Source organism: Lolium perenne, chromosome 7, assembly GCF_019359855.2.
Source record: "Lolium perenne isolate Kyuss_39 chromosome 7, Kyuss_2.0, whole genome shotgun sequence".
NCBI lineage: Eukaryota > Viridiplantae > Streptophyta > Magnoliopsida > Poales > Poaceae > Lolium > Lolium perenne.
In genome coordinates this window covers 163,978,394-164,050,482 of record NC_067250.2, presented here as the reverse complement: position 1 = coordinate 164,050,482, position 72,089 = coordinate 163,978,394, and positions in this window count along the sequence as shown.

Here is a 72,089-nt window from a genome sequence, read left to right as displayed (position 1 = left end):
TTAGCCCAAACTCTTATACAAGGCCGATTTATGCATATTTTCCGTGGATATTCTTCAAGCCCATCTTAATCACGGCCCACCTCTGATCCGGTTAAATTCTGGTGATAACACATGCCCCCCTGGTTTTGGTAATAATAATTCCAAAACCACTCTGCCTCTTCTTCGTCGGGTCACGTCGTGGCAGGGCAAAACCGTCGCAGTATCCTTCATCATGATGCCTTGCCTTCTCAACTTCTCCGCGTGATTTGACAGTTGTTTTTTTTCTTTTGGCACCACTTCCTCGGAAACTGCTGTGGCATTAAATCCACTATATCCCCTTTTATTTAACCGCGCCAAACAGTTCGCCTCTTCATCCTCTTGCTCTGTTCTAGCCATCGGCACCAGAAATCCCCCATCTCCTGTAGCAATGTCGTCCTCTTCCTCCTCCTCCGCCTCGTCGGATCTTTCCTCCCAATCCTTCTCCTCCTCATCCTCCTCCTCCCGCGAGCCCACGCCGGAGTGGGATCTGACGGAGGCGCACAACCAGCGCGCCCCAGAAGAATGGGACCAGGAGGAGCACAACTCCTCCGTCTGGTCTGAGGACAATAAGTCCTTGACCAGCGGAGACGAGGACCTCCAGTTCCTTGCCGATGGGGAACTGGAGGCGGGGAGCGAGGACGACTCGTTCACCTGGGACGACTACACTTCCTCCGAGGAGGAGGAAGAAGAGGAGGACGACGACTCCCTCGAAGACTACCCGCCGGCGAAGCGCTTCCGCGCCGGCTCAGATGACGACGATGACGAAGACGACGAGGAGGAGGAGGAGGCTCCCAATGAGGGCTACGGTAGCAGCGATGAGGAGCCCGCCGGCAGCAGCGCCGACGAGAGCTCCGATGGCGACGACGAGGGCAGCGACGGCCCGTAGAGTAGGACTAGTAGTAGTATATTGGTCAATAGACCTCTCTTTTGTTCTTCCTCCCTCGAGCAATCGGCTCTTCTTTGTAAGAAATCCCCTTTATTAATGAAGAAAATATTCCTCTATTGATTTTGCTTTCTCGTCAAATTTGCCGATTGCCAACGAAGTCAACGCACAAAGAGCCGATGGCAGGGCATCGACTTTTACCATAAAACGCAATTTAAGGCCCAAATCAGTTGGCGTCCAAAACCCACCGGCGAGTAACGACGGGCAACACGTAGAGCCGGGAGGCTCCCAGAACTGCGGTGGGCCCTGGTCCCTCGAGCGACAGCCCGCAAAGCTCCGGCACGCACGTCCGATGCTGGTGCAAGGGCGTGCCACCTGACCTATACCTGGTCAGGAAGGTGATGGATTGCTTCGCTTAGTTTCCTGCATGGCATACACGTAAACATTAAATACGAGCCTCGATCGGCCCTCAGGTTGTCCTGTGAATCGGCTCAAGGAGCCGATCCACCCATGATTCGTATGAGATCTACGATAACATGGTGGTCCTGCTTGATCAATACTAAGTTAAAATGACTTACGATGATTTAGGGTTTTCACCACATAATCGGAACGTCCTACACGTGATTGAGCCTGGCAGCCACGCAAGATGACAATAAACCAACCCTAGACAAGGCCTAAAAACCAACATGGAGTTGATTCCCGGAACATCTTCTCTAGGGCTAGCAAACTACACCCTACGTGCTACTGGATCCTTCAACCCGTTTGCAAGGCCTAACTATGTAGATATTAAACTAATCCTTGAAGAACAAGGAGCAAACGTAACGGATCGGATCTACTAAATAATGACTAAGCAAGGTGCCACCCTTGCACCTCAGATCGGTACAAGGGTGGCTAGATGTCTAGGGATAGCATGGATAAAAGCATGTATAAAGGTAAAACAATGCTAACCCTAACACATCTATGATAACTACGTGGCTCGCCATCAACAAGGCTTCAGCACGAGCAACGCATGAACAACGAATAAACTTGATACTGCCTAGATCGCGAGATGCGATCTAGGCAGCATGATGCTTACCCGGAAGAAACCCTCGAAACAAGGGGTGGCGATGCGCCTAGATTGTTTTGTTGTGAACGTTATCGTCCTCCTTCTCAATAACCCTAGATACATATTTATAGTCCGTAGACTCTCTAACGTGGGAATAATCCTGATGAGGTCTAAGACCCCGGGAGTGGCCCGATCTCGCAGCTTGACCCCGAAATCCAAGGGAAGAGGTGGGAGAGTGCGAAGAACACGAAGAACACGACGAACACGAGGAACTCTGAGACTCACACACACACACCAACCCGATACACCCGATGCTTACCTCCGTGGCTCGATGGACCACGCCAATAGAATCTCCGAGGAAGAGGCACGCGGCAGAATTCCCGGAGAGAGATTGGGGTTGGAGAGGAAGAGCTTGGTGAGGGAGAGAGAGTAACTTGTACTAGAATCTCACTCAACAAGATCAAAGTCAACAGCCAAGGTGCCTTGATTACAGAGGGATGATACCCAAGGGAGACTAAGCTCAAAGGTAGGTTTGAGTTCAAAACAAGTCTAAAGAGTAAAGGAGGGGTCCAGGCAACTTATATAGGCATACATGGCCAGCTAGGGCGAAAGGGTACGCGAATGGATAAGTTAAGGCAATTTGGTGGGTCATTCCCGTCAGATCCGGTTTGGGTCCGGTCTGACCGGGCCTGTGACCGGGCTATCCGGTCCTGGGTCCGGTTGACCGGGCGCAAACCGGGAAACTGCGAAGTTTTCGGTCGGCGTCCGGTACGAGGGAGCTGCGCCGGTTTGCGCCCGGTTGACCGGGCCTGTGACCGGGGCGTCCGGTTGTGGGTCCGGTCTGACCGGGTCCTGGACCGGCCAGCGTCCGTCTCTTCCTTGGAGCACTTCGAGCGACGTCGGCTTCGGCTTCATGATCAACTCCATGTCCAGCTGCTTCTCTCCTTCCCTTGACCTTGGCTTGTCCTCCTCTCCGTGGTCTTGATGCTCCTTGTACCTAATGACACATAGCACGTCGGCATGAGGTAGCAATCCATCCAAAGGGGTACCAAGATCAAGGGTGGTGAGGAGCGAGTTCACCTCATCATGTAGAGCTTTGACTCGGGCTCGTGTCATCGGTCCACTTGGGGGACTTGTTGGTCTTGGTGTAGCGACGTCGGTGAGCGGGGCTACATCATCTCCCCCCCCCTTGGGAAAGAGTCGTCCTCGACTCTTGCACCTCCTCATCTCCATGATAGGGTGACAAGTCTGAGACGTTGAACGTGTTGCTCACCAAGTACTTGGATGTTGGTATGTCGATGACGTAAGCGTTGTTGTTGATGCGTTTGAGGACCTTGAAGGGGCCATGTCCTCTTGGCTTGAGCTTGGAGTTGCGCTCATGAGGGAACCTTTCCTTCCGGAGGTGGATCCAAACGAGGTCTCCTTCTTGGAATATTCTTGCCTTCTTCTTGGCGTTGATGCGGTTTGCTTGACGAAGCACATGTTCTTGTATGGTCGCTCTTGTTTCTTCATGTAGTTTCTTGACGGCGGCGGTGCGCTTGTCGAAGTCCATGTTGATCCGCTCGTGGAGGGGAAGCGGAAGTATGTCGAGTGCCGTGTAAGGTTCGAAGCCATAGACGACCATGAAGGGGCTCCTTGACGTAGTCTTGTGCTTGGCGCGGTTGTAGGCGAACTCCGCGTGAGGAAGGCACTCCTCCCATGACTTCAAGTTCTTCTTCACGAGGATGCGTAGGAGGGTGGAGAGGCTTCGATTGACCACTTCCGTTTGGCCGTCCGTTTGCGGGTGCGAGGATGATGAGAATAAGAGCTTCACTCCAAACTTTGCCATGAGCGACTTCCAAAGATAACTCTTGAACTTGACGTCTCGATCCGACACAATGCTTTGCGGTACTCCATGTAGGCGAACAATTTCCCTGAAAAACAATGAAGCAATGTGTGAAGCATCGTCGCTCTTATGGCAAGGTATGAAATGAGCCATCTTAGAGAATCTATCCACTACCACGAATATAGAATCATGACCATGCTTAGTACGAGGCAAGCCTAAAATGAAATCCATGCTAATATCGGTCCATGGTGCATATGGAATAGGCAATGGAGTGTAAAGACCATAAGGGTTGGAGGTAGACTTAGCTTGTAAGCAAGTGGTGCACCGGCGGCAAAGGCGTTCAACATCTCGCTTCATCTTTGGCCAATAGTAGTGGGTTGAGAGCATGGCATATGTCTTGTCACGTCCAAAGTGACCCATAAGACCACCTCCATGTGACTCTTGCAAAAGCAATTTTTGAAGCGAAGACTTGGGAATGCAAATCTTGTTAGCTTTAAACAAGTAGCCATCATGCAAATAGAAATCATCCACTCCTCGTTCAACGGAGCACTTCTCAAATATGGGAGCAAAGAAAGAATCGGAAGGATAGAGTTCTTTGATCTCTTCAAGTCCCAAGACATGAAAATCCAAACGAGTAAGCAAAAGGGTGTTTTTGCGGGAAAGAGCATCCGCCACAACATTGTCCTTGCCCTTCTTGTATTTGATCACATATGGGAAGGACTCAATGAACTCGACCCATTTTGCATGTCGTTTGTTTAAGTTGTGTTGGCTTTTCAAATATTTCAAGGACTCATGGTCGGAATGAATGATAAACTCTTTTGGCCAAAGATAGTGTTGCCAAACTTCAAGAACACGAACCAAAGCGTAGAGCTCCTTGTCTTATATAGGATAGTTGAGGCGTGCGCCATCCAACTTCTCACTATAGTATGCCACGGGTTTGCCCTCTTGCATAAGAACACCACCAATACAAAGCCCACTTGCATCACACTCAATCTCAAAAGTTTTGGCAAAATTTGGAAGAACAAGAAGGGGAGCTTCGGTAAGGCGTTTCTTCAACTCATCAAAAGCATTATGTTGGGCGTTGCCCCAAACAAACGGAACATTCTTCTTGGTAAGCTCATTCAAAGGGCAAGCAATGGTGCTAAAATCTTTCACAAAGCGGCGGTAAAACCCGGCAAGTCCATGGAAACTTCGGACTTGACCAACATTGGTAGGTGTGGGCCAATTATGGATGGCCTCCACCTTGGAAGAATCAACTTCAATCCCATTAGCGGAAACCACAAAGCCAAGGAAAACCAATTTGTTTTGAGCAAAGGTGCACTTGGGGAGGTTAGCATAAAGCTTTTCATGACGCAAGATGCACAAGACCTCTCTCACATGTTGCACATGGTCCTCGAGGTTTTTGCTATAAATGAGAATATCATCGAAGTAGACAACCACACTCTTGCCAATGAGAGGACGCAAGATGTGATTCATGAGGCGCATGAAAGTAGATGGAGCATTGGAAAGACCGAAAGGCATAACGAGCCATTCATAGAGACCGAGTTTGGTCTTGAATGTCGTTTTCCATTCATCACCAATGGCCATGCGGATTTGGTGGTAGCCACTACGCAAATCAACTTTAGAGAAAATCGTGGCACCGCTTAACTCATCAAGCATGTCATCTAAACGCGGAATGGGATGGCGGTAACGGACGGTAATGGCATTGATGGGGCGACAATCCATACACATCCGTTGCGTCTCATCCGGTTTAGGCACAAGAATCACGGGAACCGCACAAGGGCTAAGGCTTTCGCGGACATACCCTTTGGCGAGGAGATCTTGAATTTGGCGTTGGATCTCCTTTGTCTCTTCGGGGTTGGTGCGGTAGGCGGCACGGTTTGGAAGCGGAGCGCCGGGTATGAGGTCGATGCGGTGTTCGATGCCTCGAAGTGGTGGTAGTCCTTGAGGGAGCTCGTCGGGGAAGACGTCTTGAAACTCCTTCAAAAGAGACAACAAAGACGAAGGAATGTTGGTTAAGTCGTTAGTCGCCGACGATGGTCCCTTGCATATGAGCACATAGTGCAATATGGTGGATGGGTTCTCTTGGAGCTCTCTCCACTCACTCTTGGTGGCTAGAAGGACACTCTTGGACTCACTCATATATGGCATGTGGCGCTCACTATCTTTGTGGTGGGTCGCTCCCTCTCCTCTCATCTCACTATGGTGGGTGCGGAGTTGTGCCCTCGCTAAAGCCTTCGCATTATCCGCGATGATTTGGCTAGGAGTCATCGGGCGCAACTCGAACTTCTTGTCGTTGACCTTGAAGGTGTATGTGTTGGAGAGTCCATCATGTATAGCCTTCTTGTCATATTGCCAAGGGCGGCCAAGCAACATGTGGCACACCGTCATGGGTACCACGTCACACTCAATAGTGTCCTCATAAGGTCCAATCTTGAAAGTGACGGTGACGGTATGTTGTATCTTGACGTTGCCCTTGTCACTCAACCATTGGATATGGTACGGGTGAGGATGCTTGCGGAGAGTGAGGTTGAGCTTCTCACACAACTCGGTGCTAGCAAGGTTATGGCAACTTCCACCATCTATGATGACCTTGATCGACTTGCCACCAATTCCGGCACGGGTTTGGAAGATGTTGCACCGTTGTTCTTCCATAGCACGAGGTTTCGTTGTTAGCACCCTAGTGACCACAAGTGAGGGACTTGGGTCATGCTCACATAAGAGAGGATCTTCTCCACATTCTTGCTCATAAGCTTCTTCACTTTCCACGGCGGCTTGCACAAGGGCCTCGTATTCATCTTCATCTAGTGTCTCGATGTCACCATTCTCCGTAGTGATCATAACCTTGGTGTTCTTGCACTCAAACGATTTGTGACCTTGGGTGCCACACTTGAAGCAAGTGACACTAGAGGGTCCCGTGGATGCCTTAGAGGAGGCGGTGGAGGAGACCGTTTGCTTCATACGACTTTGGATAGTCGGTTTCTTGGATGGTGTAGAGGATGCGTCGGCCTTGGCACTTGTAGTATGAGGAGTTGATGTAGTAGGAGGAGTTGATGTAGCGAGCTTGGAGGAGAAGTAGGTCTTGGCCTTGGAGTACTTGATGTCCTCAATCACTTGGCGCTCGGCCTTTGATGCTTGGTGGACCAACTCAACCATGTTTGAGTATGGTTGGAACTCAACAATCCTCTTGATGGGGTAATTGAGGCCATTGAAGAAACGAGCAATTGTTTGGTCCTCGGACTCTTGGATGTTGGCTCGCATCATAGTGAGCTCCATCTCCTTGTAGAACTCCTCAACGGTCTTGGTGCCTTGCTTCAACTTTTGGAGCTTGTTGAAGAGGTCGGTCATGTAGTGCGTTGGGACAAAGCGAGCATGCATCTCTTTCTTCATTTCTTCCCAAGTGTCGATTGGAGGTTCACCCTTTTCATCCCTAAGAGTGAGGACTTGCTCCCACCAAGTGTTGGCGTAATCCTCAAACTCAAGCGATGCCATAGCCACTTTCTTGGCACCGGAGTAGTTGTGGATGCGGAATATCTTATCAACCTTGAGAGCCCATGAGAGGTAGGCCTCGGCGTCTTCTTCACCCTTGAACTTAGGCATGGTGAATTTGAGCCTTCCAAACATGTTTTCTTCATCCTCCAAGTTTCTTCTACGAGGAGGGGCGACTTCATCTTTTGCGGCTTGAGGAGGAATAGGAGGTCTTCTACGGCCAACCATAGCATTGGGTTGGCGTTGAAGATGAACGCTTGCTTCACTTGGTTCACGGTGAGGATGTGGTTGAAGATCTTGTCGCGGTTGTGGACGATGCTCAATGTTGGGTCTCTCATCTTGATCATGGTGTTGCTCTCCTCGTCCACGTTGGTCATGGCGAGGGTGGCGGCGGAGATCTCGCCGAGGTTGATCTTGAGGACCTTGGTCTTGGGGTTGGTCGTCACGCCCATGGTGGGCATGGCGATCCGCTTGGTGACGATCTTTGTTGTAGGACTTGGTCTTGTGGAGGTCGCTCATGTGGACGAGCATGGCGATGTATTTCTCCACGCCTAGAGTTGGAGCGAGAGTCTTCATGACGAGCATGTGGGCGATGAGGTCGATGATGGTCTTCATGCCTTGAGGAAGAGCTTGAGGATGAAAGGCCACCATGAGAGTAGTAATCTTGTGGCGAGCTTGATGAAGAGGAAGTAGAGCGGTGTCGGCGATGGCGACCCAAGTTGGTGATGGCGCGCTCGAGGCTATCCATGCGCCGCTCCATGTTTGCATCATTAGCCGCCATTTGGCCATTCAAGTTGTCCGTAGCTTCACGAAGAAGAGCCAAGTCTTGGTTCACGGTGGAGAAGTTGTGAGCCACCTCATCGTATTGCTCATCGATGTGCGTCTCGAATAGAGCTAGTTGCTCCTTGAACTCTTGTCGATGCGTCCATAGGTTGTGTTGAGTCACCAACCTCTCGGTGTTGCGGAGGACTTCATCATCCCTTGGGGTATCTCCGTTCCTATCCATGATGGAAAGACAAGAACTATGTTGTGTATGTTAGTGGAAGGAGACTACCTTGCACTCTTACCAAGGTAAGATAGGATTGAGGCAATCCACCAAGCCGAAAGCAAGATCAAGTGTATCGGGACACACGCAAAACCACACGCAAAAGCTAGCAAATATGGTGTTAGGCGAGTGTTGTGGAAAGCCAAATGACAAATCCAAGATCGAGTATGTTGTTAAAAGTGGGTAAGGTCCAAAAATCCAAATGTCAATGTGAAGATCACTATAAACACGGAAAAGTTGTGGAACACACACACGAGATAAGCGGGGTTAGTGCAACCAAAAGTGAGCGGAAAAGTGTATGTATAAGTGCTCGGTGTCACACTAACACAAGGAGAGCCAAAGCTTCGGTTGCAAAGGAAGAGACAACAAGATTCACACGCGGCCTCTCTTCTCGTATCTCTCTTTTGCTTAAAAGCTTTTTCTCTTTTGTATATGGTGGCACTTGCACTCGTTTGTATCTTTGGTGGCACTTGGACACTTTTGTATGTATGGATGTATGGATGTATGGATGTATGGATGTATGGTGCTACTCGCACTCTTTTTGTGTTTTTGGGGCTTTTTGACGCACTATGTTAGCGTTAGTCTCGCTTTTGCTATCTTGCCACACGAGTGTTTGCTTGGATGCTTTACTCAACACGACACACACACCTCACAATGCGGGGCCACGTGCAATGTCTCGCAACACTAAACAAGCAATGCTCGATGGGATAGATCGCAAAAGGAAGAGGGGTTACAAGGGAAAAGTTGCAAGTTATACCTGCGATGATGGTGGTGGTGGTGGTGGATGTCGCCGGAAAAACGAGCTCGAAGGAGGGCGCGAAGATGCGCCCGGTCTGGGGGCCGGTTGGACCGGACCGAGGACCGGATTGTCCGGTTGCCGCCCGGTCGACCGGGTTCTGGGCTGGCTCGGCCGGTCGTGGATCCGGTTGACCGGGTTCGCAACCGGGTTTCGCGATTTGGAGCTTTCTCTCTCCTGTTCTTCCCCAAACCAAATCCAAAGAGCAAATCGACGGGAAAACGATGGAATTGGAGGCTCAAAGTTGGGGAAATTGTAGATCAAGCACAACAACACCAGATCCACGGACCAAAACCACTTAAAACGCAACCAAATCACAGATCGGTCAAGAGGCAATTTGGGGCTATTTTTGGGGATTTTTTGGAAAATTTTCTAGAAACGAAATCGGGTGGGTGGAGGGTCAAATCCGCGGTAACCAAGAGCTGCTGATACCATATGATGAGGTCTAAGACCCCGGGAGTGGCCCGATCTCGCAGCTTGACCCCGAAATCCAAGGGAAGAGGTGGGAGAGTGCGAAGAACACGAAGAACACGACGAACACGAGGAACTCCGAGACCCACACACACACACCAACCCGATACACCCGATGCTTACCTCCGTGGCTCGATGGACCACGCTAATAGAATCTCCGAGGAAGAGGCACGCGGCAGAATTCCCGGAGAGAGATTGGGGTTGGAGAGGAAGAGCTTGGTGAGGGAGAGAGAGTAAGTTGTACTAGAAGCTCACTCAACAAGATCAAAGTCAACAACCAAGGTGCCTTGATTACATAGGGATGATACCCAAGGGAGACTAAGCTCAAAGGTAGGTTTGAGTTCAAAACAAGTCTAAAGAGTAAAGGAGGGGTCCAGGCTACTTATATAGGCATACATGGCCAGCTAGGGCGAAAGGGTACGCGAATGGATAAGTTAAGGCAGTTTGGTGGGTCATTCCCGTCAGATCCGGTTTGGGTCCGGTCTGACCGGGCCTGTGACCGGGCTGTCCGGTCCTGGGTCCGGTTGACCGGGCGCAAACCGGGAAACTGCGAAGTTTCCGGTAGGCATCCGGTACGAGGGAGCTGCGCCGGTTTGCGCCCGGTTGACCGGGCCTATGACCGGGGCGTCCGGTTGTGGGTCCGGTCTGACCGGGTCCTGGACCGGCCAGCGTCCGTCTCTTCCTTGGAGCGCTTCGAGCGACGTCGGCTTCGGCTTCATGATCAACTCCATGTCCAGCTGCTTCTCTCCTTCCCTTGACCTTGGCTTGTCCTCCTCTGCGTGGTCTTGATGCTCCTTGTACCTAATGACACATAGCACGTCGGCATGAGGTAGCAATCCATCCAAAGGGGTACCAAGATCAAGGGTGGTGAGGAGCGAGTTCACCTCACCATGTAGAGCTTTGACTCGGGCTCGTGTCATCGGTCCACTTGGGGGACTTGTTGGTCTTGGTGTAGCGACGTCGGTGAGCGGGGCTACATCAAATCCCAACCGTGCACAAGCTAAACTCCTTTAATCCTAACCGACACGTATCCTACTATATTTACAGATACACGGGCAATTTAGCCCGAACTCTTATACAAGGCCGATTTATGCATATTTTCCGTGGATATTCTTCAAGCCCATCTTAATCACGGCCCACCTCTGATCCGGTTAAATTCTGGTGATAACAGATGCCCCCCTGGTTTTGGTAATGATAATTCCAAAACCACTCTGCCTCTTCTTCGTCGGGTCACGTCGTGGCAGGGCAAAACCGTCGCAGTATCCTTCATCATGATGCCTTGCCTTCTCAACTTCTCCGCGTGATTTGACAGTTGTTTTTTTTTCTTTTGGCACCACTTCCTCGGAAACTGCTGTGGCATTAAATCCACTATATCCCCTTTTATTTAACCGCGCCGAACAGTTCGCCTCTTCATCCTCTTGCTCTGTTCTAGCCATCGGCACCAGAAATCCCCCATCTCCTGTAGCAATGTCGTCCTCTTCCTCCTCCTCCGCCTCGTCGGATCTTTCCTCCAAATCCTTCTCCTCCTCATCCTCCTCCTCCCGCGAGCCCACACCGGAGTGGGATCTGACGGAGGCGCACAACCAGCGCGCCCCAGAAGAATGGGACCAGGAGGAGCACAACTCCTCCGTCTGGTCTGAGGACGATAAGTCCTTGACCAGCGGAGACGAGGACCTCCAGTTCCTTGCCGATGGGGAACTGGAGGCGGGGAGCGAGGACGACTCGTTCTCCTGGGACGACTACACTTCCTCCGAGGAGGAGGAAGAAGAGGAGGACGACGACTCCCTCGAAGACTACCCACCGGTGAAGCGCTTCCGCGCCGGCTCAGATGACGACGACGACGAGGAGGAGGAGGAGGCTCCCAATGAGGGCTATGGGAGCAGCGACAAGGAGCCCGCCGGCAGCAGCACCGACGAGAGCTCCGATGGCGATGACGAGGGCAGCGACGGCCCGTAGAGTAGGACTAGTAGTAGATTGGTCAATAGACCTTTCTTTTGTTCTTCCTCCCTCGAGCAATCGGCTCTTCTTTGTAAGAAATCTACTTTATTAATGAAGAAAATATTCCTCTATTGATTTTGCTTTCTCGTCAAATTTGCCGATTGCCAACGAAGTCAACGCACAAAGAGCCGATGGCAGGGCATCGGCTTTTACCATAAAACGCAATTTAAGGCCCAAATCAGTTGCCTATTCACACGGTTAGACAGGTCCAATCCGTGTCCACGCCATCCTCCAATCTTAAACGAACAGATTCAACTCCTCAGCATCCCAAACGCCACGGTCTCTGGCCTGAAACTGATCTGCTAACCTGCTCAATTGAGCTTATTCCTCTAGAGTCGATGGCTATGCATCGGCTTTTTCATTATTCTGAAGTCGATGTCCGTGCATCGGCTGTACTGGCATCCATATTTCTAACGTCAATGTCCACGCATCGGCTGTGATTTGTATATAATTTTTTTTTACTGGCCGATTTTATACATCGGCCCCCATATTTCACTGTTCGTCATCCCACATGCTTGGGAAATACTTCTTGAGGTGTTGACCATTGACGGCTACTGGGAATTTAACACCGTTCAGCTGCACGAGCATGTATGCATTGCCCTTCAAAACCTGATCGACTTTGTACGGACCGTGCCAATTAGGAGACCATTTACCATATGCCTTATCCTTAGTTCCCAATGGCAACACAGCTTCCCATACTAGATCACCAACCTGAAACTCCTTTGGTCTCACCTTCTTATTGTATGCGCGAGCTACCCTGGCTTTGTTCTCTTTAATCTTCTCCAACGACCAAAGTCTAAGTTCCGTTGCATCCTCAATAGTATCACTCATCAGGGCTGCATATTCTTCAGCTGTCAGATCATTCTGAAACGTAATACGTCTCGATCCAGCCATAATTTCACAAGGTAATACGGCTTCCTGCCCATAGACGAGCTGGTATGGCGAGGTTTTTATAGCTCCATGGCATGACATGCGATAGGCCCACAAAGCTTCCGACAATACCTCATGCCAACCCCTAGGATTTTCGTCAATTTTCCTCTTAATCAGCTTGATAAGGCTCTGGTTGGACGCTTCAGCCTGCCCGTTAGCTTGAGCATAGTATGGAGATGATCGGATCAGCTTAATTCTCATATCGTCACAGAACTTTCTGAATTCTTTAGAAGTGAAGACCGAACCTCCATCGATCGTGATGGTTTGGGGAATTCCGAATCTATGAATGACGTGTTCCTTCACAAATTTGATAACGTCTTCCGATTCTACTTTCTTCATAGGGACGGCCTCCACCCATTTAGTGAAGTAATCTGTAATGGCCAAAATCCACTCGTGGCCTTTGCTTGACGCAGGATGGATTTTGCTGATCATATCCATGCCCCAACCTCGAAATGGCCAAGGCTTGATGATGGGATTCATTGCTGATGCGGGTACCATCTGAATCTTCCCGAACATCTGACACGCTTGGCATCCTTTGTAATATTTGAAGCAGTCCTCAAGCATGGTGGGCCAGTAAAACCCTGATCGCCTGATCAGCCACTTCATCTTATGAGCCGATTGGTGAGTTCCACAGGCGCCTTCATGCACCTCATGTAAGAGCCGATTAGACTCGGTTGGTCCCAGGCACTTGAGCAGTAATCCTTCCAACGTCCTGTAGAACATGTCATCTCCTATGAGGACATATTTCATGGCCTTGTACCTTATCCGTTTAGGTGCCCCCCGAGCCGGATCCTTCAAGTAATTGAAGATATCGGCTCTCCAATCATCCTGTTCCAGGAACTGCACCTGAACTTCTGACCCGTCTGGTATGTCCTTGTAGCCTGACACCATTTGTGCGAGATCGTTGGCCTCGGTATTTTGAGACCTTGGGACCCAATTGAAGTTGATGTACCGAAATTGTGCCATCAGCTCGCGGCATTCCATCCAATATGGAAAGAGTGACTCACTCTCGCACTTGTATTCGTCCGTGAGCTGGGAGATCACCAACTTCGAGTCTCCAAAAAGTTCCACCGCTTCTGCCCCGGCTTCCAAATGCAACTCCATTCCCTTGTGTATTTCCTCATATTCAGCGACATTGTTGGTGCAAGGGGTAGATAGCCTGATGGAGAAGGAATATGTTGCCCCCCGAGGCGACACGAGCAGAATGCCGATGCCACAACCATCGTCACAAGCTGATCCATCGAAGAACATAGCCCATGCACGTACAGATAGTGCTGCTATATTAGTATTGATCCGTTCAGCCATAAGATCGGCCAACGCTTGTCCCTTGATCGCTGCAGCTGATACCGGAGATCGAATTCCGATAACGCAAACATCCACTTACCAAGTCGGCCTTTCAAAACAGGAGCCGACAGCATGTGCTTGACAACGTCTGACTTGCATATGATGATGATTTCTGCCATCAAAAGGATGTGATGAAGCTTGGTGCAGGTGAAGAATAGGCAGAGGCATAACTTCTCGACCTCAGGATACCTTGTCTCTGCGTCCAACATCCTTCTGCTGAGGTAGAAAACGACTTTTTCAACACCCTCATAGAGTTGCACCACCACTGAAGCGATGGACGTGTCCTCTACTGATAAGTAGATATAGAACGGCCTGTCTTGCTGAGGTGGAACTAGCACAGGCGGCGTTGTTAGATACCGCTTAATCTCGTCAAACGCTCGCTGGTGTTCTGCCCCCAGTGAAACTCGTCATCAGATTTAATCTTCACCAACGCCATGAACGGCTCAATTCGTCCTGACAGATTAGAGATGAACCGTCGGACGAAGTTGATCTTGCCGATAAGACGTTGGAGTTCCTTCTTCATGGTAGGTGGCTGCATGGTACGTACTGCCTCCTGACTTTTCAGGCCGATCTCAATTCCTCGTTCATGAACCAAAAATCCTAGGAACTGACCGACCGTCACCCCAAAGGCACACTTCTTTGGATTCATTCTGAGCCCGAATTTTCGAGTTCGGTCTAGGATGCGTCGCAAATCATCCAAGTGTCCTTCTATGGAGACAGACTTGACCACCACGTCATCGATGTAAATTTCCACCAACTTGCCGATCAGATCATGAAAAATGTAATTCATGGCTCTTTGGTATGTTGCACCGGCATTCTTCAGCCCAAAAGTCATGACCACATATTCAAACAAGCCCACCGATCCTGGTACTCTGAATGCAGTCTTGTGTACATCTTCTGGAGCCATGAAAATTTGGTTGTAGCCGGCATTGCCATCCATGAAACTTAACACCTTGTGGCCAGCGGCTGCATTGATCAATGTTTCTGCCATAGGCATTGGATATTCATCCTTTGGAGTGGCTATGTTGAGATCTCGGAAATCTATGGCAACACGCCATCGGCCGTCCTTTTTCTCTACAGGTATGATACTGGAAATCCATTCAGCATACCTGCATGGCCTGATGAACCCAGCGGCCAACATTTTCTCGATCTCTTTCTTGACTTCTTCGAGAATTTTGGCCTTCATCTGACGTGCACGTTGTTGAAATGGCCGAAATCCTTTCTTGAGCGGGAGCCGATGTTCAATAATGCTCCTGTCTAGCCCAGGCATCTCTGTGTAATCCCATGCAAAGCAATCTGGGTATTCTTTCAACAGAGCTATCATCTGGCTCCTGAGATGTGGATCTAACTTTTTGCTGATAAAAGTTGGTCGTGGCTTATCCCCAGGACCAATATCAACCTCTTCTAGCTCATCAGCCGATGTAAACCCATACCCTAGCTTTCCGTCTCCTGTTAGATCGATGCTCAACACAGGCAAAATGTATGGCGAGGACAATATGGGCCGATTGCTGGAATCGGCCCCCATTTTGATTGCATAGCTCAATGCAGGTTTACATCTTGTTCGTGCTTCACTACGACTACGTGACATGCTTGAGACAAGATCATCACTTTTTATTTTTTGGGGCCGATCGCATGGATCGGCCTTGCCACGTACGTCCATAGTCTTTGCTCTTGTTACACAGTCAGGCCGGTGGATAAGACCAGCCTTACCCCGTTTTTTGTCACGTCGATGCGCTCACAGTCGTCCAAAGTGACTCCGGAGAGTGGCTCTTGGCCTGCCGCCTCCCAAACGTTCATGCTAGCCGTTGAGATCTCGGCTGAGTCATCTGCGTGGACGACCTCTACTTCATCTCCATCCCACTGTATTAAGCATTGATGCATAGTGGATGGAATGCAGCAGTTGGCGTGGATCCAATCTCTTCCTAGCAGGACAGCGTAGGTGTTCTTGCTATCGACAATGAAGAATGTCGTAGGGATGGTCTTCCTTCCTACGGTCAGATCCACATTCAGAACACCTTGTGCTTCTGATGCTTGGCCGTTGAAATCGCTCAATGTGACATTGGTCTTGATCAGATCCGAGCTAGAGCGTCCCAGACGACGTAGCATGGAGTATGGCATGATGTTGACTGCCGCTCCGGTGTCAACCAGCATCTTGTTGACCGGCTGCCCATTGATATAACCTCGTAAGTACAGGGCCTTCAGGTGTCTGTAACTTCTTTCTCGTGGCTTCTCAAAGATAACTGGTCGTGGGCCGCAGTCAAGTTGTGCCACAGGTGCCTCTTCTGTTCCAGGAGCACAAAACTCCGCCGGAAGGATGAACACCATGTTTGTGCCAGCCGATGTCTCATCGTCGGCTTTCTTTTGTTTGGGGCGCCACTCTTTCTTCTGTGGTCGACCCTCTTCGTCCAGAGTTCGCTGAATTTTCGCGGCTAGATCAGGCCGCGCTTTCCTCAATGTGTGCAGGTATAACCTTTCGGCTTCCTCCAAACAACGTAGCCGCTGAACCCTACGCTTTTGGGAGTGGCTGAGTCCATCAGGGCACCACCTTGGACGGTGGTATTTATCTTCTTCTTCTTCTTCGTCTTCTAACTCCTCGAGATCTTCCACCCGAGAGGACTCAGCTTGCTTGTTCCGAGATGGGAGAGGCCCTAGACGCTTGAACACTGACACGTCTCCTGTGCCCTTCTTCTTCTGTCTACATTCTGGGCAGTTGCTGATTGTGGGCAATCGGCTCATTCCTGAATCCCAGCAGTGTTTGAAGAAGGGACAATCCCAGTGCCTGTCCACGACGTCCTGCTCTCTTGACTTTTCCTTGGCATGGCGCTCATAACCTTCATCGTCTCGATCATGCCGACAATATTTGCTGTTGTCCCTGCTAGACCGACGATCTCTTTCGTCGTCGTCGTTGTATCGCCGGCGTTGGTCGTACTGACGCTCATATTTGTTGAGGAGATGATCAGAGAGAGGTCGCTGCTATCGCACATTCTTCACTTCTCCCTCTATGATGTAGCGCTTGCCATCGTGTCGGGGCCGGTCACGTGGAACGGCCTCCTCCTTGTCCTTGCCACGAGAGCGGCTGCCCTCGTCTCTTTCCTTACCAGGGTGGTGCACTGGCCCGACCATGTTGATGCTGAACGAGAAACCTGGTTGGCACCCTCCGGGGTAAGTGAACTCCACCATGTTAACGGTGGGGAAGGGGTGCGTGTCGACTTTCATGGCGTACTGGCTGAAAATTAGACGCCCTTGTTCTATCGCCATTTGGATCTGCTGATGCCACACCCTGCAGTCGTTGGTGGTATGGGTGAACGTATTATGCCACTTGCAGTATGGCTTTCCGTTCAGCTCTTGCGTCGTAGGGATTTTGTGACCTTCGGGTAACTTTAGCTGCTTCTCCTTGAGTAAGAGGTCGAAAATCTGTTCAGCTTTGCTTACGTCGAAGTCAAACCCTCTTGGAGGACCTTGTGGCTTAACCCACTTGCAGGACACGGGGCTTGCCCCCCGAGCCCATTCAGCCACTGCTACCTCTTGATCTCCTGCAGAGCCTTCATCTTCCTCTGTTTCAACCAGGACTACTGCGCGCTTGAACTTGTCCTGGTACAACTCTGGGTGGCGCTGTTCATATAATGACAGTTTCTGAACCATATGCGCCAGTGAAGCGTACTCTGCCTGGGAAGCCATATCCTTGATCGGCGATGCAAGACCTACCACCGCCAGCTCGACTGCTTCTTTTTCAGTCAAACGAGCCGAATAGCATCGGTTCCTGATGGTCCTGAAGCGCTGGATGTATTCCGACACTGTTTCTCCCCGCTTCAGTCGTACTTGTGCTAGATCGGCAATGCCAACCTCGGAAGCCTCTGAGTGATACTGCATGTGGAACTTCTCTTCCATCTGCTTCCAAGTCCGGATTGAATCTAGTGGCAGCGAGGTGTACCACCCGAAATCCGATCCTGTGAGGGACTGTGCGAAGAACCTCACACGTAATGGGTCCGATGCTGAGATCATGCCCAACTGCGCCAAATATCGGCTCACATGCTCGATTGAACTGGAGCCTTCTGACCCGCTAAACTTGGAGAATTCAGGGAGCCGATATTTGGGTGGAAGTGGGATCAAATCGTACTCGTTGGGGTACGGCTTGAAATAGCCGATTGTCCTCCTGATGTAGCCCCGCCTATCGTCGACGCTACACCATGGCCAAGGAGTTCCCCAAGTGGACCGACAACCCGAACCCGTGCGATACATGACAAGGTGAACCCAATCCTCTTTACCCTCGACCTCGGTACACCCTTGGATAGAGTACTACCTCATGTCGATATTCATTGTGTTTCTAGGTACAAACATCGATAAAGGTTCACAATGGAGGAGTTCATCATGCTCAAGGAAGGGAAGAGGAACCACTCACTTTGCACAAGGGAGAAGGAAGAAGAAAGGAAGAAGAAGAAAGAAGAAGAAGGAAGAAGAAAGAAGAAGAAGAGAAGAGAGAAGAGAAGGGAGGCCGGCACCTCCACCTTAAGGGAGGCCGGAGCCTCTACCCATAGGGGAGGCCGGAGCCTCCACCCAAGGGGAGGCCGGAGCCTCCACCCTTGGGGGCCGGCCAGCACCAAGCTGCCATGTCTCCATGCGGGAAGGAGACAGGACCGGTACCTTGGGCGGTACCTCCACCCAGGCACGGGTGGAGCCTCCACCCGAGGTACCGCCCGAGGTACCGCTCGTGCATCCAAGTACCCTGGACACTTTGCTGCATTTTGGTGCATCTTCTGGTACCTCCACCGGAGGTACCGCCCGAGGTACCGCCCGCGCGCGAATGACTTCAATCTGAGCCGTTCCTTTTCATCTGAACGTCTACGCTTTCATCCCTTGTAATACCTAAAGTACCCCTGCCTAAATCTGAGCTATATGTATCCCCGTACTCCCCATTTGCTAGGGTTAGACAAGATTTGGCTTAGAGTAGATTCTTGAGCTTTGTCTCCCTAGGGTATCATCCCTCTGTAATCAAGGCCACCCTTGTTGTTGATTGGATATGTGAGTGAGATTCTAGTGTGGTGCACTCTCTCTCCCTCACCGATCTCCGTCTCCAACACCGGTCTCTCACCTCGGAATTCTACTGCGGTCTCTTCCGTAGGTGATTCTATTCGGCGTGGTCCATCGAGCCACGAGGGTAAGCATCGGTTGTATCGGGTTGGTGTGCGTGCGTGTGTCCTCGTGTTCTTCGCGTTCGTCGTGTTCATCGTGTTCTTCGTTTCCCCTCTTTTCCCCTTTCGATTCCGGGTCAATTCGCAAGATCGGGCCACAAACGGGGTCTTAGACCTCATCATATGGTATCATCATATGTGAGTCGATGACGGTCCTTGTCATGCCTAGATGATGGCTCATGCGACTTGGCATGTTGCTTGCGGCGCCTTGTGGAGCTTGGAGAAGAGTGTCGATGACGATCATGTTGGGGACGCTCTTGATGCTCCATATGATGTACTTGAGGTCGACGATCTTGTGCATAAGCACTCTCATGGTGGCGCCTTGTGGAGCTCGGAGAAGTGTGTCGATGACGCTCATGATGGGGACGCTCTTGATGATCCATATGATGGTGCCATCGTGGAGGTCCTCTATCTTCATATGTAGCTCCATTTGCCAAGTAGGGGTGCGTGGAGGCACCGGCGTTGCTCATGGTGGGGTCGAGGTGAGGCTCCGCCATGGTGTTGATGTCGTAGACGTGGCGTCGCTCCACCATGTCGTCCATGCTTGGTGAGCCATTGTCGATGTAGAGCTCGTCGAAGTCGTCCTCAAGGTGGCGCTCCACCATTTCTTCCATGCTTGAGGAGCCATTGTCGATGTAGAGCTCCTCGATGTCGGTCATGTCGGTGATGCTCGCGGAGCCATTGTCAGTGTCGAGCTCCACATGTTCCTCCACATCCGCGGTGCTTGAAGAGGTATCCTCCTCGAAGTGCTCCGTGTACTCCTCCGTATCTTCTTCTTCGCTATCCATGTTAGCACGACAAGATCTATATGGTGAGTGTTAGTGGAAGAACACTACCTCGCAACCTTACCATGGTATGATAAGATCGGGGTGATCCAACAAAACCGAGAGTTAGAACAATTGTATCGGGTACTCACACAAAAACACACGCAAAAGCTAGCAAATATGGTGTTAGGTGAGTATGGTGGAAAGCCAAAAGACGAAATCCGAAATCAAGTGTATTGTCAAGAGTGGGTGAAATCCAAAAATTCAAATGTCAAAGCGATGATCACTATAAACACGGAAAAGATATGGAACGCACACACGAGATGAACGGGGTTAGTGCGACCAAGGAATGAGCGGAAAAGTGTAAGAAGCCCTTAAGCAAGGGTGCTCGGTGTCACACTAACACAAGAAGAGATCAAAGCTTTGGTTGCAAACGAAGAGACAACAAGATTCACACGCGGCCTCTCTTCTCTTATCTCTCTTTTGCTTAAAAGCTTTTTCTCTTTTGTATATGGTGGCACTTGCACTCTTTTGTATCTATGGTGGCACTTTGTACACTTTTTTATGTATGATGGCACTTGCCCTCTTTTTGTGCTTTTTTTTCACGCTCTATGTTAGCGTTAGCTCGCTTTTGCTATCTTGCCACACGAGTTTTGCTTAGAAGCTTGACTCCAGACTACGCACACACCTCACAATCGGGGCCACGTGCAATGTCTCGCAACACTCAATAAGCAATGCTCAATAAGATAGATCGCAAAAGAAGAGGGGTTACAAGGTGGGGAGCAAGTTATACCTAGATGAAAATGTTAGGCGGTGTCGGAACACACAACTTGCGATGTTGGCGGTGGTGTCAAGAGTACGTTTGCAAGTTCGGGGGGCCGAGGATGTCGTCGCTTGCTTCGGAGCTGCGGGTTAGTTTCACAAACAAGGCACTCAAACCGGAACAAGCAAACACAAGTTAGGAGAAAAGTCGGGTCAAAGTAGCTTGGCGTCGATGGCGGTGGTATGCCGGTGGTGATATCGGTGAGCTTGCGGCAGCGGTGGTGGTGGTGGGGTAGCGGCGGTGTTTGCCGGTGGTATGCCGATGGCGGTATCGGTGAGCTTGCGGTGGCGGCGGCGGTGGTGGTTTGCCGCGGCGGTGTTTCCCGATGGTTTGGGGGGGGGTGGCGGTGTTTGCCGGTGATTAAGGGGGGTGGCGGTGCTAGCTAATGATTAAGGGGGAGTGGTGGTGCTTGCCGGCTATGGAGAGGAGTGGTGGTGGTCGGCGGTGGTTGGATGGAGATGGTGGTGGTGGCCGGCCTTGGAGAGGAGGGCGATAGTGGAGGGTGGAGCCTTCACCCGGAGGTACCGCTCGTGCACGGGTGGAGGCTCCACCCGGAGGTACCGCTCAGCCCTTCTTCCTTACGTGCACGCACACACGAGCCACTCTTTCTCTCTCCTGTTCTTCCCCAAATCCAAATCCAATTGACCCAAAACTCGAAAATCGAAGGAATTTGTGGATAGAAAGTGGGGGAATTAGTAGATCAACACTATAGACACCAAATCCATGGACCAAAACCACTCAAAACGCAACCAAATCACAGATCGGTCAAAAGGCAATTTAGGGCTATTTTCGGGGATTTTTGGGAAATTTTTCAGAGATGAAATTGGATGGGTGGGGGTCAAATTCGCGGAAACCAAAGGATGTTGATACCATATGATGAGGTCTAAGACCCCGTTTGTGGCCCGATCTTGCGAATTGACCCGGAATCGAAAGGGGAAAAGAGGGGAAACGAAGAACACAATGAACACGACGAACGCGAAGAACACGAGGACACACGCACGCACACCAACCCGATACAACCGATGCTTACCCTCGTGGCTCGATGGACCATGCCGAATAGAATCACCCACGGAAGAGACCGCGGTAGAATTCCGAGGTGAGAGACCGGTGTTGGAGACGGAGATCGGTGAGGGAGAGAGAGTGCACCACACTAGAATCTCACTCACATATCCAATCAACAACAAGGGTGTCCTTGATTACAGAGGGATGATACCCTAGGGAGACAAAGCTCAAGAATCTACTCTAAGCCAAATCTTGTCTAACCCTAGCAAATGGGGAGTACGGGGATACATATAGCTCAAATTTAGGCAGGGGTACTTTAGGTATTACCAGGGATGAAAGCGTAGACGTTCAGATGAAAAGGAACGGCTCAGATTGAAGTCATTCGCGCGCGGGCGGTACCTCGGGCGGTACCTCCGGTGGAGGTACCGAAAGATGCACCAAAATGCAGCAAAGTGTCCAGGGTACTTGGATGCACGAGCGGTACCTCGGGCGGTACCTCGGGTGGAGGCTCCACCCGTGCCTGGGTGGAGGTACCACCCAAGGTACCGGTCCTGTCTCCTTCCCGCATGGAGACATGGCAGCTTGGTGCTGGCCGGCCCCCAAGGGTGGAGGCTCCGGCCTCCCCTTGGGTGGAGGCTCCGGCCTCCCCTATGGGTAGAGGCTCCGGCCTCTCTTAAGGTGGAGGTGCCGGCCTCCCTTCTCTTCTCTCTTCTCTTCTTCTTCTTTCTTCTTCCTTCTTCTTCTTTCTTCTTCTTCCTTTCTTCTTCCTTCTCCCTTGTGCAAAGTGAGTGGTTCCTCTTCCCTTCCTTGAGCATGATGAACTCCTCCATTGTGAACCTTTGTCGATGTTTGTACCTAGAAACACAATGAATATCGACATGAGGTAGTACTCTATCCAAGGGTGTACCGAGGTAGAGGGTAAAGATGATTGGGTTCACCTTGTCATGTATCGCACGGGTTCGGGTTGTCGGTCCACTTGGGGAACTCCTTGGCCATGGTGTAACGTCGACGATAGGCGGGGCTACATCACCTCCTTTTCGGCACCATGCCGAACTGGTCTCTCAAAATTGCACTGATCTGATCCACGGTGCTAGCTGCAGGAGTCGAGCTTTGAAGATTCGCTGGAGTGGCATACTTAGCTAGCCACGCCTGCTTCTCAAGATGTGAGCTAGCTGCAGGAGTCGAGCTTTGAAGATTTGTTGGAGTGGCATACTTAGCTAGCCACGCCTGCTTCTCAAGATCTGATCCAGAAGCCCCTCCGCTTGTTCAAAATCCTGTTGTTGCGATCTGGTTCATGAGTGCCCGATTCTGCGATCGGCATATATGTGCACGTGTATCTGTGCGGGATCTCCTTAGGCGCATCATACAAGAACTGGTAATCACTAGGATCGCCACCGATCTTGTAGACGACGTATGCCGGTGAACTCGGCACTTCTGGTGCTGCCAGCACGAATGGCAGCGGTGGTCGGATCTGGAGTGGTATCTCTCCTTGGTGAGTCCCTAGAGCAGGTCCTGATGGAGAGTACTGATGCTTCATGATTTCCTGGACCACGCGAAGCGCGACACGCTCCAAAGCGTTCACCAGGCTCTCAGAATGGCAGTGTAGCGAATGAGCTACCATGTGATTCACCTCCTGACGCAGAGACCTGGTGCGTTCTTCTGAAGGAGTGGACAGGTCCACTCCATCGAGCGCGCCTTCAGGTGAGAACCCTTTCCACCAGATGCCGTGAGAGCGGGTCCTCTGGAAAGAGCCGATGAGGTCGGCTTCGAAGAGAGCTTTGACATCGTCATACTTCTTCTTGAGCTCCTCCGTTAGATCCTCGTACGTGACTGGATCTTCCGCCATCTCTGATGCGGATGATGATGCAGTTGATGTCGAAGACTGTCCCACCGGGCGTGCCAGAATGTGTTGGCGTCCAAAACCCACCGGCGAGTAACGACGGGCAACACGTAGAGCCGGGAGGCTCCCAGAACTGCGGTGGGCCCTGGTCCCTCGAGAGACGGCCCGCAAAGCTCCGGCACGCACGTCCGATGCTGGTGCAAGGGCGTGCCACCTGACCTATACCTGGTCAGGAAGGTGATGGATTGCTTCGCTTAGTTTCCTGCATGGCATACACGTAAACATTAAATACGAGCCTCGATTGGCTCTCAGGTTGTCCTGTGAATCGGCTCAAGGAGCCGATCTGATGTGGACTAAGTCCAAGGGTGTGCCCGATCTTCACGGATTTGGGTGGAACTCGTGGGGGTAGGTGGATGAACGCGATGAAAACGAAGAACGCGAGGGGGAATCGTGGGATACAACACACACACGCACACAAACCGGTTTTCCCTCGTTGGCCCGATACACCAACTCGATAGAGGTTGCGAGAAAAGACCTTCCGGTAGAAGTCCCGCAAAGAGATCGACAAATCGAAGCTCACAAGATCTAGAAGGGTGAAAAGACCGGAAGGTTGATAGAAGTGCAAGCAAAAGACCAAATAGGTAGAAGTGCAAGCAAAAGATCAAACAAACGGTAGAAGTCACCAAAGAGATCTTGACAAGTCGATAAGGAGCCCGGGTGGGTACAAGATCAAAGATCTAGGTAGGGTTCCCACAAGGGTGAGCTAAGCTCAGGTTTAATTTCACATCAAGTCTAATCTCAGATCTGAGCCAACTAGGCTATTTATAGTAGGTGGGGCGAAGGGATAAGTTACAAGCTGAATCTGCCAGTTTTGGTGCTGAAACGCGTATGGGCGGAAGTTCCGGTCCTGATGGGCGGAAGTTCCGGTCAGGCGGAAGTTCCGGTCGTCCTGGGCGGAAGTTCCGGCTGGATTCCTTTTAGACAGCATCTTCGACGCATCTGGGCGGAAGTTCCGGTCCTGGAGGCCGGAAGTTCCGGTCGGGCCGGAAGTTCCGGCCAAGTTCCGGCCTTGTTCCGGAATTCCGTCATTTCCTCGCAGTAACAACCAGTATGGTTTTGACGGACTTTCGGAACTTGGGCGGAACTTGGGCGGAAGTTCCGGTGGGCGGAAGTTCCGGTCCTCCGAGGCGGAAGTTCCGGTACTGGGCGGAAGTTCCGGCCATCAGGGGCGGAAGTTCCGGCCTGGAGCGTCCAGCTCCTCTTTCTCCTTCTCTTCCATGCTTCCGTGACATCAGCCTTGCGTCCTCGGGTCTCCATGGCATCCTCTCTTCTCTCCGTACTTGTCGTTGAGTTCCTATCATCAAGATATGTCGGAGTATGAAGTAGTATATCGTCCCAAATAGGCGATTTGAGGCACGCGTAAAGGAGAAGATTCACCTTAGCGTGCCATCTTGGCGATGAAGCACATAATGCGGTGAAGACCGAAGGTCGGGCTGCATCATCTCCCCCCACTTGAAAAAGAGTCGTCCTCGACGATAAATCTTCATGAATGTGTAGAGGAGGTAGATGACACCAACGCTTGAATGTCGCTTCACTTGTCAAGAGCCCTATCAATAGCACAAGAAAAGCCAAACAACACTCAAAGCATAGCCAATGTTCCACGGGTTTAGCAAGATAGCGTAAGTAGAAGGAGGTCACCTTAGCATAATGTCGGTGTGCTCTCATTGAGAGATCTTGTGTAGTAGATGTATGGGGTTGAACCCATTCGTTGACGCTCATGCACATGTCACGTGTACCTTCACACAACAAAGACCAAGCAAAGTATGTTTGTGTGTGATATTGGAGCACATCATCGATGACATGTCCTTTCATGTTCACAACACCGTTAGCACAACACAAATTGATCAAGAATAATGCATGTGCAAGGTCAATGTGTAAGAACTCCTTATGAACATCTTCCCAATGTGGAAACACAAAAACTCCAAATTGTGAGACGACTATGATGTCCATCTCATGTATAAACTCATGTGCATTATTGCACTCAAGGCATCGGAAAGAGAAATTGTTCAACATCCTTGAAGCAATAAGTGGAGAGTTTGGCAAAAACACATACGAAAGAGTGTCCAAAATATCATCAACATGTGTGCACACAAACCATTGGAAAGAGAAATTGGTCCTCATATTTGGTGCAACACACAACATATCTTCCAAAACGTTCAACAAGTAGAAATTTGCACAACCGTGCGTGCCAACAAACCAAGTAAAAGAGGAATTGGTCAACTTGTTTGAGGCAACACCCACGGTAAGAATCACCTCATCATGCTTGCAAAGGAACCAAGAGAAAGAGAAATTGTTCGACATGTTCAATGCAAAGCATGGGAAAGGTATTAGAGCCGGGTTCGATCTTGAACTTACTTGTATTATGCTCCCTAGAGCTCTCTTTATCAACTCGTGCTCAATCGAGGTTGACATTGGCATTCTTGTACCTACACACACAATAGGCAAAGCAAAGAACGTGTGTGCATGGTATATGAACACATCATCCATCATGATGGTCCATTTCTTTTGCACATCACCATTAGCGTTAAGCAAAGCATCATAGTTGATATGGTGAATATGCGGAGCAAACATGGGAACATGCTCAACATGGATATATGCAAAGTTTCCAAAATTTGAGAGAGCTATGGGGGCAATCTCATTCACAAGCATATTAACATCATTGCAAACCAAGCATTGGAAAGAGCAAGTATTCAATATTTTGGTTGCATTAATGGGAGAGTATTGCAAGCATGTAGCACAAAACATGTTCAACATTGTATCATGGTTGTCGACAAACCTAGGGAAAGAGAAATTGTTCATCAAGGGTGTCACAACACAAGAATTAGCATCATCATCTTCATTGCAAGCAATACATGGGAAAGAGCAATTGTTCGACATATTGCAAGCAATGGGATAGAAATTGAAACTCTCATAGCATGGCATGGTGATATTATCATAAGAAACTACTTCCACATGATCAACAATGGTGGTATCACAAGTATCACAAGGGAAAGTGAAAGAAGCATATGACATGGAAATAGGATCATCCAACTCATGCAAGCACTCATCAAGCATCATGTTCAACATGTTATCATTGTTGTTGACAAACCTATGGAAAGAGCAATTGTTCGGCAAGGTTGTCACAAAACAAGTATTAGCATTCTCATTCTCGTCATTGCAAGCAACACATGGGAAAGAAAAATTGTTCGGCAAGTTGCATGCAATGGAAGATATATTGAAACATTCATCGCATGGCATGATCATATTTTCACAAGCAAGTAATTCCACATGATCAACAATGTTATCAAGCAAAGCATCACATGGAGGAATGAACGAAGCATATGACATAGCAATTGTATCATCATCATCATGCATGAACTCACAAATCATCATGTCCACTAGTGGGATCATGGCATCATCAACACCCATATAGGTACCTTTGTAGTCCGACTCATTTGAAGTGGGTGTTGTGGAAGAGGTAGGCTCCATGTGGCCTCCATGTTCATCTTCAATCAAGCATGGTGTGATAGCATCATCTTCATGCACCATGTACATCTTCTCCATGATCGGGAACTCGTCATCCATGGTACCTAATGAGACACAAGGAAACACACTAGAGGTAGAGGGTAAGTTGTTAGAATTCGAAATGGCCTCACATGACCTATCAACTACCACTCTCATCTCACTCGGTGTATCACTCATATCCTCAAGGTGGGGGCACTCAAGCTCATGTATAGTGGATTCACTCATCTCACATATAGTGGAGTTGCTCATCTCACATATAGTGGAGTCGCTCATCTCACATATAGTGGAGTCGCTTATCTCCATGGCAATGACGTCGTCGATGTCCGAGCAACCTAGCAAAGAGGAAGACAACACAAGAGGAGTAGAGGTTAATGTGTTAGAAATCAAAGCGTCCTCACTCAACTCATGTGGTGTGTCACTCTTGCTCTCAAGGTGTTTGAAGTAGGATTTGCACTCGGCTTTGTCTTTGGGGGTCATATTGGCTTCAAGAGCTTCTAGCTCGGCAAATGTGAGGCACTCAAACTCACATATGGGGTGGGAGTCACTCAACTCACTATCACTCTCACTCAAGTGGGCTAAGTGGCTCTCATTCTCACATGGGATTGGTACCATCTCCTTATTCAAGCATATTGGAGTAGGCTCGATTTTCTCATCTCCATGCGCCTCCATTGGTGAAGGGATCATCCCATGCTCACCATTCTCAACTCCATTCGCCTCCTTGGTTGAAGGGAGAATCCCATGCTCAACCGTCTCAACTGCATCGCCTCCCATGTTGACACTATTTGATGGTGCTATGGTGTTGTTGAGAGCTAGGCTCGAATCAACGTCACCCTTGACTTGGCCTTCTCGTGATTCATCTTGAAGTGTGGACTTCATAGTCATCCTCTTGGCCATTTCCTTGCACCATTCTTTGAAGACAATGGTATCTTGAAGTGTCTTGTTGTTGAATTGGGCATCCAATTGGGCGAAGTAGAGCTTGTGGGCTTGAGATGTGTTGCACTCCCATGTCATGTGCTTGTTGGATGTGCACACATCACAATGGAGATTGGGGCATTCCCAAAGATGATGACCGTCTTGTGTGCAACGAAGGCATTGGGAGCTACGTGGTCTTGGTGGACAAATCATTGTCATGTTGGCATAAAGTTGTGTAGACCGCCCTTCATCTTTAAGTGTAGACTCCACCGTCTTCATCTTGGGGCTTGAGCTTCTTGTAGGCGCCATTATGGTGGTGGCGGTAGGAGGGAGAAGCACCATGATATGTGGTCCCTCTTTCTTGGCATTTGGCACCATCTTGCTTGTTGGTGTAGCGCCTTGTCTTGCACCATTGGAGATCTTCTCATGTGTAGGTGGTCTTGGAGATTTCATTTTGGTGGTGGCGCTAGGCTTTGTGGACACCATATGGTTGGTGTTGTTGTTCTTTGTAGCCTTGGCCGCTTCATGTCGAGGATCTCGTCTTCTTGCATCATCACCATGTCTTGGGAGGTGTCGTCGAAGATCCTTGGTAGGTGTTGGTCGATGGTGAACATGAGGCGACTTGTGTCGGTGACGGTCATGTGGTGATGCATGTCGATGGTGGTCATGAGGTGGTGATGGTCGACGATGATCATGCGGTGACTTGTGTCGGCGACGGTCATGTGGTGATGCATGTCGATGGTGGTCATGAGGTGGTGATGGTCGACGATGATCATGAGGTGACTTGTGTTGATGACGATTGATACGTCTCCGACGTATCAATAATTTCTTATGTTCCATGCCACATTATTGATGATATCTACATGTTTTATGCACACTTTATGTCATATTTGTGCATTTTCTGGAACTAACCTATTGACGAGATGCCGAAGGGCCAGTTGCTATTTTCTGCTGTTTTTGGTTTCAGAAATCCTAGTAAGGAAATATTCTCGGAATTGGACGAAATCAACGCCCAGGGTCCTATTTTGCCCGGAAGCATCCAGAACACCCGAGAGTCGCCAGAGGGGGGCCACAGGCCCACCAGACCATAGGCCGGCGCGGCCAAGGGGGGGCCCGCGCCCCCCTATGGTGTCGTCGCCTCGTTGACCTTCTGACGCCGCCTCTTCGCCTATAAGAAGCCCCTCGACCTAAAACCTCGAGACGGAAAAGCCACAGTACGAGAAACCTTCCAGAGCCGCCGCCATCGCGAAGCCAAGATCTGGGGGACAGGAGTCTCTGTTCCGGCACGCCGCCGGGACGGGGAAGTGCCCCCGGAAGGCTTCTCCATCGACACCACCGCCATCTCCATCAACGCTGCTGTCTCCCATGAGGAGGGAGTAGTTCTCCATCGAGGCTCGGGGCTGTACCGGTAGCTATGTGGTTCATCTCTCTCCTATGTACTTCAATACAATAATCTCATGAGCTGCCTTACATGATTGAGATTCATATGATGATGCTTGTAATCTAGATGTCGTTATGCTAGTCAAGTGAATTTTACTTATGTGATCTCCGGAGACTCCTTGTCCCACGTGTGTAAAGGTGACAGTGTGTACACCGTGTGGGTCTCTTAGGCTATATTTCACAGAATACTTATTCACTGTTATGAATGGCATAGTGAAGTGCTTATTTATATCTCTTTATGATTGCAATGTGTTTTGTATCACAATTTATCTATGTGCTACTCTAGTGATGTTATTAAAGTAGTTTTATTCCTCCTGCACGGTGTAATGGTGACAGTGTGTGCATCCGTGTTAGTACTTGGCGTAGGCTATGATTGTGATCTCTTGTAGATTATGAAGTTAACTATTGCTATGATGGTATTGATGTGATCTATTCCTCCTACATAGTGTGAAGGTGACAGTGTGCATGCTATGTTAGTACTTGGTTTAGTTGTATTGATCTGTCATGCACTCTAAGGTTATTTAAATATGAACATCGAATATTGTGGAGCTTGTTAACTCCGGCATTGAGGGTTCGTGTAATCCTACGCAATTAGTGGTGTTCATCATCCAACAAGAGAGTGTAGAGTATGCATTTATCTACTCTGTTATGTGATCAAAGTTGAGAGTGTCCACTAGTGAAAGTATGATCCCTAGGCCTTGTTCCTAAATACTGCTATCGCTTGTTTCTTGTTTCTTTGCGTTACTACTGCTTGTTTACTGTCCTGGGCAAAGCACTTTTCTGGTGCCGTTGCTACTGCTCATATATATATTCATACCACCTGTATTTCACTATCTCTTCGCCGAACTAGTGCAACTATTAGGTGTGTTGGGGACACAAGAGACTTCTTGCTTTGTGGTTGCAGGGTTGCATGAGAGGGATATCTTTGACCTCTTCCTCCCTGAGTTCGATAAACCTTGGGTGATCCACTTAAGGGAAACTTGCTGTTGTTCTACAAACCTCTGCTCTTGGAGGCCCAACACTGTCTACAGGAAAAGGAGGGGGCGTAGACATCAAGCTATTTTCTGGCGCCGTTGCCGGGGAGGAAAGGTAAAAGGCACTCATACTTCGGTTCCAGGTTACAGTACTTTTCTGGCGCCATTGTGTTTGTGCTCGAAGCTATTTCCTTTAGATCCTGCAATTGCATCTTTTTGTTTCTTGTTAACACTAGTTAGGCATAATGGAAAACAACAAAAATATGAGAGATCTTTATGAACTTTATCTTGAATTAGGACACGATGTGTTTGAAGAGAGAATTAAAAAACCCATGGAACTTTATATGCATGCTAATGGGAATGTCATTAATATGAATGCTTTGAACACTATTGTTGCTAATGCTATGGAAAATTCTAAGCTTGGGGAAGCTGGCTTTGATGAGCATGATCTTTTTAGTCCCCCGGGCATTGAGGAGGAAATTTACTTTGATGATACTTTGCCTCCTATTTATGATGATTATAATGATAGTAGTCTTTTGTTGCCACCTGTTATGGAGGATAAATTTGATTATGAATACAATATGCCTCCTATATTTGATGATGAGAATAATAATGATAGCTACTTTGTTGAATTTGCTCCCACTATTACTAATAAAATTGATTATGCATATGTGGAGAGTAATAATTTTATGCATGAGACTCATGATAAGAATGCTTTATGTGATAGTTATATTGTTGAGTTTGCTCATGATGCTACTGAAAGTTATTATGAGAGAGGAAAATATGGTTGTAGAAATTTTCATGTTACTAAAACACCTCTCTATGTGTTGAAATTTTTGAAGCTATACTTGTTTTATCTTCCTATGCTTGTCACTTTGCTCCTCATGAACTTGTTTATTTACAAGATTCCTATGCATAGGAAGCATGTTAGGCTTAAATGTGTTTTGAATTTGCCTCTTGATGCTCTCTTTTGCTTCAAATACTATTTCTTGCGAGTGCATCATTGAAACTGCTGAGCCCATCTTAATGGCTATAAAGAAAGAACTTCTTGGGAGATAACCCATGTGTTTATTTTACTACAGTACTTTGTTTTTATTTTGTGTCTTGGAAGTTGTTTACTACTGTAGCAACCTCTCCTTATCTTAGTTTTGTGTTTTGTTGTGCCAAGTAAAGTCTTTGATAGCAAGGTTGATACTAGATTTGGATTACTGCGCAGAAACAGATTTCTTTGCTGTCACGAATCTGGGCAAAATTCTCTGTAGGTAACTCAGAAAATTATGCAAATTTACGTGAGTGATCCTCAGATATGTACGCAACTTTCATTCAATTTGAGCATTTTGATTTGAGCAAGTCTGGTGCCTCAATAAAATTCGTCAATACGAACTGTTCTGTTTTGACAGATTCTGCCTTTTATTTCGCATTGCTTCTTTTGCTATGTGGGATGGATTTCTTTGTTCCATTAACTTCCAGTAGCTTTGGGCAATGTCCAGAAGTGTTAAGAATGATTGTGTCACCTCTGAACATGTGAATTTTTATTATGCACTAACCCTCTAATGAGTTGTTTCGAGTTTGGTGTGGAGGAAGTTTTCAAGGGTCAAGAGAGGAGGATGATATACAATGTGATCAAGAAGAGTGAAAGCTCTAAGCTTGGGGATGCCCCGGTGGTTCACCCCTGCATATATCAAGAAGACTCAAGCGTCTAAGCTTGGGGATGCCCAAGGCATCCCCTTCTTCATCGACAAATTATCAGGTTCCTTCTCTTGAAACTATATTTTTATTCGGCCACATCTTATGTACTTTACTTGGAGCGTCTGTTTGTTTTCGTTTTTGTTTTTGTTTGAATAAATGCTTGTGTGGGAGAGAGACACGCTCCGCTGGTTCATATGAACACATGTGTTCTTAGCTCTTAATTTTCATGGCGAAGGTTGAAACTGCTTCGTTAATTGGTATATGGTTGGAAACGGAAAATGATACATGTAGTAATTGGTAAAATGTTCTGGATAATGTGATACTTGGCAATTGTTGTGCTCATGTTTAAGCTCTTGCATCATATACTTTGCACCCATTAATGAAGAAATACATAGAGCATGCTAAAATTTGGTTTGCATATTTGGTCTCTCTAAAGTCTAGATAATTTCTAGTATTGAGTTTGAACAACAAGGAAGACGGTGTAGAGTCTTATAATGTTTTCAATATGTCTTTTATGTGAGTTTTGCTGCACCGGTTCATCCTTCTGTTTGTTTCAAATAGCCTTGCTAGCCTAAACCTTGTATCGAGAGGGAATACTTCTCATGCATCCCAAATACTTGAGCCAACCACTATGCCATTTGTGTCCACCATACCTACCTACTACATGGTATTTCTCCGCCATTCCAAAGTAAATTGCTTGAGTGCTACCTTTAAATTTCCATTCTTCACCTTTACAATATATAGCTCATGGGACAAATAGCCTAAAAACTATCGTGGTATTGAATATGTACTTATGCACTTTATCTCTTATTAAGTTGCTCGTTGTGCGATAACCATGTTCCTGGGGACGCCATCAACTACTCTTTGTTGAATATCATGTGAGTTGCTATGCATGTTCGTCTTGTCTGAAGTAAGGGCGATCTACCACCTTATGGTTAGAGCGTGCATATTGTTAGAGAAGAACATTGGGCCGCTAACTAAAGCCATGATCCATGGTGGAAGTTTCAGTTTTGGACATATATCCTCAATCTCATATGAGAAAATTAATTGTTGTTACATGCTTATGCATAAAAGAGGAGTCCATTATCTGTTGTCTATGTTGTCCCGGTATGGATGTCTAAGTTGAGAATAATCAATAGCGAGAAATCCAATGCGAGCTTTCTCCTTAGACCTTTGTACAAAGGCATAGATGTACCCCTTTGTGACACTTGGTTAAAACATGTGCATTGCGATAATCCCGGTAGTCCAAGCTAATTAGGACAAGGTGCGGGCACTATTAGTATACTATGCATGAGGCTTGCAACTTGTAAGATATAATTTACATGATACATATGCTTTATTACTACCGTTGACAAAATTGTTTCTTGTTTTCAAAATCAAAGCTCTAGCACAAATATAGCAATCGATGCTTTCCTCTTTGAAGGACCTTTCTTCTACTTTTATTGTTGAGTCAGTTCACCTATTTCTCTCCACCTCAAGAAGCAAACACTTGTGTGAACTGTGCATTGATTCCTACATACTTGCATATTGCACTTGTTATATTACTCTATGTTGACAATTATCCATGAGATATACATGTTACAAGTTGAAAGCAACCGCTGAAACTTAATCTTCCTTTGTGTTGCTTCAATGCTTCTACTATGAATTATTGCTTTATGAGTTAACTCTTATGCAAGACTTATTGATGCTTGTCTTGAAAGTACTATTCATGAAAAGTCTTTGCTTTATGATTCAGTTGTTTACTCATGTCATTTACATTGTTTTGATCGCTGCATTCATTACATATGCTTACAATAGTATGATCAAGTTTATGATGGCATGTCACTCCAGAAATTATCTTTGTTATCGTTTACCTGCTCGGGACGAGCAGAAACTAAGCTTGGGGATGCTGATACGTCTCCGACGTATCAATAATTTCTTATGTTCCATGCCACATTATTGATGATATCTACATGTTTTATGCACACTTTATGTCATATTTGTGCATTTTCTGGAACTAACCTATTGACGAGATGCCGAAGGGCCAGTTGCTGTTTTCTGCTGTTTTTGGTTTCAGAAATCCTAGTAAGGAAATATTCTCGGAATTGGACGAAATCAACGCCCAGGGTCCTATTTTGCCCGGAAGCATCCAGAACACCCGAGAGTCGCCAGAGGGGGGCCACAGGCCCACCAGACCATAGGCCGGCGCAGCCAAGGGGGGGCCCGCGCCCCCCTATGGTGTCGTCGCCTCGTTGACCTTCTGACGCCGCCTCTTCGCCTATAAGAAGCCCCTCGACCTAAAACCTCGAGACGGAAAAGCCACGGTACGAGAAACCTTCCAGAGCCGCCGCCATCGCGAAGCCAAGATCTGGGGGACAGGAGTCTCTGTTCCGGCACGCCGCCGGGACGGGGAAGTGCCCCCGGAAGGCTTCTCCATCGACACCACCACCATCTCCATCAACGCTGCTGTCTCCCATGAGGAGGGAGTAGTTCTCCATCGAGGCTCGGGGCTGTACCGGTAGCTATGTGGTTCATCTCTCTCCTATGTACTTCAATACAATAATCTCATGAGCTGCCTTACATGATTGAGATTCATATGATGATGCTTGTAATCTAGATGTCGTTATGCTAGTCAAGTGAATTTTACTTATGTGATCTCCGGAGACTCCTTGTCCCACGTGTGTAAAGGTGACAGTGTGTACACCGTGTGGGTCTCTTAGGCTATATTTCACAGAATACTTATTCACTGTTATGAATGGCATAGTGAAGTGCTTATTTATATCTCTTTATGATTGCTGTGTTTTGTATCACAATTTATCTATGTGCTACTCTAGTGATGTTATTAAAGTAGTTTTATTCCTCCTGCACGGTGTAATGGTGACAGTGTGTGCATCTGTCAACACCCGGATTTTTAAGTCCGAATGCCTATTATGTCATACATCGCAATCCCAGGAATATTGTTGTTGCGAGGCATAATAGTTAAGTATCACAGTCATCATTCATTACAAACCATAAGTCTTACAAATTTGGAATCACATGATCCATATTACATGAATAGTTGATCTATTGATCAACGAACAAACACAAGTTCATAGTTCAACATAGCGGAAGCGTAAGATACAAGGACTCTCTAGTCCACAGGCCAACGCTTGACGTTGGAAGGCGCTTAGTTGTCGTAGGCGTCCTGCTGGTCATCTCCTTGGTCATTTTCATACTCTGGCCATTTGAATAGCCAGGGACAAAGCCGTGAGTACGTTGAGTACTCGCAAACTAATACTAAAGTAAGTGCTAGACATTCTAGTATGGTTTGCTGAGCTCTAGTTTATTTGCATAAAGCTAGTTTTAGTTCACAAAGTTTGCGAAAAAGCTTATTCAAGTGCTAACTAACTCAAGTGGGAACATTAGTGTCATTCCCACCATTCAAGTGGTGATTTCAATTCAATTCACCACAAGTCATTTCACCATCATCCTTTTCAACATCATTTTCAAAGATATGACATCGAAAACTGTATGGCCTTTCCAACCGTCCGTAACCGTGGACGCGGCTATTCGAATAGGTTTACACTCTGCAGAGGTTGCACACTTGGGCCACAACATTTGATTTCATCCGTCGGGATTTCCCCGAATCATCGTAACACAGTACGCGGATCATCAACCATAACCTTTCACTTACAAATCCTAGTATGAGCACCTCTCCCCATGAGCTTGGCCTCCCAGTGAAGACAGACAGTCAGCCTGGGAACTGCACAGGGCTTGGGCCGGACATTCACCTCATTTCGCATCATATCATATCATTTCTTCTGTTGTAGAGGCAGCTTTCGGCATAACCCCGATGACGCTTGTTTAGAGGGAACCCATACTAAGACGCATAAACTTCCAGTTAAGCCCTACCCATAATCAGGTATTGTGGGGGTACTTAGTAATTGGAAAGGTATCGCATTCAAACCAACATCATTGTTTTATCAAAAATCACCATCTTCTCTTGTTCACATTCACCTTCAAAAATCATTCAATGGAATGCATCTTCATTCCAAGGTTTCAAAATCACTTCAAATTCACATTGTTCCCATCAAGAGTAGTCAAGTTTTAATTCATTAGCACTAGCTCTAATTCATGAGGGGAGCTAACTTGCTTTGCTTGGAGAAGACTAACTCACTACTCTAGTAATCAACTTGTACTTGGACCAAAGTTAACTATCAAAGTAACTCATTTAGAAAACAAGTAAAAACTTGTAAAGTAAAAACTTGGGATGGGTTCATATAAGAAAAGATAAGAAACATGGTGCCTTGCCCCAAGGGGCTTTGCACTTTGCAAGAATATTAGCTTGCCTTGGTAGTTCTCAAACTGTTCCTCCTCCTCCTCTTGGTAGCAACCTTCATCTTCGGCGTACTCTCCGGTGCTACCGTCTAAATTTGAATATGAGTATAATTACTCACTAATTCAATGGCTATTCCATACATCACATATAACACACAAACTACTCTATGCACACAAATAAATTAACTAGAGTACATGGGTTGTGGGGTTTAAATAGAATTCACTTCTTGGTATTTTATATGTAAATGATAGTTTCCATAGGGTTCTTGAGAAATAATTTCCTCTCATTGAAATCTTCTTAAGATTTAATTTCTCAAACAATCATGTATGAACTCATATTGACCTAAGTCAAATGTTCATCATCATCATTTGTGAAAAGGATTTAAATGAAGTAGATCACCTCATACTATTTAAATAACACTACATTTGATTTAAATCTCAAGTAATTCATATAAGAGAGTTTGGGACCAGGGGTCCAAACATCCCATGAATTCATGTGAGACAAGTTTAAATGAAGTATAAGACTTCACAAAATTTACTTTAATAGTTTTGGACAATATCAACTAGTTAAACTAGCCATAATATCCATTCATTAAACTATGGCATGATCATACAAAGTGACCACACCATTTTATTGCAGAAACAATTAGTGTAAGTCAAATGTGAGCTATTAGAGTTGGAATTAACTTAATATCTATTTTGGTTGATTTTTAAGAATTATTTGAATAGGGAAAAGTCCCTGTCTTGTTATTTTTATTACATTAAATCTACAAAGAATCTGGCCATGGGACCAGTGGCATTGGTTAGATAATTTCTCTAGCTTTCCAACCATATAAAGTTCATCCAATTTGGTTTAGCCAATTTAATTCTATTGAAATTTAAAGTGGCAGCAGTATTCAAAACTATTTGAATTAATTAAACCCAGTTTGAATTAAAAGGGCCGGCGGGAAAGCTAGTTGGGCTCAAAGTTTTAAAAACGGCCCAAGGCCAGCCCAGCCACGGTCCAGTGCCGCGCGGGCTGCCTGACAGAGGGTCCCGCCTGTCAGCGAGTGTTAAACGCCGAAGCGGTACGGGCGAGTCTGAGGCGTTGGATTAGAACGCGATCAAACGCCTGTGGTTCATCGTCCCGTCGGCGAGAGGGGAGTTCACCGGCGGCTCAGGTAGGGGGTCGGAGAGCTCACCGTGGCTCCAGCTAGGGTTGGCAAGGTGCGCGATGAAGGTGTGGACGACGGCGAGTCGACTGGTAGCAGCGGCTCCTCCTGGAACAGCTCCAATCGATGGCGGCGTCCACCAGGTACTGGCGGCTCCGATCTCCAAATTGGGGCGGCTCCGGCGACGATCGAGTGAGTGGAGTGGTGGTGGAGAAGCAGTGAGAGGTGGGAAGTGGAATGGTGTGCTTGGTTTGGTCCAGGGAACGTGCTATTTATAGAATCGCGTGAGGGTTGCGGGGCAGTGATGCGGGCGACATGGGCACGGCGTCTCCGGCGAGCTATCGAGCTAGGCGAGGGTGCAGGGATGCTCTACGTGTCCAGGCGAGGCGAATGGTGGTGACAGCGTGGTCGGGGAGGGCCTGGTTATGTCGCGTTGCTTCCATGTCTGTCGCGCCCGCGGCGGACCAGGGTTGGCTTCTCCGGCGACGGTGGGTGCGGGTCGTGGTCGAGGGCGTGTCCAACGGCGTCGCGGTGTCACGGTGAGGCTCAAGGTGCTCGCAGGGGGTCCAGGGGCTGCGTGTACTGGCGGGGTGGCGCGTGGCCAGTGCGCGTCCATGGCGCGCATGGTCGCGACGCGAGCGGCATACTGGCGGTTTTGGGCGCGCGTCCTCCGGTGGCTGTCGAGCTTCTCCTCGACCATGGCCGGTGCTAGGTGGTCCAGTAGAGTGAGGTGGCGGCGTTGGACAAGGTGGGCAGAGGTGGCGATGAAGGAGAGGAGGGGTGGCTCGGCATGGTGGCGCCATGGCCGGCATGCCATGCCCATGTGAGCTAGCCACTCCTCATTAGGGTTACTATGTGCAATTTATTGTTAGAGGGAACCAGGGGACAAGGTAGATTAGAGTTGGGGTAGATTAGGTGTGTAGAATCACTATTTGCAATAGTTGCAAATAGTGCCCGATTTTGGAATTTACAAAATTGTCCAAATTTGAAATAATTCAAATGGTGAATGTGTTTGAAAAGTGAGTGTTGATATTAGTTGTAAATGACCAGAGAGGTTTTGAGGTGGTGGTGGAAAAATTAGAATTCAAAAGTTGGCCAAAATGGCTAAGTGTAGATTGTTCCATATGTTAAAAAGTTGTGACTTTGGATGAGCCTTGCTCATGATCAAAGATGAATTTGGCATGATGATCTTCACCAAAGTTGTTCACCTTGATGTTGACTTTGAAATGGTGCAAAGAGTTAGCAAGAGTTGGTTTGGGAAAAATGAATGGCAAGGGCTCAAAGTAGTGATCAGGCTATAAATTTCAGTTTTGACCATTATCATATGTGAGTGGGATTTGTGTTTGGATTTCATTTGAATTGTGAAACTTTGATTCCAAAAGTTGTAATAAGTGTTTAATAACATTATTCAACTAATGGTGAAGACCAAATAGGTCTAGGGTCAAAATTTATAAAAATACCATAGGGCATATGTGAGGGTTTTTAGGGTTTTTCAATTATTGGATTTTCTTCCTCTTTGATTTATTTGGTTGGTGATCTTCATATGATCACACTAGGGTTTTAGAGCATATCAAATACAAGTAAAAGCAATCATCATGGCATATCACTCAAATGCACAAGTCCTATGCATGGTACTATATGCAAATAGAAAAGTTTTTGTTGGTTTGAAATTTTGCTTTTCTGGAATTCTCTAACTTTCTTTTTATTGAAAATTGGGGTGTTACAAACCCTTCCCCCTTACAAAAGATCTCGTCCCGAGATCGAAAAGAAAGTTAGGTACTAAAGAGATCTGGGTACTCCTTCTTCATGAAGTCTTCGCGTTCCCATGTGGCTTCATCCTCGGTATGATTGCTCCATTGGATCTTCAGAAACTTGATGCTTCGGGTGTGGGTGGTTCGGTAAGCTTCTTCCAAGATGCGAATCGGCACTTCGCGGTAAGTCAGATCCTTGTTGATATCCACCGATCGGTGATCGATGTTCTTGAACACTTCGGTCTTCTCCGGGACTTCAAGGCACTTCCGGAGAAGTGAGATGTGAAACACGTCGTGCACAGCCGACATTTCTTCAGGCAACTCCAGTTGATAAGATACTTCACCTCGGTGGCTGAGGACTTTGAAAGGTCCGACATAGCGGGGTGCAAGCTTTCCTTTCAGTTGGAACCTTTGCATTCCTTTCAAGGGGGATACTTTGAGATAGACGAAGTCTCCGATCTCAAAGGTCATCTCCCGACGTCTCTTGTCGGCGTAGCTCTTCTGTCTGGATTGCGCCGTCTTGAGGTACTCACGGATCTTGTGGACTTTCTCTTCGGCTTCACGAAGAACGTCTGGGCCGAAAACTTGGCTCTCTCCGACTTCTGACCAGTTCAGGGGGGTACGGCACTTCCTTCCGTACAAGGCTTCAAAGGGGGCCATCTGTAGGCTGGCTTGGTAGCTATTGTTGTAAGAGAATTCTGCGTAAGGTAGGCAGTCTTCCCATTTGGATCCGTATTCCAGTACACATGCTCTAAGCATGTCTTCCAGTATCTGGTTTACTCTCTCAGTCTGTCCGTCGGTCTGAGGGTGATAGGCGGTGCTGAAATTTAGGCGAGTGCCTAGTCCTTCATGCACCTTCTGCCAGAACCTTGAGGTGAACTGTGATCCTCTATCTGACACTATCGATTTGGGGGTTCCGTGCAGAGCGACTATTCTGGAGATGTAAAGTTCAGCTAACTTGGGGCCTTGATAGGTGGTTTTGACGGCGATGAAATGGGCGACTTTGGTCAATCTATCGACCACTACCCATATGGAATCATTGCCTTTGCTGGATTTGGGCAGTCCGGTGATAAAGTCCATTCCTACGGAGTCCCATTTCCATTCCGGAATCTGGAGGGGTTGTAACAGTCCGGCGGGTCATTGATGTTCTGCCTTGACTCTCTGACAGATGTCACACTTAGCGATATAGCTACCGATCTCTCTCTTCATTCCGTGCCACCAAAATTGTTCTTTTAGGTCTTGGTACATCTTGGTACCTCCGGGGTGGATTGAATAAAGGGTGTCATGGGCTTCTTGCAGAATGACTTGTTTCAAGTCAGAGTCCGATGGTATGCAGAGATGTTCTTTGTACCAAAGAACTCCAGCTTCATCTACGGTGAATCCGGGGGCTTTTCCTGCGGCTATCTGTTTCTTGATTCCGTCAATGCTAGCGTTGTCCTTCTGGGCTTCCTTGATCTGACCAACCAAGGTGGGTTGCAGTTCTATGCTGGCTAGGAAAACTTCACTAACAAGTTCAAGTCTGAACTGTTCAAACTCTTGATGCAAGCTGGGCTGTTCAGTTACGAGCATGGAGTTCAACTGGCACGGCAGTCTACTCAAAGCATCCGCTACCACATTGGCCTTGCCGGGGTGGTAGTGAATCTCCATGTCGTAATCCTTGATCAGTTCGATCCATCGGCGTTGTCTCATGTTCAGCTCCTTCTGGGTGAATATGTATTTGAGGCTTTTGTGGTCGGAGTAGATCTCGCATCGATTACCCATGAGGTAATGACGCCAAACTTTCAAGGCTAAGACCACGGCTGCAAGCTCGAGGTCGTGGGTTGGGTAGTTCTGTTCATGTTGCTTGAGCTGTCTTGAAAGGTAGGACACAACCTTGCCTTCTTGCATAAGCACGCATCCAAGTCCAGTCTTGGAGGCGTCGCAATATACGTCAAAGGGCTTTGCGATATCTGGGATGATCAGGATTGGGGCTGTTGTCAATCCACTCTTGAGCTGTTGAAAGCTCTCTTCGCATTTGTCGGTCCACTCAAACTTTCTGTCCTTTTTCAGCAGTTGGGTCATTGGTCGAGCAATGCTCGAAAAACCTTCTACAAATCTGCGGTAGTATCCGGCTAATCCAAGAAAAGCGCGGACCTCGGTTTGTGTGGTTGGGGCTTGCCATTCCATAACAGTTTTGATTTTGGCAGGATCTACGGCAATTCCTCCTGCAGACAAGATGTGTCCCAGGAATCCAACTTCTTCCAGCCAAAACTCACACTTGCTAAACTTGGCATACAACTTGTGCTGTCTAAGGGTTTCTAGGACAATCTCCAAATGCTGTTCATGTTCCTCTTCGGACTTGGAGTAGACGAGAATGTCGTCGATGAATACAACGACAAACTTGTCCAAAAAGTTCATGAAGATCTTACTCATGAGATTCATGAAATAAGCGGGGGCATTGGTCAGTCCAAACGACATGACGTTGTACTCATACAACCCATATCTGGTGGTAAAGGCAGTTTTTGGAATGTCGGTGGCTCGGATCTTCAGTTGGTGGTATCCAGTTCTAAGATCTATTTTGGAGAAAACACTGGATCCGGTGAGTTGGTCAAACAAGTCTTCTATCTTGGGTAGGGGGTATTTGTTTTTGATGGTGACATCGTTAAGCTTACGATAGTCCGTGCATAAACGATTTGCACCATCTTTCTTGTCGACAAACAAGACGGGGGATCTCCAGGGGGATGCACTCGGTCTAATCAAACCTTTGGCTAACATGTCATCTATTTGCTTCTTCAGTTCCACGAGCTCGGTTGCGTTCATGCTGTAGGCTCTCTGGGCTATGGGTCCAGTTCCGGGGATTAACTCGATGATAAACTCGATATCCCTATCCGGGGGCATACCGGGTAGATCATCCGGAAACACATCAGGGTAGCGACAAACGACCCTGATTTGATCCAGAGTTGGCTTGGATACACTTTGGTTGCAGGTGAATTCCCTGGGTAGTTTTTCAGAGACGTGCTCAACTACGATACCGGTGCTGCTAGTCATGGTTATGGCTTTCTTGGCGCAGTCTATCAATCCATTGTGCTTGGACATCCAGTCCATTCCTAGGACAACTTCCAAACCTTTGGTTCCAAGTATGATTAGATTTGCAAAGAAATCTACATCATGGATTTTGATTGGCACATTTTTGCAAAATTTTCTAGCTTCGGTGGTTGATCCGGGGATTTGAACTATCATAACATGCTTCAAACTGAGAGGTTGAATTTTACTTGTTGATGCAAAGTCTTCGGTGACAAAGGAATGAGATGCTCCGGAATCAAACAACACTCTGGCAGGGATGTGGTTGACAGAAAACATACCCAGTACAACATCTGGTGCTTCCTGGGCTTCTTCAGCGTTCATGTGGTAGAGGCGGCCGTTGCGGTTGTTGGGGTTGTTGGGGGCGAACTTCTTGCCGGTGGAGACACGGCGTTGCTGCTGAGCAGGTGCAGCGGTGTTGCCGGCGAGCTTGGCAAGACGCTTGGGACACTCGTTGGAGTAGTGCCCCACTACACCACACTCATAACAAGTGATAGTGGTCTTGTCCTGCTTGTTCGCAACGGGAACGGCATTGCTTCCGGTTCTGGGAGCGGTGTTGGTGTTGGTGTTGTTGTTGTTAGGGGCTCGGGGTGGAGCGCGGTTGTAGTTGTTGTTGTTGTAGTTGTTGTTGTAGCCTCCTGGCTTGGAGTTTCCTCCACTCCGGTTCTGGTAACCGGGGCGAGAGTTCTGCATCTGTGGCTTGTTGTTTCTCGGAGTGAAACCTCCGCTTGAGCTAGGGCGAAACTTCTGGGGGTGGCTTGATCCACTCTGATTCGCCATGCGGCGCTTGCGGTTCTCATTGGCTTGGTTTAACTTGCCCTCCATCTGGATGGCGGAGTCAACAAGGGCTTCGAGGTCGGCGAAGGGGATGTTGACGAGGACAGTCTACATCTCATCATGCAGTCCGTTCAGGAATCTCTCCTTCCTCTTCTCAACGGTGTCGGTCTCATCAGGGGCATACCTTGACAAAGTGAGAAACTTGTCGCGGTATTCAACCACCGTCATGCGACCTTGTTTCAGCTCACGGAATTCATCCCTCATCTTCTTGATAAGACCCGGGGGTACATGGTACTTGCTGAACTTGAGTTTGAAATCCTCCCAAGTCATGAATTGACCTCCGTTCATGGCACGGGTGCTTGTCCACCAAGCGCGGGCTGGTCCAGCGAGATAGTGAGTGGCGAACAGGACTTTCTCGTTGGCTTCCACTCCGGCTACCTCCAGATTGTTCTCCATAGTCTGGAGCCAATCGTCAGCGTCGAGGGGCTCCTCGGTCTTGCTAAACACCGGAGGGTTGGTGTTTTGGAAGTTCTTGAGCTTGGATCCGGGGTGGTCATGATTTCCATGGCCTTGGTTGGCGATGTTCTGCAAGGCGACGAGGTTGGCTTGGCGTTCAGCTCTTTCGGTTTCCCGGTCTGCAAGCATGGTTTGCAGTAGTTGCAGCATCGCGTCGTTGGTGCGATTCGGAGGGGCCATCTGAAGATGTAGAAGATTATGAGATAAGAGGGAACATTCTATGGTTCATTTTGGTTAAGTTTGAAAACAATTTGAAAACTTGTAATCTTTTCATGACAAACATAACATTCATTCATTCATGCAACCCATAGTACAAACTACACACATACTCCAATGGTTTTAAGAACCATTCTCATGCTACGATACAAGGGACGGGATACAACTCACACCTACTATAAGTGGAACTAGTGCAACTACTCCTCATCATCGACATCGATCGGGACGTAGTCGTCGGGTCCTGCCTCCAGGAACTCGTAGTCCTCCTCCTCGGTGTTCTCGTCCTCCTCAAAGTCGTTGTCGTCGCTCAGGAAGGCGTCTCCTCCCTGAATGTCGATGCCTCCATCGTCATCCTCCAGCTGACGAATCTGATCCTCCTGGGCCTTGACAGTGGCCTCAAGTGACGCGATCCGGGCGCGAAGGCGACGAATCGTAGCGTCCTTCTTGGCACGCTGCTGGCGAAGGCTCTTGCGGTCGTTGTTGAGTAGCTTGATCGCCTCACCCTGCTCGGTGATGTGAGCATGGGTCTAGTTCGCGTAAGCGCAAGAGGCGTCGAGGTCCCTCTGAGTCTGGTAGAGCATGAAGTCCAGGTGCTCAGCATGGTGCCTCAACTCCGGGTGCGGCTGCAACTCCATGGGCACTCCCGCGGCATCACGCCTCACAAGGTGGGCGTAGCGAGAGGTGAGGATGCTCACCACGTTCTGTCCACAGAGGTGCGCAAGTGCCTCCTGAAGGCCACGTGCGAGTCCGTCGAGCCAGTTGCTCTCGCGGAAGGAGAAGAGGATCCTCTCCGAGGTGGGAGGCTCCATCTTGCCCCTCAAGTCGGCAGTGATCACCCACTGCAATTGAGATTCATATGATGATGCTTGTAATCTAGATGTCGTTATGCTAGTCAAGTGAATTTTACTTATGTGATCTCCGGAGACTCCTTGTCCCACGTGTGTAAAGGTGACAGTGTGTACACCGTGTGGGTCTCTTAGGCTATATTTCACAGAATACTTATTCACTGTTATGAATGGCATAGTGAAGTGCTTATTTATATCTCTTTATGATTGCAATGTGTTTTGTATCACAATTTATCTATGTGCTACTCTAGTGATGTTATTAAAGTAGTTTTATTCCTCCTGCACGGTGTAATGGTGACAGTGTGTGCATCTGTCAACACCCGGATTTTTAAGTCCGAATGCCTATTATGTCATACATCGCAATCCCAGGAATAATGTTGTTGCGAGGCATAATAGTTAAGTATCACAGTCATCATTCATTACAAACCATACGTCTTACAAATTTGGAATCACATGATCCATATTACACGAATAGTTGATCTATTGATCAACGAACAAACACAAGTTCATAGTTCAACATAGCGGAAGCGTAAGATACAAGGACTCTCTAGTCCACAGGCCAACGCTTGACGTCGGAAGGCGCTTAGTTGTCGTAGGCGTCCTGCTGGTCATCTCCTTGGTCATTTTCATACTCTGGCCATTTGAATAGCCAGGGACAAAGCCGTGAGTACGTTGAGTACTCGCAAACTAATACTAAAGTAAGTGCTAGACATTCTAGTATGGTTTGCTGAGCTCTAGTTTATTTGCATAAAGCTAGTTTTAGTTCACAAAGTTTGCGAAAAAGCTTATTCAAGTGCTAACTAACTCAAGTGGGAACATTAGTGTCATTCCCACCATTCAAGTGGTGATTTCAATTCAATTCACCACAAGTCATTTCACCATCATCCTTTTCAACATCATTTTCAAAGATATGACATCGGAAACTGTATGGCCTTTCCAACCGTCCGTAACCGTGGACGCGGCTATTCGAATAGGTTTACACTCTGCAGAGGTTGCACACTTGGGCCACAACATTTGATTTCATCCGTCGGGATTTCCCCGAATCATCGTAACACAGTACGCGGATCATCAACCATAACCTTTCACTTACAAATCCTAGTATGAGCACCTCTCCCCATGAGCTTGGCCTCCCAGTGAAGACAGACGGTCGGCACTGGGAATCGCATGTGGCTTGGGCCGGACATTCACCTCATTTCGCATCATATCATATCATTTCTTCTGTTGTAGAGGCAGCTTTCGGCATAACCCCGATGACGCTTGTTTAGAGGGAACCCATACTAAAGACGCATAAACTTCCAGTTAAGCCCTACCCATAATCAGGTATTGTGGGGGTACTTAGTAATTGGAAAGGTATCGCATTCAAACCAACATCATTGTTTTATCAAAAATCACCATCTTCTCTTGTTCACATTCACCTTCAAAAATCATTCAATGGAATGCATCTTCATTCCAAGGTTTCAAAATCACTTCAAATTCACATTGTTCCCATCTAGAGTAGTCAAGTTTTAATTCATTAGCACTAGCTCTAATTCATGAGGGGTGCTAACTTGCTTTGCTTGGAGAAGACTAACTCACTACTCTAGTAATCAACTTGTACTTGGACCAAAGTTAACTATCAAAGTAACTCATTTAGAAAACAAGTAAAAACTTGTAAAGTAAAAAACTTGGGATGGGTTCATATAAGAAAAGATAAGAAACATGGTGCCTTGCCCCAAGGGGCTTTGCACTTTGCAAGAATATTAGCTTGCCTTGGTAGTTCTCAAACTGTTCCTCCTCCTCCTCTTGGTAGCAACCTTCTTCTTCGGCGTACTCTCCGGTGCTACCGTCTAAATTTGAATACGAGTATAATTACTCACTAATTCAATGGCTATTCCATACATCACATATAACACACAAACTACTCTATGCACACAAATAAAATAACTAGAGTACATGGGTTGTGGGGTTTAAATAGAATTCACTTCTTGGTATTTTATATGTAAATGATAGTTTCCATAGGGTTCTTGAGAAATAATTTCCTCTCATTGAAATATTCTTAAGATTTAATTTCTCAAACAATCATGTATGAACTCATATTGACCTAAGTCAAATGTTCATCATCATCATTTGTGAAAAGGATTTAAATGAAGTAGATCACCTCATACTATTTAAATAACACTACATTTGATTTAAATCTCAAGTAATTCATATAAGAGAGTTTGGGACCAGGGGTCCAAACATCCCATGAATTCATGTGAGACAAGTTTAAATGAAGTATAAGACTTCACAAAATTTACTTTAATAGTTTTGGACAATATCAACTAGTTAAACTAGCCATAATATCCATTCATTAAACTATGGCATGATCATACAAAGTGACCACACCATTTTATTGCAGAAACAATTAGTGTAAGTCAAATGTGAGCTATTAGAGTTGGAATTAACTTAATATCTATTTTGGTTGATTTTTAAGAATTATTTGAATAGGGAAAAGTCCCTGTCTTGTTATTTTTATTACATTAAATCTACAAAGAATCTGGCCATGGGACCAGTGGCATTGGTTAGATAATTTCTCTAGATTTCCAACCATATAAAGTTCATCCAATTTGGTTTAGCCAATTTAATTCTATTGAAATTTAAAGTGGCAGCAGTATTCAAAACTATTTGAATTAATTAAACCCAGTTTGAATTAAAAGGGCCGGCGGGAAAGCTAGTTGGGCTCAAAGTTTTAAAAACGGCCCAAGGCCAGCCCAGCCACGGTCCAGTGCCGCGCGGGCTGCCTGACAGAGGGTCCCGCCTGTCAGCGAGTGTTAAACGCCGAAGCGGTACGGGCGAGTATGAGGCGTTGGATTAGAACGCGATCAAACGGCTGTGGTTCATCGTCCCGCCGGCGAGAGGGGAGTTCACCGGCGGCTCAGGTAGGGGGTCGGAGAGCTCACCGTGGCTCCAGCTAGGGTTGGCAAGGTGCGCGATGAAGGTGTGGACGACGGCGAGTCGACTGGTAGCAGCGGCTCCTCCTGGAACAGCTCCAATCGACGGCGGCGTCCACCAGGTACTGGCGGCTCCGATCTCCAAATTGGGGCGGCTCCGGCGACGATCGAGTGAGTGGAGTGGTGGTGGAGAAGCAGTGAGAGGTGGGGAGTGGAATGGTGTGCTTGGTTTGGTCCAGGGAACGTGCTATTTATAGAATCGCGTGAGGGTTGCGGGGCAGTGCTGCGGGCGACATGGGCACGGCGTCTCCGGCGAGCTATCGAGCTAGGCGAGGGTGCAGGGATGCTCTACGTGTCCAGGCGAGGCGAATGGTGGCGACAGCGTGGTCGGGGAGGGCCTGGTTATGTCGCGTTGCTTCCATGTCTGTCGCGCCCGCGGCGGACCAGGGTTGGCTTCTCCGGCGACGGCGGGTGCGGGTCGTGGTCGAGGGCGTGTCCAACGGCGTCGCGGTGTCACGGTGAGGCTCAAGGTGCTCGCAGGGGGTCCAGGGGCTGCGTGTACTGGCGGGGTGGCGCGTGGCCAGTGCGCGTCCATGGCGCGCATGGTCGCGACGCGAGCGGCATACTGGCGGTTTTGGGCGCGCGTCCTCCGGCGGCTGTCGAGCTTCTCCTCGACCATGGCCGGTGCTAGGTGGTCCAGTAGAGTGAGATGGCGGCGTTGGACAAGGTGGGCAGAGGTGGCGATGAAGGAGAGGAGGGGTGGCTCGGCATGGTGGCGCCATGGCCGGCATGCCATGCCCATGTGAGCTAGCGACTCCTCATTAGGGTTACTATGTGCAATTTATTGTTAGAGAGAACCAGGGGACAAGGTAGATTAGAGTTGGGGTAGATTAGGTGTGTAGAATCACTATTTGCAATAGTTGCAAATAGTGCCCGATTTTGGAATTTACAAAATTGTCCAAATTTGAAATAATTCAAATGGTGAATGTGTTTGAAAAGTGAGTGTTGATATTAGTTGTAAATGACCAGAGAGGTTTTGAGGTGGTGGTGGAAAAATTAGAATTCAAAAGTTGGCCAAAATGGCTAAGTGTAGATTGTTCCATATGTTAAAAAGTTGGGACTTTGGATGAGCCTTGCTCATGATCAAAGATGAATTTGGCATGATGATCTTCACCAAAGTTGTTCACCTTGATGTTGACTTTGAAATGGTGCAAAGAGTTAGCAAGAGTTGGTTTGGGAAAAATGAATGGCAAGGGCTCAAAGTAGTGATCAGGCTATAAATTTCAGTTTTGACCATTATCATATGTGAGTGGGATTTGTGTTTGGATTTCATTTGAATTGTGAAACTTTGATTCCAAAAGTTGTAATAAGTGTTTAATAACATTATTCAACTAATGGTGAAGACCAAATAGGTCTAGGGTCAAAATTTATAAAAATACCATAGGGCATATGTGAGGGTTTTTAGGGTTTTTCAATTATTGGATTTTCTTCCTCTTTGATTTATTTGGTTGGTGATCTTCATATGATCACACTAGGGTTTTAGAGCATATCAAATACAAGTAAAAGCAATCATCATGGCATATCACTCAAATGCACAAGTCCTATGCATGGTACTATATGCAAATAGAAAAGTTTTTGTTGGTTTGAAATTTTGCTTTTCTGGAATTCTCTAACTTTCTTTTTATTGAAAATTGGGGTGTTACAGCATCTGCGTTAGTACTTGGCATAGGCTATGATTGTGATCTCTTGTAGATTATGAAGTTAACTATTGCTATGATGGTATTGATGTGATCTATTCCTCCTACATAGTGTGAAGGTGACAGTGTGCATGCTATGTTAGTACTTGGTTTAGTTGTATTGATCTGTCATGCACTCTAAGGTTATTTAAATATGAACATCGAATATTGTGGAGCTTGTTAACTCCGGCATTGAGGGTTCGTGTAATCCTACGCAATTAGTGGTGTTCATCATCCAACAAGAGAGTGTAGAGTATGCATTTATCTACTCTGTTATGTGATCAAAGTTGAGAGTGTCCACTAGTGAAAGTATGATCCCTAGGCCTTGTTCCTAAATACTGCTATCGCTTGTTTACTGTTTTACTGCGTTACTACTGCTGCGTTACTACTGCTTGTTTACTGTCCTGGGCAAAGCACTTTTCTGGTGCCGTTGCTACAGCTCATATATATATATTCATACCACCTGTATTTCACTATCTCTTCGCCGAACTAGTGCACCTATTAGGTGTGTTGGGGACACAAGAGACTTCTTGCTTTGTGGTTGCAGGGTTGCATGAGAGGGATATCTTTGACCTCTTCCTCCCTGAGTTCGATAAACCTTGGGTGATCCACTTAAGGGAAACTTGCTGCTGTTCTACAAACCTCTGCTCTTGGAGGCCCAACACTGTCTACAGGAAAAGGAGGGGGCGTAGACATCAACGATCCTCGGCATGCCTAGATGATGGTTCATGAGGCTTGGCACTTTGCTTGTGGCGCCTTCTTGAGTTCGGAGGAGAGTGTCGATGGCGATCATGGTGGTGGCTCTCTTGATGTTCCCTAGGATGAGCTCGGTGTAGATGATCATGTGCATAAGCACTCTCTTGGTTGCGCCGTCTTGGAGGTCCTCTATCTTCATATGTAGTTCCATTGGCCAAGATGGGGAACTTGTAGGCACCGGTCTTGTTCAAGGTGGAGTCGAAGCTAGATTCCACCATGGTGTCAAAGTCATGGTTGAGGTAGTGCTCGGTGCGGTGCTCCATCATGGTGTCGTAGTCGTAGTCGAGGTAGTGCTCAACCATGTCGTCGTGGTCGTAGTCGTGGTCAAGGATGTGCTCAACCATGTCGTCGTGGTCGTAGTCGTGGTCGAGATAGTGCTCAACCATGTCGTCGTGGTTGTAGTCGTGGTCCACCATGTTTTCCATGCTTGGCGAGTCATGGTCGGTGTAGAGATGCTCGATGTCGTTGACGTCGCCAATGCTTGTGGAGCCATAGTCAGTGTCGGGCTCCACATGGTCATCCATATCCGCGGTGCTTGTGGAGCTATCACCCTCATCGGACTCCATGTCGTCCTCCGTAGGTTCATCCTCACTATCCACGTTAGTCTATGGGATTGGTGTATATATGGTGGAAGGAAAACTACCAAAAGTGTCAAAACTTGCAAACCAAAATCGAAAAGGTGTTTCAAGGCGGAGGGCAACCGATATGTATGCACACACACAAAACCAAAAACTCTATATGGTGTTAGGTATGGATGTGGAAAGCCAAATGGAAAAACCAAACGAAAAGTCTATTGTCAAAAGTGGGTAAGATCCAAAAGTCACAAGTCAAAGGCGGTGATCACAAAAGGCATACACAATGAGGAACACACGCGTGGGACAAAATGGGGTTAGCGCGACTTGGAAAATGAGCAAGAACAAAATGGTCCTAACGAAGACTACTAGCTCGGTGTCACGCCAACACAAGAGAGACCGTGGCTTGGTTGCAAAATCAAGAAGCAACAAGATTTGCGCAAGACGCCTCTCTTCTCTTTTCTCTCTTTTGCTTAAAAGCTTTGGACTCTTTTGTGTATAGGTGTCACTCACACACTTTTTCTTTTTTTTTGTATTTTTCTTTCTTTTTCTCACTATGTAAGGATACTACTATCTATGTAAGTATGTCACACTTATTTTTCTTATCTTTTCACACGAGCTTGCTTCGAAGCTTTGCTCAACACACGCACACCCTCACGGTCGGGACGCTTGCGCAATGCTTCGCAACACTAGAAAGCCACTCTCGATAGGAAAGGTACGCAAAAGAGGCTAGGGCTACAAGTTAGGAGCAAGTTATACCACTTGATGATGGTGGCCGACGATCTTGAACTTGCTATGGTGGAGGTGTCAAATGAACCGCTTGGATCCTCGGGGTGCCGTCGTCGTTGTCGATGTTGCGGAAGCTTTGTGGTAGATGAAATGGCACTCAAACCGAAGTCCAAACACAAGGGGGTTAGTACCAAAATGAAAAATGAAGGTTGCTGTCAAAATTTCGGCCAGGCGGAACTTCCGGTCCTGAGGGGCGGAACTTCCGGTCCGGGGGAGGAACTTCTGGTCCTTCCGGGCGGAACTTCCGGTCGCAATCAGATCTGCGGGCTGTTCGTCGATTTGGGCGGAAATCCGGGCCAAAATCCTTCGAATTCGAGGAAAATTTGGCACTAGAAGCTGTGGGAAGGTGGGGGAATTGCAGATCAACACCAAAGGCAAGTTTCTATTGGAGCAAAACCACAAATAACTCAACAAATCGAGAGATCGATCCAAGGCCAAATTGGGGCTATTTTTTGGGAAATTTTTTGGAAATTTTTTTGGGCGAAATTGGTGGAATTGGGGGATGTGGGGGTCAAATCCGTGGCAACCAAAGAGCTGCTGATACCATATGATGAGGACTAAGTCCTTGGATGTGCCCGATCTTCACGGATTTGGATGGGATTCGTGGGGGAGGTGGATGAACACGAAGAACGTGGGTGGATGGCGGGGTGGATCGAAGATACAAACTCGTGGGGGTAGGTGGATGAACGCGATGAACACGAAGAACGCGAGGGAGAATCGTGGGGATACAACACACCCACGCACACAAACCGGTTTCCCCTCATTGGCCCGATACACCAACTAGATAGAGGTTGCGAGAAAAGACCTTCCGGTAGAAGTCCCGCAAAGAGATCGACAAATCGAAGCTCGCAAGATCTAGAAGGGTGAAAAGACCGGAAGGTTGATAGAAGTGCAAGCAAAAGACCAAATAGGTAGAAGTGCAAGCAAAAGATCAAACAAACGGTAGAAGTCACCAAAGAGATCTTGACAAGTCGATAAGGAGCCCGGGTGGGTACAAGATCAAAGATCTAGGTAGGGTTCCCACAAGGGTGAGCTAAGCTCAGGTTTAATTTCACATCAAGTTCCGGTCCTGATGGGCGGAAGTTCCGGTCGGGCGGAAGTTCCGGTCGTCCTGGGCGGAAGTTCCGGCTGGATTCCTTTTAGACAGCATCTTCGAAGCATCTGGGCGGAAGTTCCGGTCCTGGAGGCCGGAAGTTCCGGTCGGGCCGGAAGTTCCGGCCAAGTTCCGGCCTTGTTCCGGAATTCCGTCATTTCCTCGCAGTAACAACCAGTATGGTTTTGACGGACTTTCGGAACTTGGGCGGAACTTGGGCGGAAGTTCCGGTGGGCGGAAGTTCCGGTCCTCCGAGGCGGAAGTTCCGGTCCTGGGCGGAAGTTCCGGCCTGGAGCGTCCAGATCCTCTTTCTCCTTCTCTTCCATGCTTCCGTGACATCGGCCTTGCGTCCTCAGGTTTCCATGGCTGTAACATCCCAAGTTTCAATAAAAGGAACAAGAGAGAGAGTTCAAAAATCCAAAAATCAGAGCCAACAAAAACTTTTTCTCATCATATAGGACTATGCATTTAGCTCACCTTATTAATTTATTTGAGTGTGCTTTTGCCATGATGCTTGTTTATGTGTTACTCTCATTCTAAAACCCTAGCAATGATCACTTGATCACCCAAAGTCAAATAAAAATAAAATAGAAAAGAAATTCTAAAAATCAACTTCACACCCACATATGGCCTATGCCATTTTTACAAATCTTTGATCTAGGCCATTTTGGTTTGCACCATTAGTTGTAAATGGATACTAAACACTTATTAACACCTTTGAAATCAATCAAACTCAATTCAAATCAAATTTGAATCAAAATTGAGCTCACATGTGATTATGGTCATATGTGACAATTTCAGCATGATACCCACTTTGAGCCCCTGGATTTTAACTTTTCACTTCTACACTTTGTCAACCCTTTGCACCTCATCCAAGACAACATCAAGCACTTCAACTTTGCCCAAAACCACCACCCCAAATTCCTTATCAAATTCAAATGACAAGCAAGCAAAGTTGGAACAAAGTTGCATATGCAAGATCATATGCATTTTGGGATTTTGCAAACCAACTCCAAATTGAACCAAACCACCACCATTCTACTCCTTTTGAAATATGTTTACAACCCACCAAAAATATTTTTAAAATTCAAAAATTATTTTCTTGCGGCCATTTGCTCAAACACCTTGCAGGCATGGAATCAAATTGAGCCCATGCTGGTTTTGGAGAGAACCAAGTCCAAGCTCTGGCCCTCCTCAGATGCCCTGGCAGCCCCTCTCACCCCTCAGCACCAGTAGCACCACTTGCACTAAGCCTTGTGTGATCAAATCATCAAGACCATGCCATGCCGTGGCATGGCATGCCACCACCATGCCACTCTCACCTCTGGCCGTCTCTGGCCCGAACCACCATGTCCATCACCTTCCTCTCACTCACCTGATCACGACCAGACCCTGCCTCGTCAAATTTTTTTACCGCAACGGCTAGAAACCATCGTGCCCAGACATGCCCAGGCATGCCCATGCACGCGCCAGAGCGCGCATGGCGCCAGCCCTGGACGCGCCAGAGCGTGACGACGCCCACCGCCTCGCGTCACCTCCGCCTTCGCTCTCAGCGCCAGTCGACGCGCGACACCACCCTGACGTTCCTGGACACGGTCACCTGCCCGCGGGAACGCCACAGGTGACGAGCGCATCCACGCCCGACCGCCATGACCTGCGCGCTCCCGTCAAGCTCACCGCCACTGTAGACCCTCGTCTTCACCGCCATCACGCGCGTCAGCTTCGCCAGGACGCCAGCAATCGTACGCGCCCACTCCTTGCCCCTTCGCAGCCCTGGACCGACGACGACGCCGGCGACCCTAGCTCCGCCCCACAGCCACCTCTCGCCGCTATAAAAGGAGTTCTCCCTTCTTCAAATTCGCCACACCATCAGTCTTCCCACTCACCACTGAGCCTCCCTAGCTTCTTCCTTCTCCACATTCACCACTGCATCACCGGAATTTGGAGCTCGCTGTCCGCGGAGGTGCTGAGAAGGCCGCCGCCGTTGCAGTGCACCTCAGGCGTCGCAACTGCTTCCATCTGCTTCACCGTCCTCGACAACCTCTCCGCAACCCCTCTCCGGCCATCGCCGCGCCGCCGGTGAGCCTCCGACCCCCCACCGTCGCCGCGCCAGTAGCCATCTCTCGCCGGAGACGACGACGCTCGTCGTCCGTCCGATCCTCGCCTAATCCTACGGCGCAGACACGCGCGTACCACTTCGGTCGTTATGACCCACTGACGCGTGGGACCTGCAGTCAGACGGCCTGCTCGTGCTGGACGCGAAGTGGGCCGGCCCAAATTCTTTTTCTCTCTGCAGCCCAGCTAGTTTCCCGCGCGAGCCCACTAGTTTGAATTCAAATTTTCCAGAATAGATGAATTATGCAATCTGATGCCAAGTTTAAAATTCAATAGGGACAAATCTACTCGGCCAAATTTTACAAACTTGATATTTTTGGAAACCTTAGGAAATTATCTACACAATGCCACTGGTTAGAACCCTAGATCTATTGTAGAAATAAAGTGACAAAATAAACAAGGCAGGGACTTTTCTGCCTTATAATAATTCTTAAAAATCAACCATAAATGCTTTTCAGTTAATTCCACCTCCAATAATTCACATTTCAGTTATACTAATTGTTTATACAAAAATATGCCATGCTTACTTTGAATGATCATGGCTTAGTTGATTTAAATGACTTTATGGCTATTTCTAGTCAAAGATATTGTCCAAAACTATTAAGAAATCTTATGAGAGAGTTTCTCTCATTTAAATCTTGTCACCACCAATTCCAAATGAAGTAGGGACTCTGGTCATTTAGGTCTTATAGGAATTGTTGGTGATATTAAATCTTTGCTATGCTAGAATTAAATTGTATGAGGTGCTCACCTCATTTAAATCATTTTCTCAAAATGATAAATGTGAAGAGGTTGACTTGGGTCAACCTAGGTCACATATTATGCATAAGAGAAATTAAATCTTAATAAGATAATGAGAGGAAATTATTTCTCTGAATAATTCAAAGTAACATTTAAGATTAGTATGAGAGGAAATTATTTTTCTTAAATGATAAGAAGAACAAACCCACCAACTCAATATTAGTGTATGATGCTAGTTTAAAGTGTGTAGCTCATGAGTGTGCCTAGTTTAGTAAATTAGTTTGGTGTGATGATTGTGTACTCCGTATTCGTATTTTAGACGCTAGTACCGAGGAGTACCAGGAGGAGGAGGAGGTCTACTTCCAAGGAGAAGAAGACCACTTTGACCAATTCCCCAACCAAGGCAAGATAATACTCTTGCAAAGTGCAAAGCTCACCATGAGCAAGGCATTACCCATTTTACTTTATGCTTATGATCCTATTTCCCAGTTTTACTTTACCAGCTTTATTTACTTTTGTTTTATCAAAGTACTTTTGATTTATGATTCACTTGAATTGAATTGGATTAGTACAAGAGTATCAAGGTTAGCCTAGAAGCAAAGCAAAGTACTTAGCACCCCTCATACCTAGATGCTAGTGCTAAATTAAAAATGACTACTCTAGATGGGAACATGTGTTCATGAAATGATGAAGTTGAAAACCTTGGAATGATGAGTCATTTCCATTGAAGGATTTTGAAGGTGAATATGACAGGAATTTTTGACTTGGTGAAATGACTAAAACTGATGATTGAGTTGGATGCGATACCTTTCCAATTATTGAGTACCCCCACAATACCTGATTATGGGTAAGGCTTAGCTGGAAATTTATGTGTCTTAGTATGGGTTCCCTCTGAACACACGTCATAGGGGTTACGCTTGAGGCTGCCTCCGTTGTTGAGAAATGATGTGAATTGAGGTGAATTGTACGGCCAAGCCCTATGCAGTTCCCGGGTTAACAGTTGGTTTTCACCGGGAGGCCAAGCTCATGGGGAGAGGTGCCTATACTAGGGTGTGTAAGTGAAAGGTTAACGGTTGATGATCCGCGTACTGAGTTACGATTATTCAGGGTTTTATCCCTGACGGATGTAATCAAATGTTGTGGCACAAGTGTGCAACCTCTGCAGAGTGTAGAACTATTCGAATAGCCGCGTCCGCGGATATGGACAGTTGGAAAGGCCATACTGTTTCTGTCATCAGAATTTACATCTATGTGACTGGTGTTTTTGAACTTGAACTTGAACTTGAACGATGACTTGAATTTACATCACAACAGAGTTGTGGGAATGACACTAATGTTCCCACTTGAGTTAGTTAGCACATGAGGAGTTGTTTATGAAAAGGTTTATCAACTAAAATTGGCTTTATGCAAATAAACTTAGAGCTTAGAACACTCTCACTAGTAATGTCAGTACTTACTTTAGTATTAGATTGCGAGTACTTAAAGTACTCACGGCTTTGTCCCTGGCTATTCAAATGGCCAGAATATGAAGCCGAGCAGCAGTACGAGGATGACGATCAGCAGGATGTCTACCACAACTAGGAGCTTCTAACGTCAAGCGTTGGCCTGTGGACTAGAGAGTCCTTGTATCTTACGCTTCCGCTATGAACTTGTGTTTGTTCGTTGATCATTAGATCAACTATTTGTGTAATATGGATCATGTGATTCCAATTTGTAAGACATTATGGTTTGTAATGAATGATGACTGTGATACTTAACTATTATGCCTCGCAACAACAATTTCCTGGGATTGCGATGTATGACATAATAGGCATCCGGACTTAAAAATCCGGGTGTTGACAAGTTGGTATCAGAGCCATTGTTTGACCTTAGGAAAACCCTAGTTAGAAATGGACGTTCTGAAAGATTAGTTTCAAAAAAATGAATGAAGTATTTCTGAAAAACTTAGTCTTTGTCTTCTCTTTGTGCTCTTTGGAAAAATAAGAAGTCATGCTCTTCCTTAGAAAGATCACTAAAATTTTGCCACACTTGATCACTTCTCTAACTTAATCCTTCACTTTCAGATGGAGCCCATGAACACGAAGTTTTACCAGCTCGGGAACGGGGGAAGCTTGGTCTTTGAGCACGACCTCAACGCCCTTTCCGACCACCTTGGTCGCCCGCACCCGGAGTTCCATGGAGTGCAGGTCAATGACCAGCCAGGAGGCGAGTTGCAGTGGATCATCACCGCTGACTTGAGGGGCAAGATGGAGACTCCCACTTCTGAGAGGATCCTCTTCTCCTTCAGGGAGAGCAACTGGCTGGACGGACTCGCCCGCGCACTTCAGGAGGCACTCGCACGCTTGTGCGGGATGAGCGGGGAGGCACTCAGGAGCCCTCGCTTTTCTCACCTCGCGAGGCATAACTCCGCTGGAGAGCCCATGGACATGTCTCCCCACCCGGAGCTGAAGCACCATGTGGAGCACCTGGACTTCATCCTGTACCACACTCAGCAGGACCTCGACCACGCGCGTGAGTACGCCAACCAGACTCACGCCCACATCATCAAGCAAGGTGAAGCCATCAAGCTCCTCAACAACGACCGCAAGACTCTCCGCCAGCAGCGGGCAAAGAAGGATGCCACCATCACCCGCCTCCGCGCAAAGATAGCTGCGCTTGAGGCCACTGTCAAGGACCAGGAGGAACAGATGAAGAAGATGGAGGAAGATGGAGGTGACATTCAGGGAGGAAGTGCCTTCCTGAGTGACGACGACAACTTTGAGGAAGATGAGAACACCGAGGAGGAAGACTACGAGTTCCTCGACGCTGGAGAAGATGACCATGTTGCCATAGATGTGGATGAGGATGAGGAGTAGTTCACTTATGCACTATCGTAGGTGTGAGTTGTATCCCGCCCCATGTATCGTAGCTTGGAGAAGAAGGGTTCTTAAAACCCTTAGTGTGTTAGCTTGTAATGTGTGTTGTTTGTCATGAATGAATGTATGTTTGTGTTATCATGAAGAGACTCAAGTTTTAAACTTTTTTTTTGAACTTAAAACACCAAAACAAGCCATAGAGAATTTCCCTCTTATCTCATGATCTATCTCAATGCTCAGATGGCCCCTCCGGTTCGCAACGCAACTCAAGAAGCAATGATGCAGATGTTGCAAGCTATGCTGGAAGGTAGAGAAGCCGAAAGAGCCGAAAGGCAAGCCAACCTTGCAGCACTTCAACAGCTTGCCAACAACAATCAAGGCCACCATGATCATCCAGGATCCAAGCTCAAGAACTTCCAGAATACCAACCCGCCAGTTTTCAGCAAGACTGAGGAACCACTTGATGCAGATGATTGGCTCCAAACTATGGAGAACAATCTAGAAGTAGCTGGAGTTGAAGAGAATGAGAAAGTGTTGTTTGCCATGCACTACTTAGCAGGACCAGCAAGAGCTTGGTGGACAAGCACCCGTGCCATGAACGCGGGACGGTTTATGACTTGGACTGATTTCAAGCTCAAGTTCAGCAAGTACCATGTGCCCCCGGGTCTGATAAAGAAGATGAGAGATGAGTTCCATGAACTGAAGCAAGGCCGGATGTCCGTGGTGGAATACCGCGACAAGTTTCTCACTGCTTGTCAAGGTACGCCCGGATGAGACCGACACTACTGAGAAGAGGAAGGAAAGGTTCCTGAACGGACTGCATGATGAGATGCAGACTGTGTTGATCAACATCCCCTTCGCCGACCTCGAAGCCCTTGTTGACTCCGCCATCCAAATGGAAGGCAAACTGCACCAAGCCAGCGAGAACCGCAAGCGCCGCATGATGAACCAGAGTGGATCAAGCCACCCCCAGAAATATCGCCCTAGCTCAAGCGGAGGTTTCACTCCGAGGAACAACAAGCCACCGATGCAGAACTCGCGCCCCGGTTATCAGAACCGGAGTGGAGGAAACTCGAGGCCAGGAGGCCACTACAACAACAACAACAACAGCAACTACAACAACAACAACAACTACAACCGCGCTCCGCCGAGAGCCCCCAACCACAACAACAGCAACAACAACACCAACACCGCACCAAGGACCGGGAGCAATGCAATCCCCGTCGCGAACAAGCAGGACAAGACCACCATCACTTGCTATGAGTGTGGTGTAGTGGGGCATTACTCCAATGAGTGTCCCAAGAGGCTCGCCAAGCTCGCAGGCAACCCCGCACCACCAGCTCAGCAGCAACGCCGTGTCTCCACCGGCAAGAAGTTCGCCCCCAACAACCCGAACAACCGCGGAGGTCGCCTCTACCACATGAATGCTGAGGAAGCCCAGGAAGCACCTGACGTGGTGCTGGGTATGTTCTCTGTTAACTCAATACCAGCAAGAGTGTTGTTTGATTCTGGAGCATCGCATTCGTTCGTTACAGAAGATTTTGTGTGCACTAGTAAGATTCAACCAATCAGCTTGAAACATGTCATGGTAGTTCAAATACCTGGATCAACAACTAAAGCTAGAAATTTTTGCAAAGATGTACCCATCAGAATCCATGAAATAGACTTTTATGCAAACTTGATTGTTCTGGGAACAAAAGGATTGGAAGTAGTCCTGGGTATGGATTGGATGGCGAAACATCATGGATTGATAGACTGCGCCAAGAAGGCCATCACCATGACTAGTAGCACCGGAATAATAATAGAACACTTGTCTGAAAAGCTACCCAGAAATTTCACCTGCAACCAAAGTGTAGCTAGGACAACTCTGGATCAAATCAGGGTCGTTTGTCGATACCCTGATGTGTTTCCGGATGATCTACCCGGTATGCCCCCGGATCGGGATATCGAGTTTATCATCGAGTTAATCCCTGGAACAGGACCTATAGCCCAGAGAGCCTATAGCATGAACCCCACAGAGTTAGTGGAACTGAAGAAGCAACTGGATGATATGCTATACAAAGGTCTGATTCGACTAAGTGCGTCGCCTTGGAGATCACCAGTTTTGTTTGTGGATAAAAAGGACGGTGCCAGTCGTTTGGTTACGGATTATCGTAAGCTTAACGATGTCACCATCAAGAACAAATATCCCTTGCCGAAGATAGAAGATCTGTTTGACCAGTTAACCGGTGCCCAAGTATTCTCGAAGATTGATCTGAGGACAGGTTATCATCAACTGAAGATCTGAGCAACAGATATTCCAAAGACTGCTTTTACCACCAGATATGGACTGTATGAGTACAATGTCATGTCCTTTGGACTGACCAATGCCCCCGCTTATTTCATGAACCTCATGAATAAGATCTTTATGGAATTCCTGGATAAGTTCGTCGTTGTCTTCATCGACGACATTCTTATCTACTCCAAATCAGAAGAAGAACATGAGCAACATTTGGAAGTGGTCCTAGAAACCTTGAGGCAGCACAAGTTGTACGCCAAGTTTAGCAAATGTGAGTTTTGGTTGAAAGAAGTAGGATTCCTGGGACACATCTTGTCTGCAGGAGGAATTGCTGTAGATCCCGCAAAAATCAAAACCGTTGAGGAATGGAAAGCCCCAACCACCCAGACTGAAGTCCGAGCATTTCTGGGATTAGCGGGATATTACCGCCGATTCGTTGAAGGATTTTCGAGCATCGCAAGACCAATGACTCAACTGCTGAAGAAGGACCGGAAATTTGACTGGAATGACAAATGTGAAGAAAGCTTTCAGCTACTCAAGCTCAGATTAACCACAGCCCCAATATTGATCATGCCCGATGTCACCAAGCCATTTGATGTCTATTGTGATGCATCCAAGACTGGTCTTGGATGTGTGTTGATGCAAGGAGGCAAAGTGATATCTTACCTATCAAGGCAACTGAAGCAGCATGAACAGAACTATCCAACTCATGACTTGGAGTTAGCAGCCGTAGTGTTAGCCCTGAAGGTTTGGCGTCATTACCTCATGGGTAATCGATGCGAGATATTTTCAGATCACAAGAGCCTGAAGTACATTTTCACCCAGAAGGAGCTGAACATGAGGCAGCGCAGATGGATTGAATTAATCAAAGATTATGACATGGAGATTCACTACCACCCCGGCAAGGCCAATGTGGTAGCGGATGCTTTGAGCAGACTGCCGTGTCAGTTGAACTCCATGATCGCAATAGAGCAACCAAGCCTGTACCAAGAGTTTGAACAATTCAGACTAGAGCTAGTGAGCGAAGGATTCCTCGCCAGCATTGAGCTCCAACCCACTTTGATGAGCCAGATAAAGGAAGCCCAGAAGGGAAATGCCAGCATTGACGGAATCAAGAACCAGATAGCCGCCGGAAAGGCACCAGGATTCACCGTAGATGAAGAAGGAGTTCTTTGGAACAACGAACGCCTGTGTGTACCGTCAGATTCGGAGTTGAAGCAAGTCATTTTGAAGGAAGCTCATGATACACTGTATTCCATTCATCCTGGAGGAACCAAGATGTACCAAGACCTAAAGGAACAATTCTGGTGGCACGGAATGAAGCGAGAGATAGGAAGCTACATCGCCAAGTGTGATATCTGTCAACGAGTCAAGGCAGAACATCAACGCCCCGCAGGACTGTTGCAACCATTACAGATTCCGGAGTGGAAATGGGATTCTGTCGGTATGGACTTTATCACAGGATTGCCCAAATCTAGCCGAGGAAATGACTCCATTTGGGTAGTCATCGATAGGTTGACCAAGGTTGCACATTTCATCCCTGTCAAGACCACATACCAAGGCCCAAAGCTAGCTGAGTTATACATCTCCAGAATAGTCAGCCTGCACGGAACCCCGAAGTCAATTGTGTCAGATAGAGGATCACAATTCACCTCAAGATTCTGGCAGAAAGTGCATGAAGGACTAGGAACCCGTCTGAATTTCAGCACAGCTTACCACCCACAGACTGACGGACAGACCGAGAGAGTCAACCAGATACTAGAAGATATGTTGAGAGCCTGTGTGCTAGAGTACGGATCCAAATGGGAAGACTGCCTACCATATGCAGAATTCTCCTACAACAACAGCTACCAAGCCAGCTTACAGATGGCCCCCTTTGAAGCCCTGTACGGAAGGAAATGCCGTACCCCTCTGAACTGGTCAGAAGTCGGAGATAGTCAAGTCTTCGGCCCCGATATTCTCCGCGAAGCCGAAGAGAAGGTGCACAAGATCCGCGAGTACCTCAAGACCGCCCAGTCAAGACAGAAGAGCTACGCCGACAAGAGACGCCGAGAGATGACATTCGAGATCGGAGATTTTGTGTATCTCAAAGTCTCACCCCTCAAAGGAATGCAGAGATTCCAACTCAAAGGAAAGCTCGCCCCCAGATATGTCAGACCATTCAAAATTCTGAGTCGCCGAGGAGAAGTCTCATATCAGCTGGAACTGCCGGAAGAGATGTCCGTCGTACACAATGTGTTTCACATCTCACTGCTTCGGAAGTGCCTAGAAGTGCCGGAGAAGACCGAAGTATTCAAGAACATCGACCACAGAGCCATTGATATCAACAAGGATCTAACCTACCGCGAAGTGCCGATTCGCATCCTTGAAGAAGCATTCAGGACCACCCACACCAGAAGTATCAAGTTCCTGAAGATACAATGGAGTAATCACACCGAAGAAGAAGCCACTTGGGAACGTGAGGAAGATATGAAGAAGGAATACCCAGATCTCTTTAGTACCTAGTTTTCTCTAGATCTCGGGACGAGATCTTTTGTAAGGGGGAAGGGTTTGTAACATCCCAAGTTTCAATAAAAGGAACAAGAGAGAGAGTTCAAAAATCCAAAAATCAGAGCCAACAAAAACTTTTTCTCATCATATAGGACTATGCATTTAGCTCACCTTATTAATTTATTTGAGTGTGCTTTTGCCATGATGCTTGTTTATGTGTTACTCTCATTCTAAAACCCTAGCAATGATCACTTGATCACCCAAAGTCAAATAAAAATAAAATAGAAAAGAAATTCTAAAAATCAACTTCACACCCACATATGGCCTATGCCATTTTTACAAATCTTTGATCTAGGCCATTTTGGTTTGCACCATTAGTTGTAAATGGATACTAAACACTTATTAACACCTTTGAAATCAATCAAACTCAATTCAAATCAAATTTGAATCAAAATTGAGCTCACATGTGATTATGGTCATATGTGACAATTTCAGCATGATACCCACTTTGAGCCCCTGGATTTTAACTTTTCACTTCTACACTTTGTCAACCCTTTGCACCTCATCCAAGACAACATCAAGCACTTCAACTTTGCCCAAAACCACCACCCCAAATTCCTTATCAAATTCAAATGACAAGCAAGCAAAGTTGGAACAAAGTTGCATATGCAAGATCATATGCATTTTGGGATTTTGCAAACCAACTCCAAATTGAACCAAACCACCACCATTCTACTCCTTTTGAAATATGTTTACAACCCACCAAAAAGATTTTTAAAATTCAAAAATTATTTTCTTGCGGCCATTTGCTCAAACACCTTGCAGGCATGGAATCAAATTGAGCCCATACTGGTTTTGGAGAGGACCAAGTCCAAGCTCTGGCCCTCCTCAGATGCCCTGGCACCCCCTCTCACCCCTCAGCACCAGTAGCACCACTTGCACTAAGCCTTGTGTGATCAAATCATCAAGACCATGCCATGTCGTGGCATGGCATGCCACCACCATGCCACTCTCACCTCTGGCCGTCTCTGGCCCGAACCACCATGTCCATCACCTTCCTCTCACTCACCTGATCACGACCAGACCCTGCCTCGTCAATTTTTTTTACCGCAACGGCTAGAAACCATCGAGCCCAGACACGCCCAGGCATGCCCATGCACGCGCCAGAGCGCGCATGGCGCCAGCCCTGGATGCGCCAGAGCGTGACGACGCCCACCGCCTCGCGTCACCTCCGCCTTCGCTCTCAGCGCCAGTCGACGCGCGACACCACCCTGACGTTCCTGGACACAGTCACCTGCCCGCGGGAACGCCACAGGTGACGAGCGCATCCACGCCCGACCGCCATGACCTGCGCGCTCCCGTCAAGCTCACCGCCGCTGTAGACCCTCGTCTTCACCGCCATCACGCGCGTCAGCTTCGCCAGGACGCCAGCAATCGTACGCGCCCACTCCTTGCCCCTTCGCAGCCCTGGACCGACGACGACGCCGGCGACCCAAGCTCCGCCCCACAGCCACCTCTCGCCGCTATAAAAGGAGCTCTCCCTTCTTCAAATTCGCCACACCATCAGTCTTCCCACTCACCACTGATCCTCCCTAGCTTCTTCCTTCTCCACATTCACCACTGCATCGCCGGAATTTGGAGCTCGCTGCCCGTGGAGGTGCTGAGAAGGCCGCCACCGTTGCAGTGCACCTCAGGCGTTGCAACTGCTTCCATCTGCTTCACCGTCCTCGACAACCTCTCCGCAACCCCTCTCCGACCATCGCCGCGCCGCCGGTGAGCCTCCGACCACCCACCATCGCCGCGCCAGTAGCCATCTCTCGCCGGAGACGATGACGCTCGTTGTCCGTCCGATCCTCGCCTAATCCTACGGCGCAGACACGCGCGTACCGCTTCGGTCGTTATGACCCACTGACGCGTGGGACCTGCAGTCAGACGGCCTGCTCGCGCTGGACGCGAAGTGGGCCGGCCCAAATTCTTTTTCTCTCTGCAGCCCAGCTAGTTTCCCGCGCGAGCCCACTAGTTTGAATTCAAATTTTCCAGAATAGATGAATTATGCAATCTGATGCCAAGTTTAAAATTCAATAGGGACAAATCTACTCGGCCAAATTTTACAAACTTGATATTTTTGGAAACCTTAGGAAATTATCTACACAATGCCACTGGTTAGAACCCTAGATCTATTGTAGAAATAAAGTGACAAAATAAACAAGGCAGGGACTTTTTTGCCTTATAATAATTCTTAAAAATCAACCATAAAGGCTTTTCAGTTAATTCCACCTCCAATAATTCACATTTCACTTATACTAATTGTTTCTACAAAAATATGCCGTGCTTACTTTGAATGATCATGGCTTAGTTGATTTAAATGACTTTATGGCTATTTCTAGTCAAAGATATTGTCCAAAACTATTAAGAAATCTTATGAGAGAGTTTCTCTCATTTAAATCTTGTCACCACCAATTCCAAATGAAGTAGAGACTCTGGTCATTTAGGTCTTATAGGAATTGTTGGTGATATTAAATCTTTGCTATGCTAGAATTAAATTGTATGAGGTGCTCACCTCATTTAAATCATTTTCTCAAAATGATAAATGTGAAGAGGTTGACTTGGGTCAACCTAGGTCACATATTATGCATAAGAGAATTTAAATCTTAATAAGATAATGAGAGGAAATTATTTCTCTGAATAATTCAAAGTAACATTTAAGATTAGTATGAGAGGAAATTATTTTTCTTAAATGATAAGAAGAACAAACCCACCAACTCAATATTAGTGTATGATGCTAGTTTAAAGTGTGTAGCTCATGAGTGTGCCTAGTTTAGTAAATTAGTTTGGTGTGATGATTGTGTACTCCGTATTCGTATTTTAGACGCTAGTACCGAGGAGTACCAGGAGGAGGAGGAGGTCTACTTCCAAGGAGAAGAAGACCACTTTGACCAATTCCCCAACCAAGGCAAGATAATACTCTTGCAAAGTGCAAAGCTCACCATGAGCAAGGCATTACCCATTTTACTTTATGCTTATGATCCTATTTCCCAGTTTTACTTTACCAGCTTTATTTACTTTTGTTTTATCAAAGTACTTTTGATTTATGATTCACTTGAATTGAATTGGATTAGTACAAGAGTATCAAGGTTAGCCTAGAAGCAAAGCAAAGTACTTAGCACCCCTCATACCTAGATGCTAGTGCTAAATAAAAAATGACTACTCTAGATGGGAACATGTGTTCATGAAATGATGAAGTTGAAAACCTTGGAATGATGAGTCATTTCCATTGAAGGATTTTGAAGGTGAATATGACAGGAATTTTTGACTTGGTGAAATGACTAAAACTGATGATTGAGTTGGATGCGATACCTTTCCAATTATTGAGTACCCCCACAATACCTGATTATGGGTAAGGCTTAGCTGGAAATTTATGTGTCTTAGTATGGATTCCCTCTGAACACACGTCATAGGGGTTACGCTTGAGGCTGCCTCCGTTGTTGAGAAATGATGTGAATTGAGGTGAATTGTACAGCCAAGCCCTGTGCAGTTCCCGGGTTAACAGTTGGTTTTCACCGGGAGGCCAAGCTCATGGGGAGAGGTGCCTATACTAGGGTGTGTAAGTGAAAGGTTAACGGTTGATGATCCGCGTACTGAGTTACGATTATTCGGGGTTTTATCCCTGACAGATGTAATCAAATGTGTTGGCACAAGTGTGCAACCTCTGCAGAGTGTAGAACTATTCGAATAGCCGCGTCCGCGGATATGGACAGTTGGAAAGGCCATACTGTTTCCGTCATCAGAATTTACATCTATGTGACTGGTGTTTTTGAACTTGAACTTGAACGATGACTTGAATTTACATCACAACAGAGTTGTGGGAATGACACTAATGTTCCCACTTGAGTTAGTTAGCACATGAGGAGTTGTTTATGAAAAGGTTTATCAACTAAAATTGGCTTTATGCAAATAAACTTAGAGCTTAGAACACTCTCACTAGTAATGTCAGTACTTACTTTAGTATTAGATTGCGAGTACTTAAAGTACTCACGGCTTTGTCCCTGGCTATTCAAATGGCCAGAATATGAAGCCGAGCAGCAGTACGAGGATGACGATCAGCAGGACGTCTACCACAACTAGGAGCTTCTAACGTCAAGCGTTGGCCTGTGGACTAGAGAGTCCTTGTATCTTACGCTTCCGCTATGAACTTGTGTTTGTTCGTTGATCATTAGATCAACTATTTGTGTAATATGGATCATGTGATTCCAATTTGTAAGACATTATGGTTTGTAATGAATGATGACTGTGATACTTAACTATTATGCCTCGCAACAACAATTTCCTGGGATTGCGATGTATGACATAATAGGCATCCGGACTTAAAAATCCGGGTGTTGACAATGGCATCCTCTCTTCTCTCCGTACTTGTCGTCGAGTTCCTATCATCAAGATATGTCGGAGTATGAAGTAGTATATCGTCCCAAATAGGCGATTTGAGGCACGCGTAAAGGAGAAGATTCACCTTAGCGTGCCATCTTGGCGATGAAGCACATAATGCGGTGAAGACCGAAGGTCGGGCTGCATCACGATCCTCCCATGATTCGTATGAGATCTACGATAACATGGTGGTCCTGCTTGATCAATACTAAGTTAAAACGACCTACGACGATTTAGGGTTTTCACCACATAATCGGAACGTCCTACACGTAATTGAGCCTGGCAGCCACGCAAGATGACAATAAACTAACCCTAGACAAGGCCTAAAAACCAACATGGAGTTGATTCCCGGAACATATTCTCTAGGGCTAGCAAACTACACCCTACGTGCTACTGGGTCCTTCAACCCGTTTGCAAGGCCTAACTATGTAGATATTAAACTAATCCTTGAAGAACAAGGAGCAATCGTAACGGATCGGTTCTACTAAATAATGACTAAGCAAGGTGCCACCCTTGCACCTCAGATCGGTACAAGGGTGGCTAGATGTCTATGGATAGCATGGATAAAAGCATTTATAAAGGTAAAACAATGCTAACCCTAACACATCTACGATAACTACGTGGCTCGCCATCAACAAGGCTTCAGCACGAACAACGCATGAACAACGAATAAACTTGATACTGCCTAGATCGCGAGATGCGATCTAGGCGGCATGATGCTTACCCGGAAGAAACCCTCGAAACAAGGGGTGGCGATGCGCCTAGATTGGTTTGTTGTGAACATGATCGTCCTCCTTCTCAATAACCCTAGATACATATTTATAGTCCGTAGACTCTCTAACGTGGGAATAATCCCAACCGTGCACAAGCTAAACTCCTTTAATCCTAACTGACACGTATCCTACTATATTTACAGATACACGGGCAATTTAGCCCAAACTCTTATACAAGGCCGATTTATGCATATTTTCCGTGGATATTCTTCAAGCCCATCTTAATCACGGCCCACCTCTGATCCGGTTAAATTCTGGTGATAACACAACCTTAGCAAGATGTCGGTGTGCTCTCATTGAGAGATCTTGTGTAGTAGACGTATGGGATTGAACCCATTCGTTGACGCTCATCCATATGTCACGTGTACCTTCACACAACAAAGACCAAGCAAAGTATATGTGTGCGAGATAGGGGAGCATATCATCAATGACATGTCCATTCATGTTCACAACACCGTTAGCACAACACAAATTTATCAAGAATAATGCATGTGCAAGGTCAATGTGTAAGAACTCCGTATGAACATCTTCCAAATGTGGAAACACAAAAACTCCCAATTGTGAGACGACCGTGGTGTCCATCTCATGTAGAAACTCATTTTCCTTGTTTCTCTCAAGGCATCGGAAAGAGAAATTGTTCAACATCCTTGAAGCAACAAGTGGAGAATTTTGCAAAAACACATACGGAAGAGTGTCCAAAATATCATCAACATGTGTGCACACAAACCATTGGAAAGAGAAATTGGTCCTCATATTTGGTGCAACACACAACATATCATCCAAAAAGTTCACCAAGTAGAAATTTTCACAACCGTGCGTGCCAACAAACCAAAGGAAAGAGAAATTGCTCAACTTGTTTGAGGCAACACCCACGGTAAGAATCACATCATCATGCTTGCAAAAGAACTAAGAGAAAGAGAAATTGTTCGACATGTTCAATGCAAAGCATGGGAAAGGTATTAGAGCCGGGTTCGATCTTGAACTCACTTGTATTATGCTCTCTAGAGCTCTCTTTGTCAACTCGTGCTCAATCGAGGTTGACATTGGCATTCTTGTACCTACACACACAATAGGCAAAGCAAAGAACGTGTGTGCATGGTATATGAACACATCATCCATCATGATGGTCCATTTCTTTTGCACATCACCATTAGCGTTAAGCAAAGCATCATAATAGATATGGTGAATATGCGGAGTAAACATGGGAACATGCTCAACATGGATATATGCAAAGTCTCCAAAAGTTGAGAGAGCTATGGGGGCAATCTCATGTACAAGCATATTAACATCATTGCAAACCAAGCATTGGAAAGAGCAATTGTTGAACATTTTGGTTGCATTAATGGGAGAGTATTGCAAGCATCTAGCACAAAACATGTTCAACATTTTATCATGATTGTTGACAAACCTAGGGAAAGAGTAATTGTTCATCAAGGTTGTCACAACACAAGCATTTGCATCATCATTTTCATCATTGCAAGCAACACATGGGAAAGAGAAATTGTTCGACAAGTTGCATGCAATGGGAGATATATTGAAACATTCATCGCATGGCATGATCATATTTTCACAAGCAAGTAATTCCACATGATCAACAATGTTATCAAGCAAAGCATCACATGGAGGAATGAACGAAGCATATGAAATAGCAATTGTATCATCATCATCATGCATGAACTCACAAATCATCATGTCCACTAGTGGGATCATGGCATCATCAACACCCATATAGGTACCTTTGTAGTTCGACTCATTTGAAGTGGGTGTTGTGGAAGAGGTAGGCTCCATGTGGCCTCCATGTTCATCTTCACTCAAGCATGGTGTGATAGCATCATCTTCATGCACCATGTACATTTTCTCCATGATCGGGAACTCGTCATCCATGGGACCTAATGAGACACAAGGAAACACACTAGAGGTAGAGGGTAAGTTGTTAGAATTCGAAATGGCCTCGCATGACCTATCAACTACCACTCTCATCTCACTCGGTGTATCACTCATATCCTCGATGTGGAGGCACTCAAGCTCATGTATAGTGGGTTCACTCATCTCACATATAGTGGAGTCGCTCATCTAACATATAGTGGAGTCGCTCATCTCACATATAGTGGAGTCCCTCATCTCCATGGCAATGGCGTCGCCGATGTCCGAGCAATCTAGCAAAGAAGAAGACAACACAAGAGGAGTAGAGGTTAATTTGTTAGAAATCAAAGCGTCCTCACTCAACTCATGTGGTGTGTCACTCTTGCTCTCAAGGTGTTTGAAGTAGGATTTGCACTCGGCTTTATCTTGGGTGGTCATATTGGCTTCAAGAGCTTCTAGCTCGGCAAAGTAGGCTCTCATCTCGGCCTTTTCTTGTGGGGTCATATTGGATGGCTCTCGCGAGGAAGGGTGTGTATGTATGTGGTGGAAGGAAAACTACCAAAAGGTCAAAACTCGCAAACCAAAATCGAGAAAATGGTTCAAGTTAGAGAATAACCGATATGTACTCACACACACACTCAAAGCACACGCAAAAGGCTAAGAACTCTATATGGTGGTAGGTGGGGAAGTGGATAGCAAACGAAAAGAACCAAAGAAAATGTCTATTGTCAAATGTGGGTAAGGTCCAAAGTCAAATGTCAAAAGCGGTGATCTATATCAAGGAAACACGGAAACACACACAAGGAAGAACAATGGGGTTAGCGCGACCAAGGAAGTAAGCAAGTAACAAAGATGGTCCTAACGAAGACTATTAGCTCGGTGTCGCGCCAACACAAGAGAGACCGTAGCTTGGTTGCATATGAGAGAAGCAACTAGATTTGCACAAATGCCACTCTTCTCTTTTCTCTCGTAGTGCTAACAACCTTTGCACTGCTTTGTATCGGTGGACACACACTCTTTTTGTATTTCTTTTTCCTTTTTCTCTTTTTTTCATTTTTTTTTCTTTTCTATGCTTAGAAGCTTTATCTTTCTCTATGTCACACTTTTTCTTCTTTTGTGTATCTTTCTCACCGAGCTTGCTTCGGAGCTTTGCTCAACACAACGCACTCACACACCCTCTCATGGTCGTGACACTTGTGCAATGCTTCGCAACACTCGGAAAGCCACTCTCAATGGGATAGGTGCACAAAGAAAGAAACGGGGCTACAAGGGTTGGGGCAAGTTATACCTATTGATGTTAGGCGGTGTCGAGCAAACGAACTTGCGATGATCGAGGTGGTGTCGATGATGGTGTCGAAGTTGCGCCGGAATCCGGGGTGCCAAAGGTGTCGTCGCGGTGTTGGTGTAGGCGCGGAAGTGAAATAGACAACCAATGCACTCCAAATCGGAAACCGAGCAAATTAAGTCAATGCCCGAAAAGTTGGGTCAAAACGAGCGGTCAAAAGTTGGGCTCCAAAAATCGTCAAAAATTAGACGTGAACTATGTGGAGTATATGGGGGATGTTGTTAAAGTTTGGAGTCAAACGGGCGCCGGAAAGTTGTCAAAATTTGGGGCAAAAAGATGGGTCAAAACTGGACGAATTTTGGGTCAAAACTGCGCGTCAGGCCGGAACTTCCGGTCAAGTTCCGGTTAAGTTCCGGAAACACACGTAATCTGTCCAGGGGCTTACTGCAGCGAAATTGCTATTTCCGGAAGTAGGGGCGGTAGTTGGCCGGAAGTACCGCCCCCTTTACTCTTTAGACAAGATTTAGGCTTAAACATGGATTTGAGCTTTGTCTCCCTAGGGTTAGATCCCCTTTGTATCAAGGCTACCCTTGTTGGATGTATGGATTTGGTGTGTGAGATTCTAGTGCTACCCACTCTCTCTCCCACTCCTTGATTCATCTCCCTCACCGATCTCTCACCTCGGAATTCTACCGCGCGTCTCTTCCGGGTTGATTCTATTGGCGTGGTCCATCGAGCCACGGGGGTAAGTATCGATTG